Source organism: Lissotriton vulgaris, chromosome 1_2 (genome assembly GCF_964263255.1).
Source record: "Lissotriton vulgaris chromosome 1_2, aLisVul1.2, whole genome shotgun sequence".
NCBI lineage: Eukaryota > Metazoa > Chordata > Amphibia > Caudata > Salamandridae > Lissotriton > Lissotriton vulgaris.
The window spans coordinates 126,963,744-127,035,832 of record NC_141686.1 but is presented as its reverse complement, the minus strand read 5'-3'; the positions used below and the strand labels follow the sequence as shown (position 1 = coordinate 127,035,832).

Genomic DNA, 72,089 nt, shown 5'->3' with positions numbered 1-72,089 from the left:
GAATATCAATCAATAAATCAATCAATTAATCAATCAATCAGGGGTTTGTATAGCGCAGCTACTCACCTGTGAGGTTCTGTAGGCACTTAGGGGAGTGTGGGGGACTGCCGTTCTATCTGGTTTCAGTCAAAGAGCCCGGGCTTGAGATCCCTCCTGAATTGGGTCAGCGACTGGGATTGGTTCCAGGGTGTCTTTACAGTGCAGTAGGAGAAGGATCTTCCTCCGGTTCTTGTCTTGGGGATCCAAGGGACAGAGGTAAGGGCCAGCTGGGCAGAACAGAGGTGTCTGGTTGGGATGTGAAATGTGAGGCAGTGATTCAGATATGCTGGTCCAGTGTCATGGAAGGCTATGTAGGCATGAGTGAGGATCTTGAAGGTATTCTTATGTCGACTGGGAAGCTTGAAATTTCACAAAGGTGTTCGTTGATGTGGCTGTGGCGGGGGGAGTGTTGAGGACCAGTCTGACTGCGGCATTTTGCACGTTCTGTAGTTTCATGAGGAGTTTCTGGGTGATGCCGGCGTAGAGTGAGTTGCCGTAGTCAAGCCAGCTGGTGATAAGTGTGTGGATGACGTCTTACTTGCTTCGGTGCGATCCATTGAAAAAGTCTTTCGAAGCAATCTTAGTGTGTGAAAGCATGAGGAGGATACAACATTGATTGTTGCGTCAGTAGCCCTTAGGTGATACGCGTGGTTGAGGACATTTGGCTGTTCAGGGGATGTCCAGTCAACCTTGCTTGACATGCCCTTTGATAGCTGTCACCTTTTTGCCGACAAAGCAGACTCGGTGCTGGAGTGCTTTAAGGATTCTCAAGCTACGGCCAGATCCTTGGGAGTCGCTGCGTTGTCTAATTCACCTCAGTCTGCTTTTCACACCTTTCGTGGCTATGAAACAGGCAGCCCAACACGTCCGGCCCAGTCCAGTCACTGGTTCAGGAAATCGGCCCAGCCTCTAGTCCGAATTTTCAGGACCACCACTGGCCAGTGGGTGGCTGGATTCGCCATCTCCTCCCCCATCATGTCAGATAGGTGGATTTTGCAGATAGTGCGAAGGGGCTACCACCTTCCCTTCGAGACTAATCCTATCTCCATGCCACCATTTTTCGATCGCCTGTCGGAGGATCATTTGATGCTACGCCGCCAGGAAGTCTCAGCTCTCTTGGCCAAGGGAGCTATCAAAAGGGCTCCTATGCCAGAAGTGGGTTGTGGTTGCTATTCTCGCTACCTCCTGGGTGCCCAGCAAGGACAAAGGCCTGCGTCCTATTCTAGACCTGAGGACCCTCAACCGCTTTGTCCGGAAGAAGTTCAAAATGTTTAAACTTGGCTCAGGTCCTGTCTGCCCTCGACCCTGGAGACTGGATGGTGGCGCTGGATTTGCAGGACGCCTATTTTCACATCCCCATCCACAGACGCTTCCTGCTGTTAACAGTAGGCCACGAGCATTTTCTGTTCACGGTGCTCACCTTTGGCCTTACCAGTGCCCCTTGGGTGTTCACGAAAGTGATGGCTGTGGTCGCAGCTCATCTGTGCAGATCAGGGGTACCATTCTTCCCTATCTCGATTACTGGCTGTTGAAGGCGGGCTCACTCTAGGCTGTCATCTCCCACCTCCAGACTACCGTGGACCTTCTGCATTCGCTGGGGTTCATCATCAATGTGCAGGAGTCAAACCTGACCTGATTCCCTCTCAGATGCTCGCTTTCATTGGGACAGTTCTGGACACAGTGCAGTTTCGGGTCTATCCTCCCAAGCAGCGAGTCAGGGATATTCGGGCTATGATACCGATGTTTCAGCCTCTATCCAGGGTTTCGGTGAGAATGCCCCTGAGGCTGCTAGGCCTCATGGCCTCCTGCATCCTGCTGGTAGATCATACACAGGTGGCATATGCTTGCTCTGCAGTGGGACCTGAATGTTCCAGTGAGTGCAGTATCCGGGAATCTGTCTGACTACGTCCAGATTTCGGTGGAACTGCGCACCAGCTGCAGTGGTGGGCAACAAACCAAGCTTGAGTCTGAGGCAGATCCCTCTCCCTTCCTCAATCAGATGTCACGGTAGTGACGGATATGTCACTCCTGGGGTGGGGCGGCCATCTGGGAGAGGTGGAGATCAGAGGCGTCTGGTCTCCGGCAGAGTCCAACCTTCTGGAGCTCTGGCTGATCAGCCTGTCACTGAAGGCATTACTTCTGTCTCTTAAGGGGAAAGCGGTGCAGGTGTTCACAGACAACACCACCGCCATGTAGTACTGCAACAAACAGGGCTCGTGGGGTCATGGACCCTTCGTAAAGAGGCTCTTTATCTCTGGACATGGATTGAACATCAGGGCATGACCCTGGTGGTTCAACACTTGGCAAGTTCTCTGAACTCCAGGGCGGACAAACTCAGCTGCAGATGCCTGGTAGATCACGAGTGCCGTCTTCATTCGGAGGTGGTGCAAGGTCTCTTTTAGCGGTGGGGAGAGCCTTGGTTAGATCTGTTCGCCAGTGAAGAGAACGCACAATGTCAGCAATTCTGTATGTTCGAGTTTCCAAGGCGGCACTCTTCGTGGCGCTTTTCATCGCAAGTGGAACTGCGGCCTCCTGTATGCCTTTCCGCCTGTACCACTTCTGCCCAGAGTGCTGAAGAAGATCAAGCGTGACTAGGCCCAAGTTATACTTGCGGCTCCGGACTGGGCACAAAGAGTCTGGTACCCAGAGCTCCCGATCATGCTCATTGAACCTCCACTCAGACTGCCTCTGTGGGAGGATCTTCTGTTGCAGCATCAGCGGAGGGTTCTTAACTTAAACCTGTCCAGCCTCCATCTCCTTGCGTGGAGATTGAGCGGCGACAGTTGACAGCTTTTGACCTTCCACCCAAAGTCTGTAATGTCATCTTGGCAGCCAAGAGTCCCTCCACTAAAACAATATACGCCTGTCAATGGAATACATTTGTGGCATGGTGCACAGCAAAGGCTGTGGATCCCCTTTCTACCCCTCTATCACAGGTTCTTTCGTATATACTTTCTTTAGCCCAGCAGGGGTCAGCCCTGGGCACTCTTAAAGCCTATCTGGCAGCCATCTTTGCTTTCCTTCGGCTACTAGATCAGCCAACTTTGTTCAAGTCCCCTATTGAAAATAGGTTCTTTAAGGGCATTACTCATCTCGTTCCTCCATCTCCTTTCGTAATGCCCCAGTGGGTCTTGAACCTGATCTGATTAGCAAAACAAATAAATTAATTTGTTTGACACAGTCTAGACATTTTTAAACTCACAATTCACTCTTCACTGAACACCAATTACCAGCTCAGCAATAAACTGGCGTAAACATTGAATACCTCTAATTTCAGCAACAGTATGAGAAGGCACAACAACAGTATTCTCATGCAGTGACTTATCCACCGGTTTATAATGGAAAAAATCTTTTCATTTCAAAGACCGAGTGAATTTGAATAAGTCAACAAAAATATCAGTTATGTTGCCATCCTGGGTTATGCAAAAACTCAGGCCCTTGCCCAATAGCCTGCTCTCATCAGCATCCAGAGGTCTGCTGGAGTGATTCACAATCTTCACATCATCAATAGGCAATACATTCTCATCCTTAATCCCCTCCTGTCCTATTTCTGGCCCTTTTTCGTGCAGGTTGATCTTCTGAGGTCTTCCTGTGCCACAGCCCCTGTCCCACCTGACTTATCTCCGTCCACCCGTCTTGTTTTTTTGGGTCTTTTTTCCTTTGTCTCCTGCTGATTATCAACTTCTATTGCAGTAACGGGGACGCTTTGACTCATTTACCGTTATTCTTCTACCGTCTTTCCAAACCACATGCCCTAGATTTCGGATTGGACGTGTTCGAGTTTCGAGGTGACCAAGCGTTTTGACTGCTTTGTTATCTTTGTGGCATTTATAACATTATGATGATTTTGCCGCATCAAATATCTTTTGTGTGTATTGAGGGTTTGTTGGGCTATGGTGATTGAACATGCCCTGGAGAATATTTCTCTGTGTATATACTTCCTTAAAGCCAGCATACATTGTTTTTTCAGAAAGGAAGGATGTTTTAATTGCCCCTTTTTTCTTCTCCCTCCCTTTGCAGGCCGCATTATGGCTATCTGGGGTAATTCCCTTACTAGGCTTCAGGAATTTTGACTGGAGTCTTCAGGACTGACTGTTACTTTGCAGTTGTCAGTAATAGGTAATGGAGTTGATCTTATGGTCATATTAGGATTGGATTTTGTGTATTACCCTTCATTGTCTATAGAAATCTTTATAATATGATTACTTTGTCCTTTTAATTCTTTTAGATCTAATTACTCTGAGCAAGAAATATTTCCCTAGACGCATTTGGTGGGTGCTCTTTTCAGACTTCGACTGAGATGGATACCAGATTCACCACTTTTGAATTTCAGCTGGTTATCATGTTTAAGTACAATATTATAAAATTGTGTGCTAACTTAAGATCTAATAGTGAAACTCGGTATTCATTGAAGTATATGTGTATTTTTCTTTCTCTTTGGCCACCCAGAGCGTGAACTTGCCTTTCTCTAAAAAGCGACTTGGTCAAGAAATATCTTTAACAAACTTCTTTAAATTAAGTCAAAATAGGTTTGTAACTGATGCATGAATCTATTCTCATCTGCTATATTTTGTCTATAGATTGAGGGTCTCTTTGTAACTATAACATTTTACTTAATCAGATCTAATTGAATATTACCGATAGAGGATTTTCCTTGGATCCCTGTACATGGCTTGTGATTCTGACTATATTTGGAGTCCCATTGCTTTTTGAGTTGGAGGTATTATTTCCTTTGTTGATTTTATATTTATCTCTTCTTGTCCAAATTACTTCCAGTTTGGTTGCTTCAAAAATACAAACAAACCTGAACTTGGATACTCTGTCGTTTGAGAGGGTTATTTCCCTGAGATGGTGAGTTTCTGTTTGTATACTCTTATGTGGGTGCCTCTGGATTGGTATCTTTGGACATAATTTGTCTGATTGGCCTTGTTAGTTTTTCATAATTTTTTATTACTTATTTAATCTGCATATTGGGCTAGTCAGCCCTTTTTTCTGACTAGTGATGGATTGCTCAGATGACACTATAATAGTTTTCTTTTCCGGTGTTCTGTTTTTCTTGTGATTCTGAATATCTATCGAGGTAATTTGCTCCAATCTCCGCTCCCTACAGCTTGAGCTTATCAATCAGGACCCTACGCATAGATTAGGGAACCTTTTAGACCCCATCTTTGGTCATCGCTCTGGGGTACAACCTCTTACTCCGATTCCGGTCCCCTGGTCGGATCACTTTGTGATTCCGTTCCTGATTCAGATTGCAGAGGCGGAGTCTAGGAGAGATTTTGAGCAGAGGTATCAGCGACGGAAGTGGAAAAGTTTTTCGCAGTCCACCTTCAATGAACTAATTACAGTAGGCGGCCCTTTAGGAGGAATGGACTGTGAAATGGCCCATCATGAGCTACATAATCGCATTTTAGGTGCACTTGATAAAACGGCCCCAATGCGTACTGAGAGAAACACGAAGAATGTGAGGAAAACCTCCCCTTGGTTCACTCCGGAACTTCAGCTTGCAAAATCTGCCTGCAAGCAGTTGGAACGTGAGTGGCGAGTCAGATTCTGCCCAGAGATTAAAACAGACTATAAGAAAAAGCAAAAAGAGTATTATAAGGCTATAAGGGTCTCTAAAGCCACACATTATAAAAATCGCATTGTGGAGGCTGAAAACTCTTCGAAGGAACTTTTTAAAATTTTTAAAGAGATCTCGGTAATCTCGAATAATAGCGGGCCGTCCGCAGATTCTGTGGAAACCTGCAACAATATTGCTCATTATTTTGCAGGCAAAATTTCGAACATCTATGCCAACTTTACGGGGAATCTGATCAATGGCCCTGATCTCGACAGTAGCAGGGAGGTAGGTTCATTAGATTCTGAATTACCCAGCTTTCATGTCCCTGCTGCGGAAACACTAGTTACTGTATGCAAGAAAGTTAAATCAGGCTCCCCCCGTGATCCGGCCCCCCCCAAAATACTCAATGCCAGTCTGGATGTGCTAGAGCCGCTGTTCAGACATGTTATCCAGCTGTCTTTCTCTTCGGCCACCCTGCCAGGTGACTGGAAGAAAGCCATAGTTTTACCGATAAAAAAAAAACCTAATGTAAGTCAGGATATAATGGAAAATCTCCGCCCAATATCTCTTTTACCTTACTTAGCTAAAGTGACGGAAAAACTGGTAAACACTCAGCTCATGGAATATTTAGAGTCAAACAATATGTTTCATGGCTCTCAGTCTGGCTTTCGTAAGAACTACTCCACTGAGACTGCCCTGCTGAGAGCAACCGAAACTTTACGGATTGGCGCTGATGAGGGGAACACTATGGCACTTATCATGCTAGACCTCAGCGCCGCTTTCGACACCGTGGCACACTCCACCTTGCTACGGTGTCTGAGCAGAGCTGGGGTTACAAAGGCAGCTTGGGGATGGCTCAAGGACTTTCTCTCTGACCGTAGTTTCCAGGTTCAGAGAGGTATGTTCCTCTCCGACAGCGTGGCCTTAGAACAGGGGGTGCCTCAGGGCTCTGCCCTGAGTCCCACCCTGTTCAACCTGTATATGGCTCCATTGGCAGCGGTTGTTCAGTCATACGGCATAGATCTTGTATCTTATGCCGATGACACGCAGCTGCTCATCTCCCTGTCACAGTCACCTAAGCTAGCAGCGGGCAATTTTAAAACCTGCATGCAGGAGCTTGCTGGCTGGATGAATCAACACTGCCTTAAGCTCAATGGGGCTAAAACGGAGGTGCTAGTGATAGGGGGAGATGGGGCGAGCTGGACTCAGGAATGGTGGCCGCCCTGCCTTGGCTCTCTGCCCATCCCATGCAGTGAGGCCAAGAACTTGGGGGTCTGGGTAGATCCTAAACTCTCGTTTGAGAGTCATGTGGACAAAGTGGTGGGGAAATGCTTTGGGGTTATGAAGACCCTAAATCGCACTCTGGACCTACTGCCACTGGAGGCCAGACGTATTATGATCCAAGCTCTGGTCACTTCTCGCATGGACTATGCGAATGTGCTGCTATTAGGTACTACGGAGAAGAACCTGAGGAGACTGCAAGTGCTGCAAAATACGGCGGCCCGGTTAGCCCTCAGACTCCCTAAAAGAACAGCATCCAAGCCTACTTTGGCTGCCCTTCATTGGCTGCCTGTAAAGAAAAGAATCCTTTTTAAAGCCCTCCTCTTTTGCTACAGGATAGCCTCTGCAGAAGCGCCAGGGTATTTGAAGGATCTGGCCATCCCCTATCTACCCCAAAGAGCACTTCGCTCGGCGGGTATGGGTCTCCTGACAGTTCCTCGTGTTAGAAAGGCCAGGATGGGAGGCCGCTCCTTTCGGGTGCTGGCTACCACCCAGTGGAACAGCCTTCCACTTGGGATCAGGCTAGCCAACAATGAAACCATGTTCCGGAAACTTTTGAAAACACATCTGTTTGCCCTGTAGGGATAGTTGCCCCTCCTCCTTTCTGACTCTTACTCCACAGCGCGGGGACACGCCGTGATGGCGTCACCAGGCGCTTTAGAAATTCCTTTATTATTATTATATTAATAAGATTAGAAATTATGTGTGGTAATGATACTGTTGCAAGAGTACATGTTTTTGGTCAATTCAAACTTTTTAGACTGTCTCTATTCCTTTTCTTATGAACTCTATGTATATTCATATTATAGTGGTATTTTAAATGTTGTATCGATGGTTGTTATATATTTTTCCACTTGTTATATATTTTTGTTGTGTTGTGATTTGTGTTATATGTAATCTTAACATGGTTTGGTCTGGATTCTTCCCTTTGTATATGTATATTTATGTATGTATTTTGTCCACTTCTTTCAGCCCTGATGAAGTTCTCAAGGAGAACGAAACGCGTTGGCTGAAAATTCCTGTTTTTCTGTGAACCTTTTTTTCTATCATCAATAAAGAAATTTTTGCAAATTACTGGAGCAAATTCCTGGACATTACTTTTATCCCTGCGCTCACCATTCAAAAGTTAATGAGGTAATAGAGAGAGCTGGATTGTGGCGGTTAATGCTGTGTGATGTAGTGTTTTTTAAAGAGGTGACACTGCAACTCTTTCAAAAATTGGAGCAGTGTTGTGGCGGTCTTGATGTTTAAGGGGATATTGTTCCAGATCCTGGCAGCATCCTATTTTCTTTACACTTCTTAGGTTGCAGTCTGATTGTATCCTGGCTGTGAGTGTGATAAGCACCACCAGAGATGGCGAGCTTGTCTCCAAGATTAATGCTGCTTGTAATGGTTTTGCAAATTATGCACCTGAACAGTGGGAGCCAATGGGGTTCCATCAGGATGGAGTTGATGTAATCATATTTCTTAAGGCCCTCGATGTGATGTGCTGTGGTAAGTAGGATGCAGTTAAAAGGTGTCAGTGTGGCGTCTGAAGACCACAGAGCAGCCACCCTCCAGATGCAAGAGTATGTGAGATTTAACAGCAGTTTTGAAGCCAATTCTGGAAGAAATAGCTTGATTTTCATTATTTTAGGAAGAGGCAGCTGGTATTAGGCTGCCTTTGTTTGTTCGCCAATGTATTTCTTCAGGGTGAGGTTGGAGTCCAGTTTGAATCCAAGTGACCTGACATTCGGTGAAAGATGGGGTTCAAAACCATCAAGATTAATGTCACTGAGCCAGGTTTGTACTGTTTTGTGTTTTTTGTTCTTAACAAATAATAGGAATTCTGTCTTGGGTACGTTGAGCTTCAGGTAGGTGCTAGACATCCAGGTCTGGATGATGTGAAAACATTGTTTGAGGCGTAGGATGCCTGAAGCGGAGGAAACTTTCAACTTGAGTTTTATTTCATCTGCATATTGGTGGTTGCAGAAGCGGTCATCTTTGAGTAGAGCACACCAAGCAGCTCCACGTAAAGGTGGAAGATGGCAGGACACCGTATGGAAACCCGGGGCAGGGTGGGGGGGAGGGGGTGATGGGGCTCCACAGGTAATGGGGACCTTTTGCGACCTGGATGTGCCCCTCGGATCAATCTGTGTAAGTTGGAAATATAGGAAGCAACTGGTGAATCCCATACTGGACTCAACTATGTATATGAGGGTGGGATGGTCGAATGTGTCCAAGGCAGCTGAGAAGTCTAGAACTATTTGGAAGCAGAGGTTATTTTCTCACGCCTTATTGGGGCGTTCTTACAGCTACCAGAAACTTGAGTTTTTTTCGTCATGCAGAAATGTTTGTAACTTAGGGAGTAAAAGCTCCATTCTTTGTCAATACTACTCCATGCTGAGCTGGAGGTAAGCTCACATGCTTTCAATGTAGTGGACTCCAAAGTCACAGCCAAGGCTAGGAGCTGAAATCTCATCCCTGGTGCAATTGACACATATTACCTAAGCAATAAAAGATGATATGAGGGCAAAAATCAACACAAGGTGCAAGGAACCTCAAGACCTGCTGCAACTGGAGGGGGGAAGTAAGCCTCTCAATGGCTATGGACTAGTGTAAGCCAGAACAAGTTACCATTGGCCAACACTTTCCCCATTCCTAGGGTTACTTGCTTTATCTTATGTCCACAGGAGGTGCCTTTGTTTAGCACTTACTGCAGAGACCTGTACTACTGCTACCGGACAGAATCTCCATTCTTTTTTTTTTTTAAATTTTTGAAAACCTTTATTTTCAAGTCAGTGCACACAGCTATTTAGCCATACATCCCGAAGGCTAGGCAGCATATCATCAACCAGAAGGCTAGTGTACAAGAAGCATGTTACCAAAGCGTATCAAGGTTTTAATTTTCTGTTTTTTGTAAAAACTAACGAAGACTAGAAAGAGAAAGCACTGAAACTAGTGCTAAGAAGCAAGGCAATTTAAAACATTTGTGCAACAGGGCCCGAACATGGGAAGGGCTAGGCCAAATAACCTAAAAAACAGTCAGAACAGTACCCATTAGTAAGACCATAGAGGGGGGGGGGGGGGGGGGGGGGGGATACAGGATAGATCTGCAAATAGACCGTGTGTTGGAGTCATAGACTACGGGGTCAGTCGTTCTTCCAGGGGGGCGGTGTCAGGTGGTGTGCAAATGTCACCCCTATACTCGTTCCAGGCCCCCCATATCTTTTGCCACTTTTTGGGTTTACCCCAGAGCCACATAGTCCGTCTTTTCTTGGAACATACACCAATCCATGTTGGCCTTCCATTGTAACACTTTTGGGGCCGTAGCAGCACCCCACATCTGTGCAATATCTCGTTTCGCAACCATGTTTCCCAGGGTGACCCATTGGGTTTGTGCAGAGTTATAATCAGTAGGGCCCCAGACATTCAGGAGGCAGCGTCGGGCCTCCGCCTGAACATCCACCCCGGTCACTTCACTCATAATCATATGTATCCGCCTCAAGCAGGAGGCTACTGCACTACACTCCCAGATAATGTGCATAAAGGTGGCTAGAGCACCACAGCCAAGCCTACAGAGGCCGTCCACTGAGTGACCCATGTGTATCAATTTGGGACCCGTCACATAAACCCTATGAAGAATTTTTAATTGAACCAGCCGCAGCCTGGCCGGGATAGCCACTTCCTTGGGGGAGGACACTGCACATTGCCAGTCTTCATCGTCTAGCTCTATCCCATCTCTCACCCACTGGTCTTTCACCCAAAGGAGGAGGTCAGTGCGGACATTAATACGTTTTTTATAAATCAGGGAAATGGCGCTGTCCGGCATGTGGCCGTCCAGCACCCTATCCTCCAAAGGGGAGTGCTCAGGGATTCTCTCGCCCTCTGGCATAGCTGCTAGAAGGGCAAGACGAGCTGGGCGTACCGGAAATACTCCGTTCCACCCAGCTGGAACTCTGTCTGTAGAAGAGTAAAGGATTTTATCTCCCCTCTCACAATCATGTTGTCCACCTTGGATATGCCTGTCATGTCCCACTTGTCAAATCCCTTAGTGTGCCATAATTTGCCCAGTATTTCAGAATCAAAGAGGGTGGGGCTGCCATCGTGAGCCTATCCTTCCATCCCTGCGACTTTGGGATCGGCCGCCATATGTGTACAGCTGTCTTCGTTGGCCCCGACATTCGACCATCCAGAGATCTCGAGTATAACGCCCTATGATACTTCCCATCGTCCAGGAGCCACCGATCCATGGCATAACCTGGGCTTACTACTGGACCGTAGAGGCCGTGATTAAGAGCCGCCAACTGGGAAGCCCAATAGTATCTCCGGATGTCAGGCAATGCAATACCCCGTCATACCACGGGAGCGTAAGCTTCGTAATAGCGATGCGTGGTCTGCCATCCCAGAGAAGGGCCCGTTGCAAACCCTCGACCTCCCTAAAGTAACTGGCTGGGACCGGATAATGGGTATTTTGTAGAGCATACAGGAACCTAGGCAGGGACATCATTTTAAACAGTGCCGCACGCCCAGGCAGGGAAAGCGGGAGTTTGCGCCACCCCCTACATCACGCCGGAGACGGACGAGGGGGGGAAGCAGGTTATTCATGTAGAGTACTTTGGGATCCGTTGAAATGTAGATCCCCAAGTATTTAAAACCCTGCCGCGAGACCTGTATGCCGCAGTCCCTTGGAAGTCGAGGCGTCCCCCCTCTCAGCACATACAGGTGCGACTTCGACCAGTTGATAACCAGGCCAGAGTGCCGGCCAAAGAGACGGAGCACATCACACACCACAATGAGCGACTTACATGGAAAGGTGAGATATAGCAAGATGTCATCAGCATATAGCGACACCCGGTCCTCGAATCCAGGGGACCAGCGTTTTCCGTTTATATCTGGGTGGTGCCGCAGCCATGCAGCCAACGGTTCTAGTGCCAATGCAAACAACAGGGGCGACAGGGGGCAACCCTGCCTAGTGCCCCTGCGAAGAGCAAAGGACGCAGACACACAACCATTAACCGTTACATTGGCCAGCGGGCTAGCGTACAGAAGCTTGACCCACCCTATGAATTCCGAACCAAATCCGAACTTCGCCAACACTGCCCACAGGTAGTTCCATTCAAGGGAGTCGAACGCCATCGTAGCATCCAATGACGCCGGGACGGCTGGCTCACTGAGCGTGTGGGCCCTGGCTAGGGCCCCATGCAGTTTCCGAAGGTTAAGGGCAGTGTTGCGGTGTGGAATAAAGCCCGACTGGTCCGGGTGCACCAAGTCGCCAATTGCGCCAATCAGACGGTTGGCCAGCAATTTAGCAAGAATCTTGGGTTCAGCATTCAACAGAGAACTGGGACGATACGATCGACACAGGTCTCTGGGTTTCCCTTCCTTATGAATGACCACAATGGTGGCCAGTCTCTGGTCAAGGGGAAGCATGCCCTTCTCCCGCGCCTCCAGGAACATGTTCCGCAGGGGCGGGGAGATGACATCAGGCTTAATCTTATAAAGCTCCACGGGTATACCATTGGGGCTGGGCGCCTTGCCGGACCTAAGGGAGCGAATGGCGAGGGCTATCTCATCGGCGGGAATATCACTAACCAAGTCGTCCCGGTCCGTTTCCGACAGACACGGGAGTTCCGCCTCTGCCAAAAGCTCCCCGGAATCGCTTCGGACTGGTCAGAGACCGAGGTGTAAACGGCCTCAAAATATTCAGCAAACGTCGCGGCAATGGCACTCGGATCGATGACAGTCAAGCCGTCCTCCCCCAACACTTCCGGGACCATCCAGCTGGCTCTTTCTTTTTTATCCAGCCAAGCGATGAGCTTGCCCGCCTTATGCCCGACATCGTAGATCCTACCCTGTTGCTCCCTACCCATGACCTTGGCAGCGTCAGTGACAGTAGCCCGATATTCTGACTGTTTAAGTGAGAGAACATGGAGTAGGTCCGGTGTCGGGTCGACTTCCAGTTGGGAGTCCAGATCCTTAATCTCAGATTCGATACACACCACGTCCGCATCTCTGCGTCTCCGAACGTCAGCAATAAGAGAGAACGCCTCACCCCTCAAGACCGTCTTAAATGCCTCCCATAGGGTGACAGCCGATTCAACCGACCCTGAGTTTTCGGAAAAATAGAGCTCAATAGCCTTGGCCATGAGTCCACGAGTCCTGGGGTTGCGGAAGTACCATGGATTAACCGATACCACCCTCTCGGTCACCACAATGTCGATGTCAAAGGACACCCAGACCGGGGAATGGTCTGAGAACTTCAGAGATCTCTGGGTGGATGTCTGTCTAGGGTCTGTCTAGGGTCCCAGAACAAACTGAATTGAAATCGCCCCCTATAATAAGCATACCCTCTGGCAGACCCAAAATGGCGCCCCCAAGATCCTGAAACGTGTTGTTTTGCAACCCAGGGGGAACGTAAACGGAAACCAGAACCAGAGACCGTCCCTCCCATCTCCCCGAGACAGCAGCGTACTGCCCCCTCTCATCAACAACACTAGAATTAATCTCAAGAGGGAGAGACGCGCGCACCATGATCCCCGCCCCCCGGGATCCCGAAGAGAACCCTGAGTGTGCCACCATCTTGAATCCCTTCCTGTTAAGCGCTTGGCACGTATTTCCCACCAAGTGTGTCTCTTGTAGCAGAATGGCATCAGGCATACATCTCTTAAACAGTTGTAGAACCACACCTCTCTTAATACGATCCCCCAATCCGTTGACATTCCAACACAGTACTTTTAGTTTCCTACCCCCATCGTCAAATCGTGGGCCCTTGCCGATCCCGGCAGGCCTCGTAGTTACACAAGTAGAAAAATTACAGTCATTACGTTGCCTTGAAGAAGAGAAAGAGAAAAGAGGAAAAAACACACAACCAACAATCAAACCTCCCCCCACCCTGCACCCCTGCATCAGACTAAGAAGCCCCCCCAACCAGCAGTGTGCCTGTCGCTCCAAAAACTACGCTACAAAAAGACCCTAGAGGAGAAAGGAGATCGCACAGGCCCCCCTGCCACCCTCCATAACGAAGCGAAGGATATGCATTACAAAGTGCAGTAGTGTGACATCGGTTGTCGCCAACAGTTCCACCGTCCGATAAAGTTATGAAAGTGAACTCTACTCTTGTTGCTCAGGGCCTCCCGAGGCGCCCTCTGAATGTTCCTCTCGATCTTCATGTCTTTGCGGCAAAGTGTCCAACCACTCGCTCACCACTTCAGGCAGATCAAAAAATATAGCACGGCCATCATGTTCGATGCGCAGTTTCGCAGGGAACATCATCGAGCACTTCATCCCAAGGTCTCTAAGGCGCTTCTACACCCACGCGAAACTTTGCCGCTGCCGCTGTACAGAACGAGTGAAGTCCGGATAAAAGTTTATGTCCGCATTCTGAAACTTGAGCGGCCCGTTCCGTCTCGAGGCTTGCAGGATAGCGTCCCGATCCCTGAAATTGAACAGCCGTGCTATAATGGGTCTCGGTGAGGCACCCAGTTTCGGGCATCCCCCCGGCAGTCTATGAGCGCGCTCCACTGAGAAGAAACAGCTGAGGCCCACAGGAGCCAGATGAGTTTGCACCAAGTCTTCCACAAAGAGATCAGTGGCCGATTCCTCTGCGCCTTCCGGTACACCGATGATTCGAACGTTCTGTCGCCTGGCACGTCCCTCAAAATCTTCCAGTCGCCTCGAGAAAAGATCGTTGGCCGATCTCAAGTCCCGGACCTCTGTCTGTAGGTCCGATACATCATTTGTGAGGCTCGTGGTTTTAATGTCCAACGATTTGACCCTGTCATTGGTCTTGCCCAGATCGGCTCTGATCAGATTGATTTCAATTGCCAAAGTGTCGACTTTATGTGTCAGGACCTCGTGTTGTTTGTGCATCTCCACTTTGATGCCAGCAATGGCGCCCATAACATCTCAAAGTGTCGGGTCCGACGTGTCTGGCGACTGTTCTCGATGAGAGTCTTTTGGCCGGGTAGCCGCACCTAGTGAATTCTTCTGCTGGGCGTAGCGATCAATTTTGTTCGACTGGGAATGAGCAGTTTTCCTACTTACTCGATTCATCGTCTTGTCTGGCTCGCCATTGCCGGCCATGATGGAGCCGGGGACCAGAACAATGGGTCGTACACCAAGGCCACCTCGGCTCATGCAAAGCAATCTCAAGGTGTCGTGGCCACCAATTGTTCCTCAGCAATAGACCACTCCGTAACTCTGCGTGCTTCGTAGGGCCAGCGGAGTAGTCACTCTCACAGAATATCGTTCATGTGTTAAAGTGTCGCCGTCGTCAGCCACCACATAGACAATAGCACGTCAATGGCACGACTCTTCAACACGATGTAACTCCGTCTAGGAGTGTCGGATTTTGGATCGGACAACGGGCCCCGTCTCAACAACCGTTCACCAACAGTATTCCACTGCCGTGGATCCGGATTTCCATCAGGATTTATGCGGAGGGTCAGAGGGTCTCCGGAGCTCCGAGCTTATGCGGCCATCTTGCTTGCCCGCGAAGCTCCTCCCAGAATCTCCATTCTTAACATTTGCGTTCTTCTGACACACAAGAAAACCAATTATCCTAGGGAGAACAGGGTCAAATGTGATCTGCATGAGCAAGCATTTCCTAACAAATCTGTTGGAGCTCTGCACATGGAGCAGGCATGGACTGGATGGTTGATCTTCCAACAGGGCACACAACATATGTACAGGTCATATACTGCAAACTGTACGTAGTCCTGGGTATCCCACAAGCCTTTATGAGGCGGGGTGCTGGAAAGAGGAGCACTAAATCACGAAATCAACACTAAGGGGGTGATTCCGATGTTGGACGGACCGGAGTCCATCCGACATCAGTTGGGAACTGGAACCGAAAGACCTCCTGTCATCGGTCCCAACCCAGGAAGTAGGATGAGACCGAACACTGTTTGGTCGCAATCCTATCTTTACCATGGGAGCATGCATTTAGAGCAGAATGCATGCTATCATGGTAAAGAACTGAGGTGCAGTTCATCCCTGCACCCAGTGGTAGGCACCTCAAGGTGCCTGCCACCGGGTACAGGGCCATTCGGCGGCCTTGCACCCATGGGTGCCCTGCAGGGGGCCTCCAAAGTGGGATTCCCACAGCCTTTCGGTGTCGGAAAGGCTGGCACAGAAAGGCTGTGCGAATCCTCCATTGTACTCTCTCGGCCGGAAAGAGCCCCCCGAAAGATTGATGGAGTATTTCCGAATGGCAGCTTGATTCTCCAAGCCCATTGGCCGCCATTCAGAAATCTGGTTCGGATTTCTTTCCGACCGACCCCATCAAGATTGATCGATCAGAAAGGAATCTGACAGCCGATTCTGATGCGGTTGTTGGGAGGAGCCACTTCCAACCGCATCAGAATCGGCCCCTATGTTTTTCTGGGGGGGTCCAATTAGGGTTTTATTTTTGTCCAAAACTGTGTTAAATACGGAGAGTCACAGATATAAATTCTTATGAACATCAGTTGTCTCAAACATTTTACTCACTGTCAAGATGTAATTTACTCCCCTTTTGAATGCTCACCATGGCACTGGCCAATAACTTACACTGGGTTATTGACTTCATACTTTAAATATGATATTTTTCAACTAGGTTCCTTTCTAATCATCAACACTCCTGTATCAGAAAATGTGAAGGTTATAAATCAAATTCCAATCAATTAATGACAATACCCACTTGCCTGTTGTTCCTGATTCTTGGGGGGAGTAAAGCTGTGCGCTGGAGTCTTGCTCTGCACGGCTGGGGAGACCACAGCTCCCGTCAACCCCAGCCTCGGATCCTGCCTAACGCTCCTAAAAGCGTGCCATGCTCCCATGGCATATGTACGGACGGGGACAGTGCCCGGACAAAGGGCGGACCCACCAACGCCCGTTGGATTCTGGCTGGGCCCCCTCTAACGTCTGCACAACAAACATTGGATTAAAATGGGCAAGAAGATAAACCATGCGGCCTACGAGGAGGTAACTGTAACATCTCTAGATTCTTTCTTAGCTAAAGCGACCACTGTTATAGCAAAGGAGATTGCCTCACAGGCACAAACGTCGCCAACTCTAGAGGTTGTTTGTAATTCTTCCCCTCCTGGTTTGTCCGCTCCCTCTCAGTCTATCCTAGGTCACACAGTTCCCCCCGTTAATGAATTTATTGATAAAAGGAAAAGAGGTCCCTCTAAAGTTTTACCACCTAATGACGTTAAAATAGCCTGAAAGGTCAAGTCAACCCTGACAATACCGAACACCCAAGTTCACCCTCAGGATTCTGCGCCGACTAACGCTGTTATCACAACCCATTTTGTCACGCCTAGATGCCATTGACTTTGCAGTTAAGAAGTTATTAGCTAGCTGAAAGAAGGGGGTCCTGATATTAATCCTCAATTTACAGATAACGTAACCCCTACTTTTGTAACTGGTGTACAAAACAAGTCACAAGGATGTCAAAGAAGTATTGACCCTGTCTCTCTTAGTCAAGGAGTTCAAAATGTATCATTTCCAATTACAGTGGCTCCTGGAACCCTAGATAATAGCTCAAGTCACAGAATTCAGCGAGCAGGGCATATAGATAATAAAGCCCCTGAGAATGAATTAACTGGGCACAACCTACATTGCCCACAAACATCTATTCCTGGAAAAAAGCCCCATTTCTTGAATTTATCACTTGAAGCATGCCCTCTCGTCCTAACACTGCTAAATGTTTACAATTTTAAGATCAAATAAAAAATAATCCCGCTTCAACTAATGGACAAAGCTCGGCATTGGCTATCGAAATTTACCAGAGCGTGTGGCCTCATTAAAGATCATTTGATTATGGCCAGAAGAATTGCTTGGGTTTGACCTGCTCCAAAAACGATTGAGAATGACTGTCGTACTTAACTTTGATATCCCACGATTGGTACAGGATTTGTTAATGCAATTACCAGCAGCGCCTTCACTGACTTCTCAGATATAATCCGTACCATTGGGTTTTTTCTACCATCCATCATTTATGCGTAGAATTAGGGTTACAAAATGAGGAAAATAGAAATCCAAACTGTGTAACTTGGAGGGAAAATCCAGGTATATCTATCTCAAATAGGTTATCTTTATTGGAGAACATGGACAGCTGGATTGCCTCATTTACCTAAGTAAGCCATTGCACCCGTTAAATAATATGGAGAATACAGGCTTTAACACAGTAGATAATTTAGCAGGGACAAATAAAACAGAACCCATAGCTCAGAGCACTGACAATCCACGGTGCAAATTGGTTGCCAATTATCTCGGGAAAATTTGCCTATGATAGGCGACGATGATTATTTACTCCTCTCATGGAATATAGCAGACTTTAACAATAAAAAAAATAGCGCTGATTGGCATAAAGAGCTGCAAAATGTTTTAATTATACTTATACAAGAAACTTGGGAGTTGGGCGCCCTTTATCTAAATGACTATCATTCTTTTTTAACCCCAGCACTTAATTCTAGAATGGGTAGAACAAGAGGAGGAATTTTAGCACTTATAGCGCACACCATTACATTTGATAAGGAATCTTTTCGGACTAACGCACCCCATTTTCATATCTTAGTGGGAAAATGATGAAGTAGGGAAGATTTAATGATAATAAATTATTATAATAACAATTTTGCTAACCCAGCATCATGGGTGAAGGTTTCGGAAGATCCATGAAAGATTGTATCTATCACCTTCCCAAACCCATACATATCATCTGGGTGGGTGATTTTATTATATATAGTTGCATGAGAACTGATCCCAATTATGTGAAGTAACAGATCAAAATGGGGATAAAATTAGTAATTTTAACCATTTAACTTATGGCAATGCTTTAAACAGCATTTTGATGTCCTAGGATCTAGCAATTATAATCAAACACAATAAACATCTCAAAGGGTGTAATGGACCCTACTTTAAACCAGGCAGGATCCTCCTCAACTATTGATTATAGAATCACATCCGGCAATCTTAGTAGTAATCTTAAAAAGCTCAAGGTTAAGATGACAGAGGCTAGTGCTCATGCTATAATCATATATACTTTTCGCTGGAGTGTCTCTAAGAAAACATGGGACAATGGTGTACCCAACCCGATCTTATCTAGAAAAAATAGATATATTTTAAAATGTGAGAAAGTCGAGAATATACTACTCACTGAGATTGTGTCCTCTAATTATTTGGGGCTCTCCCTATGTTTAGATCCACAAAGAAATGAAAGTAAGGTAAGCAAGGCATTTGGTAAGATCTTATATTACATTAGATGCCAATTAACTTGCCCAATGTCACAGAATAATCCCCTCCCCAGCTGGTGGTTTGAGAAGAATTGCCCTCAAGCCTCAGCTAACCTCTGTAAAGCGCTACAAATGCGACCGAGAAATAAAGACCTTATTAGGAATATCAGAACCATATATAACACAATTAGGGAAAATAGGAAAAAGCAAGTAGAAGTAGAGCCCTGGGAGAAGTTAAGGCAAGCCTCGATCAACTACGACAGCAAGGCTTTCTGGAAAATGGTTAATTCTCCCTTTCTACGGGAAGAGGGTGAGCCTTCTCTGGACCTTCATATAGATGAGGGTACATGGTTAACACACTTTCAGAATATATTCCAAAAACAGGAAAACAGTAATCTTGAGGTTTTAAAAACACCGGTTGTGACAGCTCTGCCTTAGTATTCACCGTTGAAATAATAGATCTTGCTCTGTCACAATTCGCTACCTTGAAAGCTGCTGGCCCAGACAGAGTCCCGCTGGATATCTTCCTCGACAATGAGCCACTGTTGGGTACCCCTCCTGACCATAGTGATGCAATAGCCAAAATAGGCCCATTGTTATCCTGGAAGCAAGCTTTAATAATTCCAACCTACAAGAAGGGTGATGGCTCAAATCCTGTAAATTATTGCTCAATCGCTCTAATACATAGTTGTTGAAAAATGACGTAAATATGACAGGATCCAAAATGTACAGAAGTCCTGTTTTTTTGGCCATCCACTTTCCACAACTGAATTCAGGTGTCAACATTCTATTGCCAGCTCCCAGGGGGAGAAACCAAGGAACAGAAAAGGAAGGGGGGGTCGGAAGGTACCATTATGAAAAATGTAAAATTACAACACACTTCCCTCCCTATACAACGCAACGTAAACATTAAAGATCTCCAATCATTTAAACATGTGGGACTTCACAACTCTGTCGCAACTCCATCATTGGCCATTGTCGAATTTCACTACATTGTTGAAAGCCTTTACAATGCGACAAGGGGAATAGAACTTACTTTGGCTGTGGAGTTCTTACACACATCTCTTGATCTGCACCACATTGCTTACTTTCCACATGGGAGCTTTGACCCCATGCTTTTTGTCGTGCCATTCCTTGTACTTAGCTTGGTGCAGTTCAACCTTCCTCCCCACCTCCTCATGGTTCGTGTTCACAGCCCTACCTCCACCCAACCAACTAGGGTTAAATTTGGTGCATGGTTCCCTCCTCCTGAGTGAGCCGAAATGGGAGATTCCTGTTACCTGGTTGGGCGTGGTGTGATATGCCCCCAGACAGTCGCGTAGCGATGTCTCTAGCTCGTGACCGTTGGCAATGGCCAGTTGGATGTGTTCCTAAATCAGTCTGTTTGTCCTTTCGACTAGGACGTTAGCTTTTGCACAAAACAGGGCCATCATTTCATGTTTTCTAGGAAATCTTTCATTGTTTGCGACGTAAACTGTACCCCATTGTCTGTGACCAAGACTGAAGGTATACCTTCCTTTGAGAAGACATTTTTGAGAAATTCTAGTACCATGTGGGTGTTTACACAATGAACACATTTCTGGGTAATCCAATATGAGGTGTAGTTGGTTTAGACCAACATGAACCTCTTCTGGACTCTTAGGTTGTCCATGGGCCCAATTATGCCCATGGCCAGTTCTGTCCATGGTTTGAGAGGTACAGCAACTGGCGTCCATCCTGGGGAACCAAAAGCTTGCGTGTATTCTGTTCTTGGTTAGACTCCATCCTAAATGTCCTTCATGTGCCAGCTCCATTATTCTTCTTCTGAGGCCCTCTGGTGGTATTACTCTGTTCTGACGATAGACTCCGTCCTTAATGATGCTAAACTCATTCCTGACCTCCCAGTAGTCTCGGAGTTCTGGTTGTAGATTGCTGCATTTGCTAGGACATCCTTCTCTCAGTAAAACCTTTAGTCTGACCATCTTCTTGTCTTTCTCCATGTATTTGTTCCATTCCTCCTCTGTGATGGTGGGGTTGTCTATCATCATGATGGGGCTGTTCAGCATTTCCTCAGGCTGTTCCACATCTAAGGGTGTTCTGGATAGAAAGTCTGCGATCTTGTTATCCTCTCCAGGAAGGTATTTCACCTTGAAATTATAGTTCTCTAAACCCAGAAAACACCTTCCTATGCTTGGAGTGCAATTCTCCATGCCCTTCAGAAGTGAAGATAGAAGTGAGATGCTTGTGGTTCATACGAATGGTGACGTTCAGCCCCCACAGGAAGAATTTAAAATGCTTTACTGCCCAGAAGCACGTCAGGGTCTCCTTTTCAATTACAGAGTAGTTCTTCTCTGCGTTTGTAAGACAGCGGGAAGGGAAGGCAATTATCCTGTCTTCCTTCCCATTTATTTTAGACAGGGTGGCCCCTAACCCTTTGTTAGACGCATCTGTAGTGAGGATAATTTTATCAAGAGGTTTAAATGTCCCTAAAGCCAGCGAACTCAATAGCTCTTCTTTGACAGCATCCACTACACATTTGTGTTGCTCCTCCCATTGAAACTCCTTGTTCTTCTTTAAAAGTTCTGGCACTGGTTCACACTTGGATGAAAAGTTGTTATACTTTGCCATATATTCCATCAATCCCAAGAATTGCCTGAGTTCCTCTTTGTTTCTTGGACAGGGAGCATCTTTCACTGCATTGAGAAGGCTGCTTTTCTCCTAAACCCTTCTTCGGAAATAGTATGCCCCAGGTAGTTGACAGTCGTCACTCCTATTTTGTACTTGTTCTTCTGTACAGTCATCCCTGAATCCATGAGCCTTTTGAACACAAGTCTAAGTGTATTGTCATGGTCCTCCATGTTGCGATCATACACCAAGATGTCGTCCTAGAAACATATAGTGCAGTTAACTCCTTCCAATATTTGCTGCATGGCCTTCTGAAACACAGCAGCAACGGATGCTAATCCAAACGGCATTCTCCTGAACATGTATGCACCCCGGAGGGTTACGAATGTAGTGAGTGACCTGGATTCTGGGTGAAGGTCCACCTGATGATAGGCCATTCATAAGTTGATTACACTGAAATATTTAGCTTGGGAAATGGTGCTGAGCATCTTGTTTATGTTAGGCAGTGGGTATCTCTTGATCCAGATACTCTCATTGAGGCTCCTCAAATCTACACACAGACGGATGCTTTCACTGTTGGAATTGGTGGCGATCACAACTGACGCCACCCATTCATAACATTCCACCGGTTGTATGATTCCCATTTTGCAAAGTTTGTTAAGCTCTTTCTCCAGAGGCTCTCTCATTTGTTGTGGCACGGGTGTAGTTTATGTACTACCGGTTTAGCATGGGTCTTGAGTTTTATCTTATGTTGGAAATCATGCAATAAGCCCAGCTCTTCACAAAAAAGACTTGGTAACTTCTCACATATGCTTCCATCTTCCACTTTGTCTGCCGTAAGTAGCACTTGCTCTTCCTAGTTGGGACCCAGGAGGATGCCCAGTTCCTTCTTATGCTGCCACCCCAACAGGTTGAATCCCAACTCCACAATGTATACCTTCTCGTATGTATTCCTGCCCTTGAACTTGATACACATCTCCTTCATACCTAGTAGGGAATGGGCTCTCAGTTGTAGGCTGTGGGTGAAATGTCAGCATTCTGTAAGGTGTCCCCGCCATTTACTCTACAGCATTCAAAATCTTTCTTGTTTGACAAAGTGAAAGGGGAATATGAGTCAGCATACATGGTTACAGTATTGTTATTCAAGGATACATCACACTTAGGATAAATAACATTGACACTCCCTGAGCAATCATGCCCTTCACCGTGAAGGTAGAAGTGAGAAGCTTGTGGTCCGTATGAATAGTGAAGTTCAGCCCCCACAAGAAGAATTTAAAATGTTTCAATGCCCAGAAGCACGCCAAGTCCTGTTTATTTGGCCATCCACTCTCCACAACTGAACTCAGGTGTCAACATTCTATTGTCAGCTCTCAGGGGGAGAAACCAAGGAACAGAAAAGGAAGGAGGGGGGGGGGGGGGGGCGGAAGGTACCATTATGATCAAGGTAAGATTACAACAATAGTACAGCCAAATGAATGGGCAGACTATTACTTAACAGGATGAAGGAATGGGTGATGGAAAATAATGTCCTTGCTGAGGAACAATATGGCTTTAGAAAGGGGAGAGAGACGCTGGGCCAGTGTCTTAATTTAGTTCTAATAACAACCAAACATGCCTTTGTAAAGAAAGCTCAATTTGATATGGCCTTCATGGATCTGTCTTCGGCCTACGACTGTGATCCATCATGGAAATAATGGGGGTGGATCCCTCAAGAATTATATTCATAAGACAGCTCTATACAGAGGTAGGGGCGTTGATCCGCTATGGGAAACAAGGGGAATTGTGAAAGCCCTTTAAAATTGAAAAGGGCATTGGACAGGGCTGCGTTCTTGCACCATTTTTATTTTCATTGTATACTACTAAGCTAAATTAGGTTCTCACTGAAATATGTAAAGATGTACTATTTGCTGCAATTTTGCCATTTCCTAATATGCCATATGCAGACGATGTGGTCCTATTGGGCAGAACCCCAATGGCCTTACAAATCTCAATAGGAACTTATTCGGCTTATATGGCGGACCTTAGACAATGCGGTTCTATTGGACAGAACCCCAATGGCCTTACAAACCTCGTTAGGAACGTATTCTGCATATATGGTGTACCTTAGCCTATATGGCAATAAATCAAAGTCCTTTGTTATGGCTGTGGGTAGCAATTAGAAAAGAACACTGAGGTTCCAAATAGATGGAAGAAAGCTGGAAAGAGTAGATCATTTTATGTATTGTGGAGTGTTATTTGACGGTAAACTGAAATGGAATGAGATGGTGAGAAATAGAGTGAATCTAATGTCTAAAAGTATAACTGCCGTTTTTAAGTTCGCTAAAAATGTAGGAAATTAACGAATTCAAGAAATGTTGGAAATCTATTTCGTGAAAACGATATCCATAGCTACCTACGGGGCAGCAATTTGGGGCATAGTACAAGTGGAGACACTACAGAGTACAGAAGATACATTTGCAACAAGCATTTGAAATGCAATAGGTCGTGCATTATGAAAGTTTGAGCTATTGGTATTGTAAAATGACACATTTTTTATTTATGTTTTGTTTTTGAAAATAGCGAAATTAATAGCTTTGTCATTTACAATGCCAATAGTTATACGGGCTTGGCTGTAGACTGGCTGAGTTCTTTTCTCTCGTCCAGATCCCAGCAGGTCTGGCTTCCCCCCTTTTCATCCACGGCTAATCCTCTTTCAACGGGGGTCCCTCAGGGCTCTGCGTTGAGTCCTTTGCTTTTTAATGTTTATTTAACCCCCTGATAAAGATGGCCGAACAACTGGGGGGCAAAATTATTGCCTATGCGGATGACACGCAGCTGCTTTTTACATGGCCTAGCGATGTCCTAGACACAGCGCTGATTCAGTCCTATCTTTCCTCGGTTTTTAATTGGTTAGCTGCCTCACAATTGAAATGTAATGAGGATAAGACGGAAATTTTGTTGTATGGTCAATTTCCCCCTAGCTTTAGAGATTTACTTTGGCCGGTTGGCTTTCCGATGCCCTGCTCAGTTAATGTTCCCGCCAAGAATTTGGGGGTCTGGTTCGTAGAAGACCTCCGGTTCGAGGCGCACATTAAGAAACTGACAGGGGGTTGCTATAGGACCCTTAAAGCGCTACGCAAGTTTTTTCCGTATCTTCCTTCCACAGCAAGAGAGTCAGTAGCGAGGGCTTTAATTCTCTCGCGCCTTGACTACGTCAACGCCTTGCTGAGCGGCTCCCCGGCTTATCTGGTGAGGCGTTTCCAAGTAATCCAAAATGCTACCGCCAGACTTCTATGTAATATCTCTAGCCGTGTGAGCGTAAAGAACCATTTGCAGAGATTGCACTGGTTGCCAGTTCTACAACGGATCACCTTTAAAATTCTCACACTGGCGCATAAAGCTATAAACGGCCATGGTCCTGCCTATTTGATGAAGCGATTTAGCCGCTATTGTGCCAACAGACTTCTGCGTTCTGCTGCTCAACATCTGCTGCAGGTCCCTCGTTTCCAGCGTTCCCGGCTGGGAGGCAGTCGGTTGCGGTAAAGGCCGCTTCTGCCTGGAATGACCTTCCATTATTCTTGTGATCTACCCTGAACTTTGGCCTGTTTAAAAAAGCTTTGAAAACCCATCTGTTCAGGTTGGCCTTTTAGCTGTTCCTTATAGTTTACGTCTCCTTTTCTGTTTTTTCCTTCTCATTTCGCGCCAGGATACTCCGGTAGTAATTGAGCGCGTAACAAAACAGCATAATAATAATAATATACCTTTCGCAAATGTGAAACCTATAGCATTTGTAATGTAATGTGTTGCATTTACGTGACTTACATGTATTGATATTACAAATAATAATGGGTTTTAATTTTTTTTCAATAATTAATACGTAAATAAAAGTGATTGTAAATTATAATGGCAATAGCTTAAAGTTTTGTAAATAACTTTTGTGAAGATTATGTTCAGTGTATTTTGTTGTGACGAAAATCCTAGAACAGAAGTGAAATATTAACATCTTTTTGTTACATTTGTAATAAAGCTTGAATCATTGAGAGAACATATTTGAACCAGGTGTCGTTGAATGGTTGCACAGTGTGTGGGTACCAAAACGAAGAGGGCAATGATTTTTTACATTTTCAACATACTATTTATGGTAATACCCTGAATGCAGTACTGACTGAATTTGATTTGGATATTCTGCAATGTGCTAAGGATGGGAGCGGACAGGAGATTCCAACTTTTACAGGAAGATCTGCTAATATTGCAAATCTATGTTCCACCCCGCAGGTTGTTGATTTGTCTATGAGTGACCATAATTCGATTACAATGCGCATGCTTATATGGGGGCGCAAGTCAGCCGAATCATGTACTGCCATGAACAACATCATTCCGTCACCTCCCAATGGTACTAGAATAAAAAGGAGAGGCGCCAACTCCTGTGAATTGTAAAAAAGAATTTCAGGCGTGTGGCATCGAAATAGACGACAGCTTATTATTTGGTACTGAACCATACAAGATCCTGTCCAACTTCCTTAAGATCAATGCTTGTATCACTAAACTACTGACCGTGACGTCATCTAGGAAACAAATACAGGCCAGGGGCTGGTTTGATCACTCTTGTACTACCTCTCTGAACCGCCTAAAATTAGCACTTACGAATAAACCAAGGGACAGTACAGCAGTCCACGCGCTTAGAGTAGAATATAAGTTTAATGTAAAACATAGGAAGAAGGAGCTTCAACAAGAGGCGTTGGACTACCTTGTGCTCGCAGCTGAAACCTTAAACAATAAGCTTTTCTGAGATACAGTGAATTCTAATTTATTTAAAACTGAATCTGTCCCAGAACTTTTGACCTATGTGAGCTGTGAGGAATGTGTGGCCTATTTCTCCAGTATCTTTAATCCTAGCTGTATATCCTCGGTAGATTTAAATACCCAACTCAATTGGCCCATTATCTCACTTGATATAACCCTGGATGAAGTCATTATAGGTATAGGAAATAGTAAAGAGGGGGAAAGCACCAGGTGCTGATGGTGTACCCATTGATGTATACAAATCCATACCGGAATTGTGGGGACCCATACTTACTAGAGTTTTAATGCAGCTGTAACTGAGGGTTGTCCGCCCTCATGGGGGTTGGGAGGATCTGTTATTATTCCCATTTATAAAAAAGGCGATAAATCTGAAGTAAAAAATTACCGTCTGATCTCTTTACTCCACTCCTCAGTAAAAATTATGAGTAGAGTCCTATTGTTAAGACTGGAGGAGTGGGTTTTGGATAATGATATTATGGCACAGGTGCAATACGGTTTTAGAAAGGGGTTTGGCACGTTGGAACAGTGTATTAATTTGGAGCTTTTAATTGGTAAATACACTAAAGTCAAACAGGATCGGCTTTTTCTATGTTTTGTGGATTTAAGAAGTGCATTTGATTTGGTAGATCATGGAGTTTTATGGCCCATTTTACTCAATCTTGGGGCCCCTAAACCTATTATTTATTTTCTGGCCAGGTTGTACGAAAACCTATCAACCAAAGTTCGCTATGGCCAGAAGGGTGAATGTACCCCCAATTTTAATGTAAAACGCGGCCTTCGCCAAGGCTGTGTTCTTGCCCCATTTTTTTAAACTTTATTTATTAATGAAGTTAATGCTATACTTAAGAAGATAAAAGGCGGACTCCACCAATTGTGGAGGGCAAGGAAGTGCCAGTCCTGCTTTACGCGGATGATGCCGTGCTTTTATCTAGATGAGGAACCGGAATTGATTTCCGGTTATGTGAAGCATATAATCAATGTTTAAGAATTAGCATGATGTATCTAGATTACTCACCTCAGGTACGCAAACACTAGCATACACCCAAATCGCATTAATTTAGGTTTGCACGTTTTACACTTGCTTGACTTGACCGACGCCATTTTGTGGCCTCGCTCGAAGCCCTATATTAGCAGACCCCATTCATTTCTTGCACCAAAGTCGTTCTCATGAGAAATAGCCCAACTGTTGCAAAACTGCTGTCTCTGCTTGTTAGGCCTGCCAAGGTTATAGGTAGTAGGAGGAGCCCCGATAGGCACATTCCTGGAGGGGTGGACTCTCTCGGAGTTAGCAGAAGGGAGTCACCCGTACGACCTTGCTAATCTAGGATGAGCTAAACCAAGAGCGCTTTGTCTCCCATATATGGTCTTTCCCTCTGCACCAACCTGTACCAACTTGTATTTTTCCATCTTGGGTAACGGTTTCGAGAATGTAACTGTATATATGTGATGTTCTGATAATGTGCCAGCAGTCTTCTTGGCAGACCTCTTGGGGTTAGGTCGCAAGGAGCTCCTCTGGCAGAGTTTGTTTGTAATAATAAACGATTGGACCTTCTGCACTGCCAACCGACTGATTATTGGTAACGGGAATGGGATTGGTTGTGAATATAACTCTAATTGGGAGGTGGTATTTTTCGGTACTTCATAGAACACCGATTGGCCTTCAGAGGTTATTAGATGGTTTTGCAGCTTTTATTAAAAAGAGGAAGATGCTGATTAATAAAACAAAAACCTTTTCAATGGCTTGCGGTCCGAAACCTAAATGTCAGAAACCTTTTTTTATAGAGGGTAACAAAACACAAAACGTGGATAACTTTTGTTATTTGGGTATTTCCTCTTCTTCGGATAGGAAATGGAAGTAGGAAACAACCCAGGTTAAGGCCAAATTGAGGAAGATCATATACTGTGTTTTTAAATTTTTTACCAATCTGGGGGATAGCCGTATTAAAGATATGATTGAGATATATAAAGCGATATGCACGTCTGTTGCACTTTACAGGGCTGGGCTTTGGGGATACAAATCTTGTCATGATATACAGGTGGAAGAGAAATCCTTTTTAAAGAAGCTTTTATGCCTCCCGGCCTCAGCCTCCTCAGAACGTACCCATTGCAAGGTCGGTCTTAACTATCTGAGGGATTTAATAGCCTTGAGACCGCTCCATTTATGGAGATCACTATCGCTAAAAGAGGAGACTATTTTTACTAAATCCATTATAAATGATTGTCTACGCAAGGAAAATTACATGAAGATACCTTGGCTAAATTATTTAACTAAAACTCACGGGTCATTTTTGATCAATCTATTTCGGGATTGCATAATGTAACTCCAGCCATGTCAAAACAGGAGCTAAAAAGCACTTTCTTGTCCCATAAGAATGTATGTAGGAGGGAAACAACAAGGAAACAAACCACTTATCAGTTTTACCATCAATACATAGATACAGTGGGTTTTCAAGCCTATCTTTCATTCGTCACAAGATCTTCCCACCGTTATGTATTAACAAGATTGAGGCTACATCTTGTGCACCGTCTGGTTGCGCTTCCTATGATGAAACAGTACCCTGTTTCCCCCTGCTCCTGCCTTGGGATTACCAAACAGAGCACAATGCACTTTCAGTTTTTATGTGACCTATTTCTGTCCCTTAGGATTGTATACCTCAAACCTTTGTTTAGGAAATGTAAATGTAAATGTAAATGTAAATGTATTTATATTGCGCAAATCACTGAACGAGGTCTATGAAACTAATACCATTAATGCTGCTATGCACTTAAAGAACCATAGATTTGTTATTATACTGCCACATATATCTTAAGCACAATTAAGACCAGAAAGAGTATGCTGTTCTAATATAAATTTTACCACCCTGCACCTTGCACGTTAGATATTGTTCTTTAAGCCCATGTTTTCCTATCCTTCGTTTTTATAACTATGTTACCCTGCTATGAGTCTATTGTTTACATCTGGAGTTATGATACCATCTATGCACTTTAAACTCACTCCGTTTTTATAACCATGTTACGCCGCTATGTGTTTATTGTTTACATCCGGAGTTATGATACAATCTATGTACTTTAAACTGCACTTCGCGAAGCCCTGGTGTGCTTATCAACTCTAATTATGTAAAGAACCAATACAATGTATGACACATATTGGAAAATAGTTAACTGTATGTCTTTTTATCACGTTTGTCGATTTTATTAATTTTAAACTGTCACATGTTATATTGTGGTTTTATGGTTGTTTTTTCCAACTGAATAAAGCTTGTTTTGAATTGAATTGAATGGTTGCACAGATTGATGCTGTGGTGGCGCTGAGTGATGTTGTGATGGCTAACGAGTGATGCTGTGGCGTTCAGTGATGCTGTGGTAGCACATAGTGATGTTGGGGTGCCCCTGAATGATGCTGTGGTGGTGCGGAGTGATGCTGTATGCTATGCTATATTTTGTTTTGCGATCACATGTTTTGTTTTGTTATGCTATGCTATGTTTTGCTATCCTATGCTTTGATTTGTTATGTTATGCTATGCTGTGTTTTGTTATGCTTTGCTATGTTTTGTTATGCTATGCTTCGCTATGCTATGCTTTCTTATGCTATGCTATGCTATGTTTTGTTATGCTATGCTATGTTTTGTTCTGTTTTATTATGCTTTGTTTTGCTATGCTATGTTTTGTAATGCTATGCTATGTTTTGTTGTGTTTGGTATGCTAGGTTTTGCTATGCTATTATATGTTTTGTTTTGCTATGCTATGTTTTGTTAAGCTATGCTATGTTTTGTTGTGTTGTGTTTTGCTATGTTTTGTTATGCTATGTGTTGTGTTTTGTTATGCTATGTTTTGTTATGTTATGCTATGCTATGCTATGTTTTGTTATGCCATGCTATGTTTTGTTATGCTATGCTTTGTTTTGCTGTCCTATGCCTTGTTTTGTTATGCTATGCTATGTTTAGTTTTGCTACCCTATGCTTTGTTTTGTTATGCTATGCTGTTTTGTTGTGTTTTGTTATGCTATGTTTTGTGTTTTGCTATGCTATGCTTTGTTATGCTATGCTATGTTTTGTTATGCTATGCTTTGTTGTGTTTTATTATGCTATGCTTTGTTTTGCTATGCTATGTTTTGTTATGCAGTTTTGTTTCGCTATCCTATGCTTTGTTTTGTTATGCTATGCTATGTTTTGTTACGCTATGCTGGTGAGGGTGTGTGAGTATGTGTGAGGGTGTGTGAGGGTGAGGGTGTGTGAGGGTAAGGGTGTGTGAGGGTGAGGGGGAGTGAAGGTGAGGGGGTGTGTGAGGGTGAGGGGGTGTGTGAGGGTGAGGGGTGTGAAGGTGTGGGGGTGTGAGGGTAAGGGGGTGTGAGAGGGTGAGTGAGGGTGAGAGGGTGTGTGAGGGTGAGAGGGTGTGAGGGAGGGTGTGTGAAGGTGAAGGTGAGGGTGTGAGGGTGAGGGAGGGTGACGTGGGTGAGGGGGAAGGGGGTGACAGGGTATGAGGATGAGGGGGTGTGAGGGTGTGTGAGGGTGTGAGGGGTGTGAGGGTTAGGATGTGAGGGTGAGGGTGTGTGAGGGTGTGTGAGAGGGTGTGTGAGGGTGAGAGGGTGTGTGAGGGTGAGGGGGTATGAGGGTGAGAGGGTATGAGGGTGTGTGAGGGTGTGGGGGTGTGAGGGTGTGGGGGTGTGAGGGTGTGGGGGTGTGAGGGTGAGGGGGTGTGAGGGTGAGAGGGGGTGTGAGGATGAGAGGGGGTGTGAGGGTATGTGAGGGTGAGGGGGTGAGTGAGGGTGTATGAGGGTGAAGGTGTGTGAGGGTGAGGGGGTGTGAGGATGAGGGTGTGTGAGGGTGAGGATGAGGGGGTGTGTGAGGGTGAGGGGGTGAGGGTGTGTGAAGGTGTGGGTGTGTGTGGGTGAAAGGGTGGGTGAGGGTGAGAGGGTGGGTGAGGGTGGGTGAGAGGGTGAGGGTGGGTGAGGGGGTGTGAGGGGGTGTGAGGGTGAGGGAGTGTGAGGGTGAGGGGGTATGAGGGTGAGGGTGTGAGGGAGGGTTGGGGGATGTGAGGTTGAGGGGATGCGAGGAGGTGTGAGGGTGAGAGGGAGTGAGAGGATGAGTGAGGGTGAGTGATGGTGAGGTGAGGGTGTGTGAGGGTGAGGATAAGGGGGTATGAGGGTGATGGGGTGTAAGAGTGAGGAGGTGTGTGAGGGTGAGAGGGTTGTGAGGGTGAGGGGGTAAGGTTCAGTGAGGGTCAGTGAGGGTGTGTGAGGGTGTGAGGGTGAGTGAGGGTGAGAGGGTGTGTGAGTGTGAGGAGGTGTGAGGGTGAGGGTGTGTGAGGGTCTGAAGTAAATGGTGGCAGGGCAGACATCATAAGACAGAGAGAATAGAGCAAGTCAAGTGTTTTCAAGCTGAGTGTCCCTAGAGATGGCAATACAGCAACAGCATTTGAGGAGCAAGGCGACTGTAAACAAGCACGGTAGGCTTTCACTTTCGTCCAGAAAAAAAAACGAGAAAGGTGCAGAGAACGGCGAACAAAACACAGCTTCCCCACGAAATGGATGCAATAAAAACCAAGCTCCCGGCATTGCTGTGGCGGGGGGAGCGGGAGTGCATTCCTTTGAAGTCTGATGCCAAGGCTCAGACAAATGGTGGTGTGCGATGTGCACGCGGAGGGGGCAGCAGCCTTTGAAGTCCGATGCCGAGGCACAGACAAATGGTGGTGTGCGATGCGGCTGGCTCTATGCACGTGCATAGCTCGCATGAACTGTACGCGATCCGCAGGTTAGGTAGACTTTTCTTTTCCGCTTACTATAATCTCATCTATTTATCTCTACGGGATATAATAGGCGAGACCTAAAAAGGTTATTGTCCCTCACTGGGTCATGCTCCAATTTTACATCCCACAAAGAATTAGGCTTGCCCTATTTAACCGACACCATTAAAATGGCCCCTCTACTATTATGGATATCAATATGGAAAAGAAATTCTGTACAGTTAAATCAACTCATCATAAAAGGCATTATAAAGCTGGATCGTGTTTCATCTAGCCCCTGGCTAACTTATGTTAGACAGTCTTTAAGTGCCCTAGGCTGCCCTCCCCCACCGCCCCCCCACCCCACACACACTCAACAGTCTACAAACACAAGTAAACCTGACTGGTTCTGAACAATTAAATATATTCTAAAAACACCTGAGCAGTTTATAAGAAATGTTAAAACTTCTTCACGGGCAAGGCACGCTACCACTGGCCTGTTTGTCTAACTGTTCAATTTAAGGATAAACGTAAATACACGACATACCATATGAAAGAAAAATTTGTGTTGGCACAGTTTGTAAAAAAATGTGGGAAAGGTCAGAAAGTACTTCACGGTAGTATCACCAAGGGGGGCTTGCTGGTTGGTACTCACTAGCTCACCCACTTTATCATCATCGATAACTTTCTTGAGCAAAAGAAAAAGTGTGTGCTTCTTCATAGAATTCTCAGAGGTGAGAATAGGGAAAAAACTGTGAAAGACGTGTGTAAATGCACTGTCAGTGCTTCGGTCACTAGAGTGCCCACTGGTCCTCGTGAGAAAATAAATGGTTTTGAAAATGGTCTCATAGAAACCATTTTTTTTAATTGAGGACGCTCAGGGCACCAAATAAAATGATGTTTAGCAAGTGAGTTGTACCCCATTTTAAATCCTGAGAACTGCATTACTTTTCATTGCTTTCTGGGATTTTGAACACTCCGCTTTAAGAAATTAATACACACATGCAGAACATAGTTTACAGGTGTCCTGAAAGCTTGTACTAAGAAGTACTGTGCTCATCCTTATTTGTCAGCATGTGCCCACTAAGAGAACGTTCAAAGTACATAGCTCCTTATAGGATTGGTTGCACAGACTGTGACCATTCGACAGTTGTGATGTTCTGCAGATTCGTTTAGTTCATCCTGTCACTGGCAGACATCCTAAAGTCATATAAAGTAAAGGAGGCCCCCTTGTCTAGTAGGCCCATTGTGAGATTGGTATTCTCAAAAATAGGTTGGGGGCACCATTTGATTAACAATTACCATCTTTATGGGACTTTCTTTTCTTCCTCAGACATCCTAAAGTGTCTGCTCACTTCAACTTTAATTTTTTCCTAGCACCATATGACAAGATCTTTCATAGACTTTTGAACTTCCAACTTCTAGCCGCTTGCTAATCCCAGATACATCAGAGCTTCCACTTGTTATGGCTGACTTACTCCTTACTCACAGTTGCCTTTCCTTTTTTTGGATTCACTTATCAATTTCCTTAAAAGATATGTAATGGACGTATGTGGTAACGCTCTAGTTCCGTCACCGGAACAGGAAGGGAGTAAGAGGAAGTGGAAGGCGGCCATCTTGAGAGAGGCGCCGACCGCTATTGTAACGGTCACGGAGCCCGGCGCTCCGGCGAGAATAAAAGAAGTTTTAAATCATTTAAGCGTGCTGTACTACGTTAATTGCATTACGACAATGGCGACGAGGATTGGTCAATGAACCCTGCGCACTGCCAGCATTTTGTCGCAGCACAACCAGCGGGAGGAAACGCCGGAGCGTGGCAGAGGTCCCGACCTGCACCTGAAAAAGAGCGAGAAACGGCGCCAGCGCTCCAGCAAGGGACCCCGGATCTGCAAGTAAGCAGTTGTGCACCCTGCCTGCGGGGGGGAAAGACCGGGTGGAGGAAATAGCGCTACAGAGCACAGTGGGCACGGGTGGAAGCTACAGAGCCCTGTTCATTGGTGCACATCACCCCAGGGCTGCAGCAAGGGTTGGAAGAAGGCAAAGCTCAGGCAGTGCAGCATAGTAAGCGCAGACAGGAGACGCCTAGCCCTACTCAGTGGAGTGCCCCACCCCAGGCTCAAGCCAAAGTGTGCTTGGCAAGCTGGCGGAGCGGCGATCAGGCAAAGAGGTGCCTGGCTCTTCAGACTCAGCCAAGGGAAGCAATCTACAGGCTTTACCTGGTCCCTCTGAAGTGGAAGGTGGTGAAGATAGCGACGGCGATCGCGGCGAAGGGGACGCAGCCGAGTCCACCCAGTCGAGCGATCCCAGCTTCTGCGAACCAGAGAGGCGTACCCAAAATGGCTGCCCAGTCCTCCTCCCTCACTCAGCTGGTGCCATTCCTAACGAAGAGCGGAGAACCGGAGATGCAATGGGAAGACTGGAAGAGGTACTTCCTGCACTACCTTGATGCGTTGGAGGAGGAAGGTGATACCCCGTTTTCTAGCAAGAGGAGAAAGAAAATACTGTTACATAACTTGGGCCCTGAAGGGATAAGAGTATACGATACCATAGTTAAAGGCGTAAGGGACGCCACGGATACAGACGTCTTCAGCCACGCCATTGCTGACCTCGACGCACATTACAGGCCGGTGGTGTGCGTCGCCATAGACAGATACAACTTCTTTCAAAGGAAGCAGAAGAGCAGTGAGTCTGTGGACGAGTATGTCGTGGCCCTCCAAAAGTTTGCCCTCTCGTGTAAGTTTGGCGCGCTACACGACGACCTAATCAGGGACCAAATCATCATGCACACCTCCAGCACTCACGTCCAAGAAAAACTGTGGGTTAATGGGGACGCCCCTCTCAAAGAAATCTGGGCGATGGTGAAAAAGGCTGAATTATCCAAATGATGTGCACAAGCGGCCAAGAAGGAAACTGGGGGAACGCAAACAGTGTGCAAGATAATGACGCCGGGGAGGAGTGAACGGCCGAAGCAGAGAGACCAACCGAACAATCAAGATGGACGACGCCCAGCCCCACCAATCAAACGGACCAGAGAACGAGCAAAGGTAGGCGACTGAGCTGCTACAGGTGTGGGAGTACATCGCATCTCGGTAACGACAAAGCGTGCCCAGCATTCAGGGTAAGATGCTCATACTGCAACGTGTTCGGGCACTACGAGAAAGTGTGTCGCCGGAAGCCAAAAGGAGCGATGGTCAGGTACATCAACCAAGAGCAACAAGAAAACGTGGACAACCAAGAGGAAGATGATGACTTAGAAGAAGTCCTCTACATTGACGTTCAGGTGTTAGAGATGGATGGTTCTGAGTCGGACAGGCCGAGGCTGGACATGCACATTGGGATACCCAGAGAGATGATTGCGGACAGCGGTGCTCCCATCTCCATCATACAGAGACGAGTATGGGAGGAAAAATTTGTCTCCAACATTGAGGAGGAACTACGTCCGATGGACCTGAGACCGGTCACATACACTGGACAGAAGATTCCCATGTTGGGATACTGCCCCCTCCTGTTCGAGTTCAGGGGCCGCCACGCAAATTGCAAGCTATACATCGCAGAGAAAGGCCCCTCAGTCCTAAGCTGGAAGGACCAAGGTGCGCTGGGAATACAACTCAACCCGGGAGGCATTGAGAAAATCTTACTAATGGACAGGGAGGAGAAAGATGACGCTGAGTCATGGCACAGAGCATACCCCAAAGTCTTCAACGGACAAATCGGTGAACTATCAAATTACATACACCTCATAAAACTGAAGGAAGGAGCGAAACCCGTAGTTCATGAGGTGAGGAACATCCCGTTCCGTTGCAGAGAAGCAGTGCAGAAGGAGCTGGACAGACTAGAAAAAGAAGGAGTGATCAGAGCCATAGAGAGTGCAGAATGGCTTTCACCACTGGTGGTGGCGGCCCAGAAACCCAATGGCAAGGTGCGGCTGTGCGGCGATCTCAGGGAACTGAACAAGAGCATCGTGATCGACAAATTCCCCATGCCCCGCATAAATGAGATGCTGGCAAAGACTAAAAACATCAAGTGGTTTTCCACAGTGGATCTATTGTCAGCCTACCACCAAGTGAGACTGCATCCATCATGTTGCCACCTCACGTCTTTCATCACGCCCTTCGGCTGCTACGAGTTTGTGAGAATGCCGTTTGGCCTGGCCTCAGCGGCGGCAGTCTTTCAGAAGATGAGGCACAGGATTCTGAAGAACGTCGAAGATGTACAGTTCTTCCAAGACGACATCTTAGTCATGGGAAGAACCAAACAGGACCACAACGAGAAACTGCACAAAGTGCTGCGCACATTACAGGACAATGGACTAACAGCGGAATGGACAAAGTGCAAGTTCGGAGTGAAATCTGTCACCTACCTGGGTCAAGAGGTGAGCGAAAAAGGGATAGAACCAAAGAATGCCAACATGGACGCCATCCTGGATGCCCCCACTCCGAGCAAGAAAGAGGATGTTCGGTTATTCCTGGGAATGGCCGAGTATTACAGCAAGTTCATTCCTCACTTTGCAACAAAAACTCATCTCCTGCGCCAGCTACTGAAAGAAAAGAACAAGTTCATATGGAGCCAGGAGGAACAGACAGAATTCGACGGCCTCAAACGGGAAATGGGAGCCGCCATTCCCCTGAAAGGGTTTGACCCCACAGCAGCATCTATCCTAACAACAGATGCCAGTGACCGTGGTTTGGGTGCCGTACTGATGCAGCAGTCTGAGAATGGAGACACGTCGACAATCCGCTTTGCCTCAAGGTCACTCGCGCCCAACGAAGAAAAGTTCAGCGTAATAGAAAAAGAAATGCTGGCTGTAGTTTGGGCCATGGAAAGATTCAGGCAGTACTTGTGGGGAGCGAAATTCCTGGTGAGGACAGACCACAAGCCCTTAGTCAAAGTGCTGACCCTCTAGTGGCCACGCCCATGCGACCCCTAGAATCGCGAAAATGACACTCAGACTACTGGACTATGTGTATGAAGTGGAGCACATCCCGGGGCCGCAAAACAAAGTGGCGGACTTCCTTAGCAGAGCGGCAGCCATGGAAAAGGCGGATAACCACGAGAAACATAGGTGGGAAGGATACGTGGTAGCCACCATCCAGGAGACAGAGAACGTAATCAGTGCCCAGGAATGGGAAAAAGCCTATAAAGAGGACGACGACTTGGAGGCCATCAAGGGGTACGTGAACCATGGGTGGCCGGAAAAGAGGCACCTCAAGGAAGAACTTCGGAGATATTGGGAAGTAAGAGAGGAACTGTCGTTGGCAGAGAATCCAATATTCCTATTGCGAGGTGACAAAGTGATCCCACCGCGCGGCATACTAAATCATTTGATGTCTTTACTGCATGAAGGGCACCAGGGCATCACAAAGACCAAGGCCCTAGCTAGACAAGCGTACTGGTGGCCGGCCATCGATGCTCAGATAGAACGATATGTACGGCAGTGCGAATCATGTGCCAGGGCAGACAAGTCGCAGAGCATGCTAAGACCACCGTTGGGAAAGTTTCCAGTCCCGGATGGCCCGTGGGAAATGTTATCAGTGGACATTATGGGCCCCATCCTCAATAAAGCAGGAACTCAGAAGTATTTCATAGTTCTCATCAATAGATTTTCCAAGTGGCCGGAGGTAGAGGTGACGGAGGATGTAGACACGGAAGCAGTGGTGAACTTCTTGCGCTCCACATTTGTCAGAGAAGGGATTCCAAAGGTTGTCACATGCGATAATGGGCCGCAATTCACCTCCGCCAAATGGGTTGCCTTCACAGCAAAGAATGGGATAGAAGTCAAACACACGCCCATCTACCACCCTGCAGGAAACGGTCAGGTGGAGCGTTTCAATCGAGTGATCATGGGCACCATACAAGCGGCGATTAATGATGGATTGGACTGGGAGAAAGAACTGGAGAAGATGATCTGGGCCTATCGGATCACCCCAGGGAGCACGGGATACAGCCCATTTAAAATCTTAAGAGGAAGAGAAGCCTTCACTAGAGACAACTTAGCATGGAGGAAACTAGTGGTGCAGAGCAAATGGTCACCTGCAGTGGTCAGAAGAAATCTGGAAAAAGCTCAAGAAACATACACGACACACTTCAACAAGAAACGCAACGTGCAGAACTGGAGAAGGGCGACTGGGTAAGGGTGAAGCTAGCTATCCTCAAGAAAAAGGGAGAGAGCAAATTCTCACCGCCCTTGCAAGTACTGGAGCCCTACGCACGTTCTGCCTTACTCAGTGATGGGAAAGTGTGGTCACAGGACAGAATGGCTAAATGCCGCAAGATCATCAAGTTGGGAAATGAAACGGAAGAATGCGCAGAGTATGTAGGAGATGAGGGTGAAGAAGAATGTAGTGGAAAGCGAAATGAGAAGGTCGGAGAAGGAATGCAGCAAGTGGAAGACAGTGAAGGAGAAGGAGGTACGAACAAGGGAACGAGGAGCTGGTGCAAGGAAGAGAGCAGTGAGGAAGTGATAGACAGAGAGAGAGAAGGCGCTGGAGGAAGGCTGGACAAAAAGGAGTTGGAAGAAGGTGGTATTGAAGCAGTGAGAACCAGAGCGGGAAGGACTGGAAAGGTACCTGAGAAGTTCAAGGACTTTGACATGAACTAGAAGTAAGGACTCTTTTGTTATATTGTTGTATTGATTAAAATGGGGGAGATATGTGGTGACGCTCTAGTTGTTCCGTCACCGGAACAGGAAGGGAGTAAGAGGAAGCGGAAGGCGGCCATCTTGAGAGAGGCGCCGACCGCTATTGTAACGGTCACGGAGCCCGGCGCTCCGGCGAGAATAAAAGAAGTTTAAATCATTTAAGCGTGTTGTACTACGTTAATTGCATTACGACAACGTAGGTATATCGATATGGTGAAATGTCTCCTTTTTATACCGAGCAGAAGCTTAAGGAGATTATACACCCCTAAGCTCCATCCAGCTCCGCCCTGGTTTTCCTGGCCGGAGATGTATTTCCTCTGCTAGACGAATTACTTCTATAAAATAAGAAACTACTTCCTCTCCAATTTAATATAAATCAATTTAATAAAACAATTGATATTTTGATGCGTACCAAACATGACAATGCAAATCCCACAAGTGTGCACTTTCTTGCACCAGACAGAGCCTTGCAAAATAGGTGCCGGATGCTTTTGTGGTTTATCCATGATCAACACAGGTAAAAGGACTTGTTTTACAGATTTATATTTCATGGAGGACTGAGTCTTGTCATTGGCACTGAAGTCAGTTGGTAACAAATTAAGGTTTCTAATTCCATTGCCCGGGAACTGCAGTCACTCAGAGAAAAAGCAGTGCAGAGGGAGCTGTTGTCCAAACTGTACTTGGACTGTGCACCGCAAGTGGTCAATATCGAAACCATTAGAGAAAATAAGCATTCACTGAGGTCGTTGGGATTCACCTCGGCTAGAAGGAATCACTTGCATACACAGCCATGCCGGCGCCAGAAGACACTGGGAATACGGTGACCCTGAAGGGCTTTTCTCAGATCTGAGGAGCCTCCTGTGATGGTTCGCCTTCCGAAGAGGTCTGATTGCGCTGGAGATATTCCTGCTTTATCTTGGGGTCACAGAGGAAATGGCGCTTGCGGGGCAGAAGCTGAACCTCCACTGACATGGCATCGTACTCCTCAGCATCAATGCTGAAGAACCCTTCCGTGCCCTGTGGTAGAAAAAAAGGATGAGTTACAGCAAATATCCCACCCAGAAACCACTCTTCACTGATACCTACAGCATGCTGACCAGCTGGCCAGTGGCCAGCTTTAAAGTGCTAAAAACCAAGGGGGAGAGAGCAAGCTTACCCTGCTTGATAATGTAATCCACAGAAAAAAACTATCTCAAAAGTTGTGCGTTCGGCTTCAGAAAGAACACCTCAATAGTTATTTTTATAACCAAGGCATACAATCATTGATCAACGAGCAAGAAATGAGATTGATTAGAGGACAGCCTTTCAGAGATCCTATAATCAGTAAGACGGCTATCATCAGGCGGTGATCCTTTTTCTGGATCTGCACAGTCCTTAGCTAGTCAACCACCGGACAGTCAAGCAATAATGACAGGTAAAGGCAGGCTGGGAGTGAAGAAGTGATACAAGCAGAGTGGAGTGTGAAGCAGATATTTATAAGTGATGGGAATGGACAGGGTAAAGGTGTCTATTGAACCTGGCGCATCCACGTTTCACTCACCTCCGGAAGCTGCAGGATGCACTGACTGGCCTGCAGAACTTGACTCCCTTCAGGACACAGCTGATGCTTGGCCATTCTCTGACTGCTGCTCAATAGAAAAGGGACAACAGAGTGGTTAGCCTTGGGAACAAGTACTCAAGTTCGAGATATACCTTGGGTTAAATAAACATTATGCACGATAAGCACTTGCCCAATCTTCTACTTATTATGGTTTTGGTGGAGATTCCATACAATAAAAGTGAGCTTACCATGCCCTTTTACTGCTTCGTACGGTCACTGGAAATCAGGCCCTCATCGTGAGGTCAAAGTAGGACGTGGAAAGGTCTATAGGTCACGATGTTCTCATGTGGACCGACGAGTATTATAAACACTGTCCTTTTTAATGTCACTGCATTCTTTAAGTGATGGATATTCTTTTCGACATCCCAAAATTCATTTTGCAGTGTGTTAGGAAATACCTACTGCTGTCTCCATTACCTCTTTCATTTAAGCAATTTGTTTTATTGATTTGTTGCATGCTAATACTGCCACTATGTAGAAAAGGCGTTACTCTTGTGCTATCAGACACAGCCTCCTCTCTCTCTCTCTCTATATATATATATACATATGGTCCAGTGGAAGGCAGGAGCTGAAACGCGTAGACCGTCCATTTGATGCACGTTACTTTTTGCACTGGTGTGTAAATAAAGAACGCTGAAAACCATCTGTTGCTGTGCCGTGTCTTTTGGTCTACTTAACGTAGGAAGAAGAAGCTGTGGCAACATATATATATATATATATATACACATACATACATACATACATTTACACACTCTCTCTCTCTCATATCAGTTTGAAATATCTTTATGTCTCTACGAAGTACAGTATAGTTGTATAGTTGACCTTGCCAAAAAGGAAACAAAGGCAAAATGATTTGCCAAAGTCCTACGATACCTTACTAAGCACTAATTAAGAACTGTTTAATCTTGGATTGATGTCTGGTGGAGTTTACGTAGGCAACAGCTTATCGCAAAGAAGCGTTCTGGGTAATATTCTCCTACATTCAAATGATTAATACAGAGAAGAATTCTGATCCCACAAGAGTGAGTCTCCTTTCCTTGCAATAATGAAGATGGTCAGACTTGGAGCCCTAAAGCTGGTAGGCCCAAAGTTTTGATTACACATGGTTACATTCTGCCTGTACATCAGAGGTATGGTCTACGTGTCAACATCTGCCATTGTCATATAAAATCTAAAGCGAATCCCTGGGGGAATTACCAATGGTTAAAACAGATTCAAGCATCCATCTATCTATCCATTTATTTCCATCCATCATTCTAATGGTACGGAACTGGGCCCACTTCTAGAAACATACAGCTCCCTGCAAAGTACCAGTGCGAGTACACAAAAAACATGGACCAATGCCTGTAGGGTAATGGTGTTGGGCGGTGGACTGTGTCTGTTCTTTGTCGGGGGTCAGCAATTTGAGCTTGCTTCTTCAGACTGTAGTCAAGGTGAAGTAGACAAAAGTAGGTTGCACATTTGGCTCAATAAGGGTTAACGCATACATTAATTAGTATGAGTTCACAATCTCATAAACTTAATAACTTGAAAAATTTACATCCCACCTCCCTTCTGCCGGTCCCAGCGAAAATCTTAGAAGTCCATCTGAACTCTCATTTGAGTGCCTATTTGAGGGAACATCAGATTTTGGATAGCTCGCAACATGGCTTTCGACGGTTCCACAGCACGGAGACTGCCCTCACCACAGTTTTGGATAATATACGAGTGCAGGTGGATGCAGGTCATACCACTCTCCTGATCTTACTTGACCTCACTGCAGCTTTCGATACCCTGTCTCCCTAGAGACTGGTGGAGCGCCTCAGGGAGATAGGGGTCGGGGGCTTGGCTTAGGATCCTCTGACTTCCTTCCTGGAAGAGCGGTCCCAAGTAGTCAAATTAGGAAGCTTCTACTCAGAGTCTATCCTCCTCGTCTGCGGCGTGCCTCAGGGCTCTTCCCTGAACCCCACTTTATTTAATATCTATGTGGCCCCGCTGGCAGGGGTGGTTAAGTTATTTGGGTTGGAAGTCCTGTCTTATGCGGATGACACACAAATTATGGTGACAATCACTCAAAACACTAGGGACTCTGCACAGAACCTTAAGAACTGCATGTTAGCAGTCTCGTCGTGGATGGTACAAAACTACCTCAAATTGAACGGCAAGAAGACAGAAGTCCTGATCTTTGGAGACAGGGCTAACATCTGGTCCAGGGAGTGGTGGCCTAACGCCTTAGGCACCTGTCCAACTCCGGTCTGACATGGGAAGAATCTGGGAGTGGTGGTGGATGTCTCCCTTTCCATGAATCTGCAGGTATTAGGACAGTTGCTACCTGCTTCGGGCTTATCCGGATCATAAGGAAAATCTCTCAGTTCCTTTCACTTGAAGCACTCAAAAAAGTGGTGAGTGCATTAATATTGTTAGATTGGACTATTGCAACGCCCTCTATTTAGGCATCATCAAAGGCCAGTTGCGTTGTATGCAGCTGGTGGAAAACGCCGCTGCCAGATTGGTGATGGAGATTCCCAAACACCACTCGGTCTCGTCCTCCCTTAGGTCGTTGCACTGGCTCCCGCTGGACAGTAGAATTGTATTTAAAACCCTCTGCCTCACTCATAATGCCTACTATGGCCTGGGCTCTCTGGGCACGAAGACCATTTTTAACAGTATGTACCTTCCAGAAACCTGAGGTCAGCAAAAAAGAATCTCCTTGTTGTTCCTAGGGTTAAGAAGATGAGATGGGGCGGGAGGGCCTTTCCATTTGCGGCAGCAAATGTTTGGAACTCTCTCCCGGACTTTCACTCGGGGCAACGAGTACACTCAATCTTTTGTAAAGCCCTGAAGATATGGTTGTTCCCTGAAAGTCTGGTTTGAGTAGGAATCGGTTCTGCCTGTAGGTTGATCGGTGCTAGCACCTTGATGCCCTTGGGCTAAGTTCACGCTCTAAAAGTCTTGCATTCATTCATTCATGCAGCTCTCAGAACTCAAGAATATCTGCCGAATTTTTACTAAAATTAGGGAAAGAAAATTTCCATTCATCAAGGTGGCCACTTCCGACAAATGAGAATTAAAGATAAAGGATATTTGAATTATGCAATAAGAAAACAAGTTACTTAACTGTAACTTTGGTTCTCCAGTATTGGTAACTTTCATAGATTCCCATTCTTGTATCATTCCCCATCATCGGAATGGGAGCCTAGGTAAATAAAAAATAATATAGCAGTAGGTACAAAAGAGAAAGAAAGGCCTAGACCTCCTCATTTTGTAGCATATCCACCTCTTTTTGTAAAAGAGCCCAAAAACATGTAACAACCAATCAGATTAGCCTCACCCCATAGAACCTTCCTGACAGAGCCTTAGAACCTCAGATTTTCGTAGCCATTGTGTAACTGTAACCACAATCGCTGAAGGCTGAACTTTCCCAGGGAAGGAGGGTGGGTGCATGGGAATCTATGAAAGTTATACAAAAGGGGATGATGGACGGAGCGTTTGAGTAAATCAAACACTCACCCCCAGGCAACAGATCTGGGTTTAATCCATCATCATTCTTTAGCTCACTCAGCCACCCCAGTTCAGACATGGCCATATGCAAATCAGTCTGACCCTGTGCCTCATGGGAACAGTCCAGCCCGAACTGCCAAGCCATGTCTTCCCTGGACCGAAAACAAGCATCCTGATTCCGGTCCAGGGAAGACATGGCTTGGCAGTTCGGGCTGGACTGTTCCCATGAGGCACAGGGTCAGACTGATTTGCATATGGCCATGTCTGAACTGGGGTGGCGGAGTGAGCTAAAGAACGGTGATGGATTAAACCCAGATCACTTGACTGGGGGTGAGTGTTTGTATTGTCAACGCTCCGCCCATCATCCCCTTTGGTTAATCTATGAAAGTTACCAATACTGGAGAACCAAAGTTACAGGTAAGTAACTTGTTTTCTTACTCCAGTATTGGTACTTTCATAGATTCCCATAGCTTGTATCAGAGTAGCTAGCAGTAAACAAGATAGCACATTTTGGGACATTAAAACTGAAATAACTCTGTATCCATACTTTCATAAGAAGTCAACAGACATTGAAACAGTAGTCAGTAAACATTATCAGATACAAAATGTGCAATAATAGGAAGGAGGGAAAGAAGGGAAAGCTCATCGCTCATTGGAAGAGGTTCCGCAGGACTGCTTGCCCCACTGCCGCCTCACTCCTTGTGGAAGAGTCCAAGCAGTAGTGCTTTGTGAAAGTGTGGACACTGCTCCATATAGCTGCCCTACAAATGTCTTTGATAGGAACTCCAGCGAAGAGAGCAGCAGATGATGACACTGATCTTGTGGAGTGAGCTCGTACACGTCCTTCTAGCGGCTTACCGGATGCTTGGTGGTAATAGTGAATTGCACTAGAAATCCAACGTGAGATTCCTTGTTTTGAAAGTGGAAAACCTTTCCAAGGAGCACTAAAAGCAACGAAGAGTCGTGAAGATTTCCTGAAATGTTTTGTGTGCTCCAGATAAAACTTTAGACATCTCTGGACATCCAAGGTATGAAGAGACCTTTCTGCTGGAGTCCTAGGTCGAGGGAAAAAAGATTTTAGAACGACGGGAGAAGTGTGGCTCAATGATTAGAGCGGCAGACCCTGATGAAGAGGTCTAGCCCGGGACCAGGGTTCAATTCCCCGCCTCAGCGGGTCTTGGGCTCAAAATTCCACGGACCTGATAATTCTCGCCTCGTTGCCTATTCCAATCATGGAGTCCCACTCTGCAACTCTGGGCAATAGCTTGCTTAATCTCCACAATGGCCCCCACAACGCTAAAGATGCCTGTCCTCCACCTTGGGGGTGCCTAGGAGTGGACGCCTCACAGGGAAAGCCAGGATGGGTTCTACGGCGGTATTTGTACAAGCGCCTTGAGACCCTTGCGGGTGAGTAGTGCGCTATACAAGTATCAATTTACATATTTACATTTACATTCAAATGGAAATCCGAAGGGACCTTTAGAATAAATTTCGGATTTGTTCTTAGAATTAGAGTGTCGTTTTTGAACTGTAAAAAGGTTCCATAATGGTGAGAGCTTGTAGTTCCCCAACCGTCTTAGCTGACGTCAAGGCTAAGAGGAGGGCCACTGGCCATAACAGAAATTTAAGATCCGCTTTATGAATAGGCTCAAAAGGAGGTTTCATGAGAGGAGACAGAACCAAGTTGAGTTGCCACATTGGAAGCGGAGGCTGAACTGGAGGGAAAACCCTAAAGAGTCCTTTCAGGAATTGTTTGACAATCCTTGCAGACCAGAGAGAAGGACCAGAGGCTGTTTGCCTGAATCTAGAGATGGCCGCCAGGTGTACCTGATGGAGGAATGTGCAAGGCTTGACTTGGCCAGAGATAGAATGTGTGGCAATATCTGATGAGGAGCAGAAGAGAACGAATTAAGGTTTTCTCTGTGGCACCAAAAGCAGAAACATTTCCATTTTGCTCGATAGGTCATATTTGTACTTGGTGCGCGGGCTTGAGTTAAAATTTCTTTACACTCCTGAGGGATCTTTAAACTCTGGAATTCTCGGTGCTCAGGAGTCCATTGAAGAGAGCTCGGATCTGGATGCACCACCTGGCCCTGGGACATTGTCAATAGAGATGGAATGGGACGTAGGTGAACCGGCTGTTCTTGAGAGAGCAGGAGAAGCTCTGTGAACCAGAATTGGCGGGGCCATGCTGGCGCTATTAGACTCATGCTACAGGGTTCTGTCTTGAGTTTTCTGAGTAGCCTTGGAATCAGGGGAATTGGAGGAAATGCGTAAACAAATGCTCCTGACCAGGTCCTCGAAAGAGCATTCCCCAACGAACCGCAAAGGTGATCCCCACTTGCATAGAACCGGCATTTCCTGTTCTCTGGGGTAGCAAACAGGTCTATGAACGGAGTTCCCCAATGTGTGAAAATCCTGTTGAGTGTCCTGATCCAGTTCCCACTCGTGACAGACCGATTTCAGATGACTTAATGTATCTGCTGTTGTGTTGAGGGTACCTGGGAGATGCTCTGCTGAGAGAGTGATGTCTTGGAGAATTGCCCACTCCCAAATTTCCTTGGCCTCTTTTGAAAGAAGTTGAGATCTTGTTCCGCCCTGTTTGTTCACATAATGTATGGTCATTGTGTTGTCCGTAGGGACCAGGTCGGTGGAGTTCCGAATTCCCGGAAGAAAAGCCTTCAAAACGAAACGAATCGCCTTGAGCTCCAGAAGATTGATGTGGAGAGTGCGTTGTTCGGGTGTCCAGTGATCGCTTACTTGGAAGTCTTGCAAAACCGCTTCCCAGACTTCTAGCGAGGCATCCGTGGTAAGAATCAAAGGAGCTGGACAAACCCTGTAAGTGAGACCTTTTGAGATATTGTCCTTGATCGTCCACCAATTGGCTGTCTCTTTCATAAGAGGAGTGACCGTTACTTTGTAGTCGAACGTGCCCTCTGACTGGCACCATTGCATGTCAGTTGTTCTTGCAAGGGGCGCATACGAAGCTTGCAATGCAGAATTAAGGGTATGCAGGATGAAATCGATCCTAGGAAAGATTTGTAAAGACGGACCGACAGAGATAGTCTTCTTTGCAATTGACGGGCAGAAAGAATCAGCTTTTTCTGTCTTTCCTCCAATGTGAAAGCCTTGCAGCAAGTCATATTCAGAAAGGATCCTAGAAACTTGGCCGACCTGGACGGAAGAAGGACTGACTTGTCCTTGTTGAGTTGAAGACCAAGATGATTGAAAAGCTGAATGCAACTTTTAACTGCTCTTTTAGTTGCTTGAGAAGATGGAGGTTTTATCAACCAATCGTCCAGGTAGGGAAAAACTCGTAAAGACTGCTTTCTGAAAAACACTGCAACTGGGGCCAATACCTTTGTGAATATCCATGGAGCGGATCTGAGCCCGAAAGGCAGGACCTTGAATTGAAAGTGGCTCTTGGCTACTGTGAAGCGTTAAAATCTCCTGTGAGCTGGGTGGATAGGGACATGGAAGTATGCATCCTCGAGTTCCAGAGTCGCCATGTAATCTCCTGTATTCAGAAGACGCAAGATATCCTGAAGAGATACCATTCAAAACGAGAGTTTTATGAGATTGGTGTTGAGCTCCCTCAGGTCTAAGATTGGCAGGTATCTCTTCCTTGACGAACCTGTCGACCTCTTGAAGGTTGGCGAGAGAAAGATGCCGACTGGCCTTGGTGTTGAGAGTACTGAGGTTTGTATGATTGCGAAGATTGTGAATAGGAGGAGTAGCGTTGTTGGTATCCTCCTCTGTAGGTAGAAAAACCTTTTCCTCTTGCCCCCCGGAAAGGCACTTTGCAATATTGCAATGTCCCCAAGTCCTTGCCATTTCTCTGTCCTTTTTGATGTCTTATAGAGCGTCATCAATATGCTTGACAAAAAGCATGTCTCCATCAAATGGCAAATCCAAAATCTTATACTGTACCTCAGGGCGAAACCAGGTAGCCCGAAGCCAGCCTTGCCATCTTAGGACAGCTGACCCTGCCAAAGCGCGAAAAGAGGTTGTGGCAATGTCCATCGCACAATCGATAATTTCTGAGGAAGACCACTCTCCCTCCTCTAGGATCTTCTTCACGTCAGACTTAGAATTATCTGGCAGTTGATCGATAAATGGAGACAAATTGCACCACATTTGGCGATCATATCATCCCAAAATTGCAAGTGCATTGGCAGCTCTAACAAGGAGGCTGGACATAGAGGAAAACCTCTTGCCCACATTGTCCAGGCGCCTGCCCTCCTTATCAGGTGGTGCGGAAAGGGGTGCCAATGGATTTTTTGACTTTCTTTGAGCCGCCTGAGAGATAACAGAGTCCGGCTTGGGGTTGACCAACCAGGCAGGCAGGACTATTCTCACAAGCCTTATATTTTTTCTCCAGTCACGGAAGAACAGGGATGACGGTAGCTGGAGACTGCATCACTTTAATTCCCTTACTCCATACATGCTTCACAATCGGGATAGAACGGATGGGTTTTCTATGAGGCTCCTTGAAATCATAAAGAAAACAGTCCGACTGTACCACAGGAATGGGAAGGCCAAACCTCTTGGAAGCTCTCTCCATAAGATTATGGAAACCTCCGATGTCTGCTGGAAAAGTGTCTATAGGATCCGGTGATGGTGAAGCAGGATATGGAATGATATATGTGTCCCATTCCCTATCCGGATTCGGGACCTGTTCCTTATTCCGGTCATCATCTGATGAGTCATCATCATCATCCTGACCTGTGATGATATTCTGTTCCAATGGTTCCGGCTCCGGAGGTTGAGCCACTGTAGCAGCAGAAGTAGACAGAGGTGGTGGTGGCGGTTGCATGGTTTGTTGATCAGAGGCCTGAGATGGAAATCTCCTCTTGTAATCCAACAACATGATTTGTAAGTCACTTATAAGTGAAGACGGCATAGCCACCATACCCTGATGTGACTGTTCTTGTGGTCTATCCCGTGGAGGGAATTGTTGTTGTTCCAAGTAATAATCATCAGAATCTGAGTCCTGGTATTTCACCTGAAGTTGGGATGGACTATACGCATCACCATAAGGACCTTCTTCCTCCTCTGAGTATTCCTTGTCCAAAAGCAATGCCGGAGTCAATAGTGTCACCCTTCGCAGAGACGTCATTTCAGGATTAATTTGGTGTCTTTTTAGAAATTTTGACTTTTGGTATCGTCGACAGGGTCATCGACGATGTCGTCGGAGAAAGGATCGTCATCGACAATGGGCTAATCGACGAGCTGGATGTCAGTACCATTGTTGCCGTTGTCATTGACATAGTCATCGTCGATGTCGTCTTCGTCGACAGCAACATCAGCGTCATTCTCGTCGTCGTTGTCAACATCATTAACGACACTGTGATAGGAATCTGTAACGTCGACGAAGTCGTCGTCGAAGTTGTCGTCTGCAACGCTCTCGACAACGGGAGCGTCAACAAGCTGCAATCGACGACTAGTGAATTTTAGATCCTGTTGTCGACATACCTGATGATGTCGTCGTCAACAAGCGGGTTTTCTTCTCAGATTTTTACTCCTGAGGTTCAGATCTTGGTTGCTTGAACACTTTTGCCTTTTCAGTCGGTGGAGAGGCAGCAGAAGGTCCATGATTCACCTTCTGAGCAGAAAAAACCTCAGGAACAAGTCCCTCCCTCTCCTCTACAACTCGGCGAGGAGATTTTTTGGGACTGGGCCTGTCAGACCTATCAGAGGTCTTTTGAGAGGCCTTAGCAGGAGATTCAGTCGAAGTTGAAGGGGAAGACCTACCCCTCTTTTTAGACCTACTTGAAGATGTAGCTGAGGAGGAATCTCCACTGTCACTAGAAATTACTTCTTTCCGTGACTTCATCTTCTGTAACCAGGTCACAAGCTGTCCTTCCCTGTCTCTCAGAGTCTTAGTAGAGAAGATCCTGCAGATCTTACAATCAATGGCCTTGTGATCAGGGTACAAGCAATAAATGCAGTCCATATGCTTGTCCTCAATGTAAAGCCTTTTTTTTAGAACAAGTAGCACAGGCCTTAAATAAAGCCTTTTTTTCCTTATCTGACATCCTGAAGAGAATAAAGTTGAAATCCAAAAGTTGTAGAGAAATCTGAGCAGAGCTCAGTGGAGACTCCCTTAGCACAAGTGCGGTAGAAAATCTGAGACTCTCTCAGGAAGGTTCTATGGGGTGCGGCTAACCGGATTGGTTGTTACATGTTTTTGGGTTCTTTTACAAAAAGAGGTGGATATGCTACAAAATGAGAGAAGGCCTAGGCCTTTCTTTCTCTTTTGTACCTACTGCTACATTATGTTTCATTTACCGAGGCTCCCATTCAGACGACGGGGAATGATACAAGCATGGGAATCTATGAAAGTTCCAATACTGGAGTAAATACGTTATTTTACCTGGCATGGCATAAAGAAGAAGGGTTTGCAAGTTTTCCCAGTCAAAAACCTTAAAGGTGATGTCCTGTCTCACGACACACAAATCTCTAGGCATGCAGTAAAGGCCAAATGCAAAGCTATGCAAACCCACAGTGGACATTGCATGCACTCCTCCTTCCTCAGGACAGGACACAGTCAACCTCCTGCTGCCATTATTGCATCACAGAGTCCTTCAGTATGGCTGAATACATAGTAAAAGTCTGCCTTGGTGGTATGATCTGCTCTACTGTAGACTGCAATTTTCAAAATTCACCTAAACAGCACTTTTTGTTTAGCCATGATTGTTTCTGGATTGCTGTTTTCTCTGCCAACTGCATCAATTCCTCATAACATCGATCTTCATGAGCAGTCCCATGTCCAAAATTGGTGAACTGTATTCGCATCTCTCACACATTCCCCTCCCACATTCCTGTTGGAATAATCCATATGTCCAGCAATTACTCTACAGTGATTTGAGGATGTAACATGAAAATGAATTCAAGTCTAGAACAGATCGTTTTACCCTCAAAACCAAAATGTAATTAACTCCAGAATGTGACTGCAAATACGTCAGAAAAACTATTTTACCGTTTGGCTGTCCACATCAAGAAGCACATTTTGACAACAGCGAATACATTATTAAATAATCATGTATTTGTAGTCGATACTGAAAATGTTCTGCGAAGTTCCACCGTATACCTGGTAAACTGCTAAGTTTAGATTTCCTCCAATTCACATTTAAAAAAAACATACATATAAACAAACATCTCACTTGGATCAGATATTGGAGATACAGAAGTGCACCTGTCCTACGGATTCATACCTCAATGAATCAATGTGCTTATCGATCAGATAGATAACAAACATCTCTGCAGGGCCTTCTAAGGAACAGGGGCCACCTGCGGCACATGGGATGGGGGCGGGCAATGCACCCGCAGTGGAGCAAGATAATCTATTATGAGACCATACAGAGCACCCATATTAAATAGCATTGAAGGCAGGGGCAACATTACAAGACTCTCAATACAATATCTGCCCATGCTTGCAAATTATCTGCAATACTACCCAAGGCAGACCACACCTCTACCATCCAGAAGGAGCTAGTACCGCAGATAGTGTGCCCCGATAGTGCCTTGATGGTGTTTGACAAATCTTTCCTACTCTATATGTAAAGAGTGGTAGTTGGAGAATAGTTAATTCAGAATGCATTGCCCAAGGTCTGTGGATTTAGGTATCTGAAGTCAAAGCGTTAGCACTTTACGTTTTATTTTTTCAAAAGGAGAATAGACTTGTGGCCCAAAAAGTTGTTCCTTATCGAAAGGCAAGTCGGGGAGGTGCTGTTGCACTTTAGGCTGGAATCTAGACGCCAGACATGCAGTGGGTGTCCGTTTCCCAGGAAGCAGTATCAGCGGCACTGAGGGTGCATTTGATTTTGGCTTTTAAAATTATTTGACCCTCCTGAACAATCACATTGCCTGGCTTTTTATCTGGAAAATGCTTGATGAGCTCCTCCATTTCCATCCACTGATACAGATCATATCTACAGACCAAGCCAACGGAGTAAGTGATGCACCATTTTTTCTCCTCCCTAGGAGGGATTACTTGTACCTTGCATCAGTCCTTAAGGTTCTCCATAGAGCATTTGAGCATGTTCTTGTAACATTTGCATGAACTGCATGGACCACTCAATCTTCAAAAGCATTTTAAAGCCCCCCTCCTCTTCCAGCACATGGAGCTTGACCTTAATGTGGTCTGCCATTTGTTGGATGACTGCGTGGTATGCAGTTGTCATTGGGCAGGGATGGTTTACATTGATATGGTTCCTAAGATGGGTTGTCTGCCATTAAAGTCATGCCAGGGGTGATCACTCTTATCTGCGGACATTGGCTCCTCACAGTTTTGGCTGATCTGCAGGTGCCTCATGGTCTGAGTCTATGAGCCGTCCAGGAGTATAGACGGCGCTGAGAGTGCTGAACATGAAGATGACAGTGCTTGTGGTGGTGTGGGATCTCTTCTATGGGTTAAGCCCGAAGTTCCGCTGAAATTGCCTCCAAATCGGCATTTCTTTTGCGAGTGGCTAGCCCAAATACAGAAAGTATTGCAAGGATCTGACTTGACAATGGGTCTGTATAAATTCACTGAAGCAGTACATCAGGCTGCTTGCATTTGTCTTCAAGAATGGGATTGCTTGGAGCCAAGACCTGCTTCAAGGTTGGCTTCAGAGTCAACTTTGTGTTCCAAGGCAGGGTAAGTGGACTCTCAGAATCGCGGCGGGGAGCACTGATCTCTGGCGAGCGAGAGTCTCTGGCATTGTAGGTGTTTTCTGGATTACCGGGCTCTGGGAACAGTGGCAGGCGCACAACTGTCAAGGTCTCTGTGAAGGCCATTCTGGACTCCAGTCACAGCTCTATCAGGGTTGCTGCTTTCCCTAGACCGGATTCAAGATCCAAACCTAGAGAGGCTAGGTTCGAGGTCGAAACCTTGAGAAAAGATTCTCTATGTTGAGCCGCACTGGGTGAACCATGATCCACCAAGCTGACACCACAAATGTCACTCTTTACCAAGCAGCACACCTGCTGCTGCCACACCATTCTTCATGTTACTGTCGCCCCAGACCACCCAGCAGTCTGGGCCTTACCACAGCATTGCCTTGCTGCTTCCATCAGCAGTTCCCCATTCCAGCGCTCCCTTGCTGACAGCATGATGTTTATCAATCTTTATTGCAAAGGAAACACGGCAGTCCTCAGAAAGAATATATCTTAATAGAATAGAAGCCTCGACTCTGTTTACAACCAAGGGGTGGAGCTAATTCCTTTTTCTCTCAACTTTGTTGGGTTTTTCAAGAAAAAGGGTGTGTATATGTCCCACGATATGGGAGAGAATGTTCCACTGATGATCCTATTGCAACGTCAAGTACAAAAGGGTAGATTTCCCATGTTCTTACCATTTACTCCTCTCTCATTATAGGAAGGAGGTAAGGAGTAGTTTCTGTCCTGTAACTCCAGTTCTGTAGTGGGGGTATCTCTGTTATAGTCATAATCTAGTGAATAGTCCCGCCCATGTGCGTGGACCCCGGCAATCAAAAATAATCTCTTAAGTTGTCAAATCATGCAGAAACTGCAAAGACACTTAAGAGAGAATTTAAAGACAAATAATGCAGCCTATATCCACAGGCTACACTGTCCAGTACTTCAACTAGAAATTCCACCAAATAACACCACACACAATACAGCCAGCCCAGTTTCTACCATAGAGAAACTTGCCTCCACCAGTAAAAGACTCTGGAATGATAGAGAGGAAGGCATGGACAGACAAGCCCCATAGGCTGCCATTATGTTGCTTAAATAGGATACTGTGCCTTTAAGAGAACTTTCTAGAACTTTCTCCCAGTATCCCAGAATGCATAGCAGGTCCCTCTACTTTCAGTTCTTTTTGAAGGCGAAGCACGCCAGAACTGTCGCATTCTGTACATGAAGAAATATCTCCACCGGGGAGGAGGGCGGGCTCTTATGACTATAACAGAGATACCCCCACTACAGAACTGGAGTTACAGGACAGAAACTACTCCTTCTGTAGTAGGGGATGTCTGTGTATAGTCATAATCTAGTGAATAGAATGTCAAGCCCATCCCCACACCAAAGCTGCGGTGGAGAAAGAAAAATAACGCCACTACTGTGCGAACAAGTTCCGCAGCGAAGCCTGCCCAACCTGAGCTTGTGCCCTGGCGTCAGTGTCCAGGCAGTAATGCTTAGCAAAGGTATGGACCGACTTCCAAGTGGCTGCCTTGCAGATTTCAGCAATCGGCAAGTTACGGAGCAAGGCCGTCGTGGCAGCTTTGCCCCTGGTGGAATGAGCCTTAGGCTTACCTCCTAAGGTCTTATTAGCCTTTTGGTAACATAATTGTATGCAGGACACAATCCACCTAGAGATGGACTGCTTAGAGGTAGCAAGACCCGTCCTGAATGATCCATAATAATAAACAACTGGTCAGACCTACGAATATCTTTGGTTTTATCCAGATAAAATTTCAACACCCTCCTAACATCCAGGGAATGTAGAGACCTTTCCGCTGGAGACGAAGGGTTCTGAAAAAACGTAGGCAAAGTTATGGTCTGGTTGACATGAAAATCAGAAATAACCTTGGGAAGAAATTTAGGGTGAGTACGCATAACAACCTTAGCCGCATGAAATACAGTATAAGGTTCAGTACAACACAACGCCTGAATTTCACTCACCCTGCGGGCCGATGTAATGGCCACCAGGAACGCCGCCTTCCAGGACAGGTGCTGCAACGAAGCCTTATGAATAGGTTCAAAAGGCTCCTTTATCAATCTGGACAGCACCACATTCAATTCCCATGAAGGCGAAGGAAGCCTGACAGGAGGGAATATTTTCTTCAATCCTTCCAGAAAATCTTTGATCACAGGGATCTGGAAAAAGGAAGTCTGTGAAGGGCATTTCCTGTAGGCAGTCAATGCAGCAATATGAACCTTAATGGAATGAACATTAAGTCCAGACTGCGCCAAATGTAAAAGGTAAGGAAGGATGACATCTTCCTTACAGGTCGTAGGGTCATGGTTCTTAGACTGGCACCAGATACAAAACTTCTTCCACTTGTAAGCATATGAAGTTCGAGTGGAAGGCCTCTTAGACTCCTTCATTATGTCCATGCAATCTTCAGGCAGATTCAGATGACCAGATTGCACTATCTCAGGAGCCATGCCGCCAAACTCAAAGACGAGAGGTTGGGGTGCAACATCCATCCCCCGAACTTCGTGAGAAGGTCCGGCCTGCACGGCAGTCGAATGTGAGGAAGGAGAGACCGGTAAAGCAGGTCTGTGAACCACCACTGCCTGGGCCACTCCGGGGCAATGAGTATCATCCGAGCCCTGGACCGGGCCAGCTTGATGAGCACCGCCGGAATCAGGGGAATGGGAGGAAAGGCGTACAGAAAGCTGTTCGTCCAGTTGATCCATAACGCATTCCCCAGCGTCCCCTGCTGGTAGTACCTGGAGGCGAAGTCTCTGCACTTGCTGTTTTCGGCGGTGGCGAACAAATCTACGTCTGGAGTTCCCCACCTTGCGAAGACTTCCCCTAGTACTTCGTCGTTTATGACCCATTCGTGGTTTTCCTGAACCAGCCTGCTCAGTGCGTCTGCCTGAACATTCTGCACACCTGGCAGATGGGTAGCCGTTATCGTCAGTCCTCTGGCTAGGAGCCAGTGCCAGATTGCCTGTGCCTCCTGTGACAGAGTGTGTGATCTCGATCCCCCCTGCTTGTTGAGGTAGTACATCGTGGTGGTATTGTCCGTCTGTACAAGCAGGGAGTTGGTCTGGAAGGACGGAAGAAAGGCCTTCAGTGCCAAGTGAACAGCTCTGAGTTCCAGGAACTTGATGTAATACGTGGCCTCCATCGGTGACCACGTTCCTTGAATCTGTGGGTTCCCGGAATGCGCTCCCCATCCCAGGAGAGAAGCATCCGTCCCGACAGTCTGCGAGGGAATGTCCTTTTGGAAGGGAACCCATCTCAGGAGATTCTCCGCCAAACACCACCACTTCAGAGACTGAAGAGCATGCAGAGACAGTCGTATCTTGTCGTTCCAAGATCCTTTCCTCTGATCCCACTGGTCTTCCAAGCACTCCTGCAGCGGTCTCATGTGCAGTCGTGCGTGTGGCGTCAGGAAGATACAAGAGGCCATCGATCCCAGTAGAGAAGACACCGTCCTCACTGTTGTAGATGGAGTTGTCATAAGAGCCTGAGCCTTCCGAAGGAGAGATAATCGTCGCTCTTCCGAAGGAGACACGCTTGCTGACAGCGTATTGATGGAGGCTCCCAAGTACTGAATGCATTGGACCGGAGTCGGGACAGACTTGGCCATGTTGACGTGCAACCCCAGCTTGTTCAAGAGAAGGCACGTCTTCTGGAAGTGCGCTCGTGCTTCCGAGAATGAGGATGCCTTGATCAACCAATCGTCCAGGTACGGGTAGACAAACACCTTGTTCTTCCTCAGGTGTGCTGCTACCACCGCCATGCACTTCGAGAATGTTCTCGGCGCAGACTTCAGTCCGAATGGGAGTACTGTGTATTGATAATGATTGGCGCCGACTTGGAACCGCAGGAACTTCCTGTGTTTGTGTGCAATGGGCACATGGAAGTAAGCATCCTGTAGGTCTATAGCACATAGCCAGTCTCCCTGTTGCAACTGAGGATAAATCTGATGCAACGACAGCATGCGAAACTTTTCCCTGCGAATCCATTTGTTTGCCTGTCGCAAGTCCAGAATGGGCCTGAACTCGTTCTTGTCCTTCTTGCGAATCAGGAAGAACCGGGAGTACAGGCCTCTTCCTCTCTGGGACAGAGGTATGTCTTCTATCGCCCTCTTCTTTAACAGGATATCGGCCTCCTCCTGGAGCTCGCGCAGCTGAAACTGCGAGCTGACCGGAGGAATCGCCGGAGGTGGGCTCGTGAACCGAAGATGTATTCATTGCAAACAATATTCAGCACCCACTTGTCCTGAGTAATTTTTCTCCACTCTGCCAGAAAAAATTGAATGCTTCCCCCTACTGGAGTGGGTAACAGATCCGGGGGAAGTAAGTGCTCGGGGCCTAGACCCAGCCGGGCCTTTGGTCGCTGGTGCCGACTGTTGGCCTCCTCTGTCCTTCTGGGGTTTCTGGAACGGCTTACGGAACTGTTGATGTTGCTGTGACTGTCCCGAAGGTTGGCCACGTCCTCTGCCCTGCCCACCGAACCGCCGTTGGAATGGGCAGTACGATTTCTTCACTTCTTTGGGCTTTTCCAGGCCCACAGCCGTGAGTGTTTCGGCCTCCGCCTTCAAAAGGGCCATTTCGTCATCCGCATGTTTCCCAAAAAGGGTCTCGCCAGAGAATGGAAGGTTGGCTACCCTTTGCTGTGCGTCCGGTTTAAGTGACGTAAGGCGGAGCCAGGCGTGAAGGCGCTGGTTAACTCCATGGCAAAAACCATGTGCCGCTAATAGGGATGAGTCTGCTGCAGCGCTGATAATCTGATTCGCTACCAGCATCCCTTCATTCAGCACTTCCTGGAAGTCCTCTTGCTTCTCGCGAGGCAAGTGTTCCGCAAATTACTGGAGGGAGTCCCAGACGGCGCGGTCGTAGCGTCCCAACAAAGCCGTGGCACTCGCAGCCTTCATAGAGGTCGCCGAAGTTCCACATACTTTCCTTCCAGCTGAATCCATCCATCCAGACTCTTTGTCTGGGGGAACTGTGGATGATGGGGTGGTGGCATGTTGTTTGCGGGCCGCCGTCACAATTACAGAATCCGGAGGAGGTTCCGCCCTTAGAAAGGCCGGGTCCGAATCGGGAGCCCAGTATTTTTTCAGCAATCTTGATGGAGCCGCCTTCGTCACCGCAGGGGTGAGGAAAAGGTCCATGGCCGGTTCCTCCAGGCCCGGCACCAGAGGCAGCAGCGGACGAGACAGGTGTTTCTGGTGCAGTGTCTCGAAAATGACTGATGTCTTAGGCGTGGGCACCGTCAAAGATATGCCCAATTTTGCAGCTCCTCTCAAAAGAACATCGTGGAACGCCACCAGGTCATCAATCGGAGACAACCTCGTGTCCGGTGATCCCGACAAGGTCGGAGAGTAGTCCCTGAGGACCTCGTGCGAGAGCGAGATCTGTGCCTCCTTCTGGCGCTTCTGGAACGGCTTACGGAACTGTTGTTGTTGCGACTGTCCCGAAGCTTGGCCACGTCCTCTGCCTTGCCCACCGAACCGCCGTTGGAACGGACGGTACGACTTCTTCGTGTCTTTAGGCTTCTCCAGGCCCACAGCAGTGAGCGTTTCGGCCTCCGCCTTCATGCGGGCTATCTCATCATCCACATGCTTCCCGAAGAGGGTCTCGCCAGAGAATGGCAGGTTGGCTACCCTCTGCTGTGCGTCCGGTTTCAGGGACGTAAGACGGAGCCAGGCGTGATGTAGTTGGTTAACCCCATGGCAAAACCCATGAGCTGCCAACAGGGAAGAGTCCGCTGCAGTGCTGATAATCTGGTTCGCGACCAGCATCCCTTCATTCAGCACTTCCTGGAAGTCCTCGCGCTTCTCGCGAGGTAAGTGCTCCGCAAACTGCTGGAGGGAGTCCCAGAGGGCGCGGTCGTAGCGTCCCAACAGCGCCGTGGCACTCGCAGCCTTCATGGAGGTCGCCGATGTTCCACACACTTTCCTCCCCGCCGAATCCATCCATCTGGACTCCTTATCCGGGGGAACCGTGGATGACCGGGTGGTGGCATGTTGTTTGCGGGCCGCCGTCACAATCACAGAGTCCGGAGGGGGTTCCGCCCTCAGAAAGGCCGGGTCCGAATTGGGAGCCCGGTACTTTTTCAGCAACCTCGATGGAGCGGCCTTCGTCACCGCAAGGGTGAGGAAAAGGGCCATAGCCGGTTCCTCCAGGCCCGGCACCAGAGGCAGGAGTGGACGAGACAGGTGCAGACATCGTGTGGATCACTCTTGGCCTTCTTCCTCCCACATGCTGGACACTTATCAAAAAGACCAGGCATTTTAGAGCCCTAAAACGCCTGAACCAACACACAAAAGAGAAGGAGAACACCAAGAAAGTAAATTGAAACACTTTTAAAACACAAAAGTGCCAAAATATCCAATAAACCCTTGAAACAAGGGAGAGCTCAATGCCAGGGTCCTGTTAGTAGGAGCCGGAAAAAAGAACTGAAAGTAGAGGGACCTGCTATGCATTCTGAGATACTGGGAGAAAGTTCTAGAAAGCTCTCTTAAAGGCACAGTATCCTATTTAAGCCACATAATGGCAGCCTATGGGGCTTGTCTGTCCATGCTTTCCTCTCTATCATTCCAGAGTCTTTTACTGGTGGAGGCAAGTTTCTCTATGGTAGGAACTGGGCTGGCTGTATTGTGTGTGTCTCAAAAATGACTGAAGTCTTAGGAGTAGGCACCGTCAAGGATATGCCCAACTTCGCATACCCCCGTAAAAGGACATCATGGAACGCCACCAGGTCATCAATCGGGGACACCCTCGTGTCTGGTGACCCAGACAAGGTCGGCGAATAGTCCCTGGTACCAGAGGACCTTGTGTGAGAGCGAGAGTCGTGCCTCCTATGGCGACGTCTCGACCGCGTGGACGATCTGTGTCGCGATCTCTCCCTCCTCCCAGAGCGAGAACGAGACCTGCCAGTCCGTGGCCGCTCCACCGGTTTCCGTGGTGGGGTCTTCCTTGGCTCCCCTCGGGGTTTAGGTTTTGGCGTCCCCTTAGGAGGTGTAGGCAAAGGAGGCAACGACGTGGACCTCGGCGGAGGAACCACTGACCGAGGGGCGAGCCCATGCGGAGGAACCGGTGGCGGTGGGTCGCCTGACGGAAGCGGAGGGTTGGTGGGAGGGTCCTCTTTAGGTACAGGTGGAGGTGGCGACCTAGGCCGAGATGGAGTGTACACCTCTGAGCACACCGAGCCCGGTGACCCCTTAGGCAAAGGGGGCTGAGATCCAGCCCCTTCAGCAGGTGATAGCTTCCTTTTGCGTCCTCCACTAGAAGCAGTCTGACTTCTGGGACCAGAATCCCTCTTGCGCCGTTTTGGAGAGGCAGAACGACTCATAGACGCCGACCTCTTCCTTCTAGACACTGAGCGTCGCTTTTCCGGCGTCGAACGTCGCCTCCGCGACGTCGACCTCTTATTCCTCGACGTCGAACGCCATCCCCGCGAGGTCGACCTCTTCCTCCGTGACGTCGTACGCCGCCTCCGCGATGTCGAATGTTGCGTCCTCGACGACGAACGGTGATGCCTCCTTCTTGATCCCCTCGACGTCGAGTATCCCCTCGACGTCGACCGGTGCTTCGACGGCAATCGGCGGCGTCGCTTCGATGGCGAGCGCCGATGCTTGTCACTTCGTCTCCGACGTCAATAGGAAGATTCCGACGTCGACGATGACGTCGACGGTGGCTTAGACTGCGACCTCTCCAGGCCCTTCGACGTCAAGCCGTCACTCCGTCTCGACCCGGAGCCCCGGAGAGAAGGGGAACACACCGCCGTCATCCCTCTCGACGTCGTCGTCGATGCAATCGACGTCGACGGAGACCGGGACCGTTTGCTGGACTTCCTGCCTCTGGGGAGCCCCCCAGAGGCCTCAGCAGAGGCAGAGGGAACCTTCCCAGCCTTCCCAGACCCACCTGCAGCCTGCAGACGTCTCTCCTCAAGGCCTGACAGCCTAATCTTCAGCCTGTCCCTCAGAGTCCGAGCTGTAAACTGCTGGCAGATGACACAGTCTTCAGGGACATGATCTTCAGGGAGACAGACGATGCAGACGTCGTGTGGATCACTCTTGGCCTTCTTCCTCCCACATGCTGGACACTTATCAAAAAGACCAGGCATTTTAGTGCCCTAAAACGCCTGAACCAACACACAAAAGAGAAGGAGAACACCAAGAAAGTAAATTGAAACACTTTTAAAACACAAAAGTGCCAAAATATCCAATAAACCCTTGAAACAAGGGAGAGCTCAATGCCAGGGTCCTGTTAGCAGGAGCCGGAAAAAAGAACTGAAAGTAGAGGGACCTGCTATGCATTCTGAGATACTGGGAGAAAGTTCTAGAAAGCTCTCTTAAAGGCACAGTATCCTATTTAAGCCACATAGTGGCAGCCTATGGGGCTTGTCTGTCCATGCCTTCCTCTCTATCATTCCAGAGTCTTTTACTGGTGGAGGCAAGTTTCTCTATGGTAGGAACTGGGCTGGCTGTATTGTGTGTGGTGTTATTTGGTGGAATTTCTAGTTGAAGTACTGGACAGTGTGGCCTGTGGATATAGGCTGCATTATTTGTCTTTAAATTCTCTCTTAAGTGTCTTTGCAGTTTCTGCATGATTTGACAACTTAAGAGATTATTTTTGATTGCCGGGGTCCACGCACATGGGCAGGACTATTCACTAGATTATGACTATACACAGAGATCCCCTACTACAGAATCGATAAGCTCAAAGAAACACAAGCCAAATAACTCCCCTTTCAGTAGTAGTCAAGTCAAGTCAAGAAATTTATGTAGCGCGCTACATACCCAGAGGGTCTCAAGGCGCTTGAGGAGGGGTGGGGAATTACTTCTTGAATATCCAGGTTTTAAGTTGCTTTCTGAATGCCAGGTGGTTTTGAGTGAGGCGAAGGTGCAAGGGAAGTGAGTTCCAGGTTTTGGCCGCTAGGTAGGAGAATGATCTTCCTCCCATGGTGGTTTTGTTGACGCGGGGAACAGCGGCGAGGGCTTGGTTGGAAGAGCGCAGCTGGCGGGAGGGGGTGCAGAAGGAAAGACTTGTATTGAGGCAATCGGGTCCAAGTGCGTAGAGAGCTTTGTGTGCGTGGGTGAGGAGGCGGAAAGTTATCCTCTTATTGACGGGGAGCCAGTGGAGATTTTTCAGGTGAGCAGAAATGTGTTCTTTGCGCGGGATGTCTAGTATGAGTCTGGCTGATGCGTTCTGGATGCGTTGGAGTTTTTTCTGAAGTTTTGCGGTGGTACCGGCGTAGAGGGTGTTTCCGTAGTCCAGGCGGCTTGTGACCAGTGCGTGGGTGACCGTTTTTCTAGTTTCGGTGGGGATCCAGCGAAATGTTTTTTTGAGCATGCGAAGAATGTTGAAGCAAGATGAAGAGACGGCGTTGACTTGTCTGGTCATCGAGAGTGAGGAATCCAGGATGACGCCTAGGTTCCGTGCGTGATCCGTCGGGATGGGTGCTTTTCCAAGGGCTTCTGGCCACCAGGAGTCGTCCCAGGCGGAGGGGGAGGTGCCTAAGATAAGGACTTCTGTTTTGTCTGAATTCAGTTTCAGACGGCTATGCTTCATCCATTCGGCTACCTCTTTCATTCCTTCATGAAGGTTGGTTTTGGCGGCGTTTGGGTCTTTGGTGAGTGAGAGGATCAGTTGAGTGTCATCGGCGTAGGAGATGATGTTGAGGTTGTGTTGGCGTGCGATGATCGCGAGGGGGCTCATGTATACGTTGAAGAGGGTGGGGCTGAGTGAAGATCCTTGTGGTACGCCGCAGATGACTTCAGTGGCCTCTGACTTGAATGGTGGGAGGCGTACTCTCTTAGTTCTTCCGGCAAGGAATGAGGTGATCCATTCCAGTGCTATTCCTTGGATTCTGATGTTTCTGAGTCGTTGTAACAGGGTGTTATTACAGACTGTGTCGAAGGCTGCGGAGAGGTCGAGGAGGATGAGGGCGACTGTGTCTCCATTGTCCAGTAGAGTTCGGATGTCGTCTGTTGCTGCGATGAGTGCGGTCTCAGTACTGTGTTTGGCTCGGAAGCCGGACTGTGAGGAGTCGAGGGATTTGTTGGCTTCGAGGAAGGCGGCAAGTTGGTTGTTGACAGCTTTCTCGATGACTTTGGCCGGGAATGGAAGGAGCGAGATGGGGCGGTAGTTTTTGAGTTCGGAGGGGTCAGCTGTGGGTTTTTTCAGAAGGGCGCTGAGTTCGGCGTGTTTCCAGCTTTCTGGGAAGGTGCCGGAGTTGAGGGAGCAGTTGATGACTTCTCGGAGGTGTGGTGCTATGATGGAGTTTGCTTTGTTGAAGATGTGGTGAGGGCATGGGTCTGTGGGGGACCCTGAGTGGATGGAGTTCATCAGGCAGATGGTGTCTTCAATGGAGATTGGGTTCCAGTCATTGAGGATGTTCAAGGGGGGTGAAGGTAAGGCTGAGGGTTGGGTGGGTTGGTCTTCGGGTTGGTTGCCAAAGCTGTTGTGGATGTCAGCGATTTTGTCGTGGAAGAACGAAGCTAGGGAGTCGCAAAGGGTTTGAGAGGGGGTGATGTCGTTGGAGTTGGCAGTGGGGTTGGTAAACTCTTTGACGATGTTGAATAATTCCTTGCTGTTGTGGGCGTTTTTGTCTAGTCGGTCTTTGAATGCGGTTTTCTTCGCAGTCCGGATCAATTAGTGGTGTATGCGGGTGGCGTTTTTGAAGGCGTCCCTGGTGTTGGTGTTAGGGTCTTTTTTCCAGGCCTTCTCAAGGGAGCGACAGAGTTTCTTGGATTTCTTAAGATCCTCGTTGAACCAGGGGGCATTTTTGCTGCCTAGTTTTATTTGACGTTTTTTCAAAGGTGCTAGGTTGTCGGCGTGTTGGTTAGCCATTGAGTGAGGTTAATGGCTGCTTGGTTAGGGTTCGATGAGTGGGCAGGGGGGTTATGAAGAAGCGATGTGGAGATCTGGTCGATGGTGATTTTGTTCCAGTTTCTTCGCAGAGTAGGTTGAGGGTGGTTGTGGGTTATGGACTTATTGTAAACAAAGTGAATGCAGCTGTGGTCCGTCCATTGGAGAACTGTGGTGTGACTGAAGGAAATATGTTTGCTGGAGGTGAAGATAGGGTAGAGGGTGTGTCCTGCGTGGTGCGTGGGGGTATTAACAAGTTGTTTGAGTCCGAAGTTGGCGAGATTGTCCAGAAGGGTGGTGGTGTTGTTGTCGTTGCTCTTTTCCAGGTGAAAATTGAGGTCTCCCAATAGAATGTAGTCCTCGGAGGAGAGGGCGTGTTGGGTGATGAAATCAGTGATGTCTTCAGTGAATTGTGCACGGGGTCCTGGTGGCCTGTAGAGGAGGGTGCCTCTGAGTGTGGTCTTGGGGTCGGTGTGGATCTGGAAGTGAAGGTGTTCGGCGCTAGAGAGGTTGACGTCCGAGCTGGTTGTGATGCGGAAGGAGTTCTTATGGACGATGGCGATGTCTCCTCCTGTTTGGTTGGTGCGATCTTTTCGGATGATCTTGTAGCCTTCCGGGATGGCTATGGCGATGTCTGGGGCTGAAGAGGCGTTCATCCAAGTCTCAGTTAGGAAGGCGACGTCTGGAGAGATGGTGTCTAGTAGATTCCAAAGGTTGATGGCGTGGCTGTGGACCGATCGGGTGTTGAGTAAGATGCATTTTAGGTAGTTGGCGTCAGATCTATGTTTGGTGTTAGTGGATGAGGAATTGGTTTTTGTGCCGTCAAACTTGCAGGAGTTGCATGTGAAGGGTCCATGAGTGTGTCCGGGTGCGGCTTGGGCGCAGTTGGGGAGTCGGCCGGGGTTAAGGGCAAGGAGGGAGGAGGAATCGTATGTAATGCGGGTGGGCTGGGCCTTACGGGAACCAGGGGGTCTGGCGCTGGGCGCGGTCTCGGCGCGGACGGGCGTAGACGGGCTTACCTTTGGCGCACCTTCGGCGCGGCCGCAGCGCGTGGACGCTGCGCGTTGGGTCATCAACCTTAAATGGATATTGGAGGGGGCGGAGCGTGGGAGGGACAGCAGCTGGGAGGCGTTAGCGGGGAGGAGGGGCGGGCCAGGGAAGAGGCAGCAAAACAAAATGGAGGTCAAAGGGGAGGCGAGGCAGGGGCAGCAAAACAACTGTGATACCGAGTGCAGCTAAAGTCTCACCGGGCACTTCTAAGACTCAGCAATGTCGCGCTTCTCCGAACAACAATGCAAGCGGCACTATGGTAGCGCTATATATTGTAATATGCAGGCGACGCGATGTAGATCTAATACCAGTCACAAAAGCACAATTCAAGCACAATGACAAATGCCAAAACGATACCACTGGATTTCTAATGCGTGGCGCGATATTGCAGGCTGCTTCCAAAGGTGCGATCAGCAGATGAATGCAGCGTGAGGTCGGGGAGCTGAGGGGGAGCGTCCGATCCGGAGCGAGTCCAGGCGGTCACAAATGGCTAGAGGCGGAGGAGAGCCCTCTGTTCGTGGGTGGGAGGGTCAGCAGCTGGGAGGCGTTAGCGGGGAGGAGGGGCGGGCCAGGGAAGAGGCAGCAAAACAAAATGGAGGTCAAAGGGGAGGCGAGGCAGGGGCGGCAAAACAACTGTGATACCGAGTGCAGCTAAAGTCTCACCAGGCACTTCTAAGACTCAGCAATGTCTCGCTTCTCCGAACAACAATGCAAGCGGCACTATGGTAGCGCTATATATTGTAAAAATGGTGCAAAAGAAAATCTACAGAAATTACTATCGGGCATTGTTTTTCCTTTAATTCTTCTGCCATTTGGAATCTATGAAAGACCAGAAGTTACTCTGGAAGGTTTTTAGCAACCTCCAATTGTTCTAAAGCAAAAGGTATCCGGGTGATTCTCAGAAGTTTGACACGGGATGCCTCATTCTAACTTGGATTATAGCAGGTGTAGGCATAAACAAAAGTCAAAAGATTCTGAAAGGCAGGAGACACATTTTTGCCACCAGTTCTGTGATTCTTTAGTCTCTAATCCCATTCTCTCTTCGTGATCAATGGCTAGAAGCTCAATACTCACAAAAAAATGGAACAAGAGGTCCTTCTTTGCTTCCTCTCCAGTGCTTTGCACGCTGGAGAAGAAATTGAAGCTTGCTGTGGCATTTGAACACTTCTTGGACTGCCAAGTCTGTGAGTTTGTTTTTAAGACTGATTTAGTGAGAAAATATCATCCTTTCGGCTCACTACCTAGCTTTGGGCATAGGGACCTAGGGACCTCTGGATCCTTCAATCCGTACATCCATTCCACCACTATGCTTCTCCGCCATCTCACAAGAAACATGTTATGGAGAATAATGGCTGATATTTTTTAAAGGCGACAGTTTGGGAAACATGATAGTTCTTCCAGTCGATACTAGGGTGCTATGACCAATGCTTTCCTGTAGGTCTTGGACAGGACTGACGTGCCAAAATCTGCACATGACCGGGGAAATCTCTCAAGTTCCATTCTTATCAAAAGGTTCAGAGGGTTGACATTTTACAGGCCCCAGATTAATTGATTTGTCCCACCATCAATCCTCTAAAGCCACCATTTGCGGCCGAGTCCATCTAACTGAGGTGGAAGCCCTCCATCTTCGGTTTATGTGCCTTATGCTACAGAGGGCAAATCTCTTGGCATGGTTTGCAGAAAGATGTGTAGAACTCCAGGTTGTGCCACATTTGGCACACATCGGAAGTAGGTGCAAGACATCGCCACTACTCCAAATCCACATTCAACTGAGGAGATTAGTTTCCATTCCTATTGCAAAGCTATGTATTGTACTATTTATACAGCACTTCATACTGCTGTCTGGGTTTGCAAAGCACTCTGATTTGCATCATGGAAGCTACGTTCTAGCAGAAAGGTGTACTGTTTGCTCCTTCTGGCCAGAAAAAAAAATTTAAGGAAAGAGATTTGGCTACAGAAGCAGCTATACGCTCATGCCATTTTACAGTCTACTAAAGTCAGGTCCAGTGCTCCAACACCCAGGACAATCGGGTGCCACAGCGCCAGCCAACTCAGAATTAGGAGAGGAATTCCATTTGGTAATACTGATTCACCTCACTCAATAAGGGTAAGATATCTTAAAGAGTGAAACACTGATGGGCAGGCCACAAGTTCAAATCACAAGTTAGCCTTCCATACTGCTAAAGGTCTGTATATGGAACTGAACTGAATAATATTAACACCCTGTTACTCACAAGCCTCCAAATGCACTGTAGAGAAAAAAAATTCTTATTAACAAGGAAGCTACGATCTCTGACACTCGCCCCACAGTTATGAAGTCTGCTTTACTGATGGTCTCAGGTTCAATGCAAATCATCATAGAGTCGTCTGTACGCTGTGAGAGGTTTAAAAACATGATGAGGTCAACTAACACACAAAACCCATGCCCCAGTGAAGGGGGTCGGTGAGCCCAAGAGGAAACCTGCAAAAACCTCAGCGGAAATCTCCATAAATAATGTTAATGTTAATGTTATGGGTGTCTTATATAGCGCTCAGCTACTCCAAGGAGTGTCCCGGCGCTTTCTGATCCATAGCTGAAACAGAAAGGAAAAATGGAAAGGAAGCAGACCTCTCATTGACTATAGAGCCAAGTTTTCAAACCTTTTCTAAAGGCCAGCAGGTTTGGAGTACAGCGGAGTGACAGGGGGAGGGTGTTCCACAGCTTGGGAGCGAGATGCTTGAAAGAACGTCCCCCTATCCTAACTTTCCTGATAATGGGGACAGTTGCCAGACCAAGGGATTCTGATCTGAGGGATCTTGTGGGCTTATAGAAGGTAAGACGATTCTGGATGTACTTAGCCCCAACAGCATGGAGCGCCTTGTGCGCCAGTGTAAGTGCCTTAAAAATAATCCGCTTTCTGACAGGAAGCCAGTGGAGGGAGAGTAACAGATCCGAGGCTCTGGCATGGTGGGGAAGGCCAAAAATGGCCCTCGCCCCAGAGTTTTGGACCACTTGAAGTTTTTGCAATAGGTAGTCCGGAAGACCCAAGTATAAAACATTAGAAGTCGAGCCTGGAACAAATTAAGGCCTGAACCGTCGTTTTCCTATGGACCAGAGGAAGCAGAGGAAGGAACTTCCGCAGCATTTTCAGGAGACCGAAACAGGTGCCAGTAAGGCCCATGATCTGGGACTTCAATGATAAATTATTATCAATTTTAACCCCAAGGTTCTTAGCAACCGAGGAGGAAGATGAGGGAGGAAACATATTCACAGGCCACCAATCCTGCCATGGCAGGTCTGCCTGACAAAACAGCCCCAAGACAGCCGCGGATGCTCTCTCCGTTGAACTCAGCACCCTTTCTACAGGTGAAGAGAAGCTGGGTGTCATCAGCGTATGATATGATCTGGGCTCCAAAAGACTCCGCCAGCACCGCAAGGGGAGTCATAAATATGTTAAAAAGGGTCGGGCTGAGCACCGACCCCTGAGGAACTCCGACCTCCAAGGCGGTACTTCGGCAGAGTACGGGGGGGCCCAGACCACCTGTCGACGACCCGCTAGATAAGATCTAAGCCAGCTGAAAACCGTCCCTCTCAGACCGATCTCGTAAAGTCTGCTGAGGAGACCCTCATGAGGGACGGTGTCGAAGGCCGCCGACAGATCTAACATCACCAGCATAGCTCTTCCACCTGAGTCAAGTACTTCCTTGATGGCTTCATTTACCTCCAAAAGAGCGGTCTCAGTGCTAAGATTAGAGCGAAAGCCTGACTGGGTGGGATGAAGCAAACCATGACTTTCAAGAAAAGTGGAGAGCACAGCGTGGACGTGCTTTTCCACAATCTTTGCCAAACCCGGTAAAAGAGATATTGGCCTATAATTTGCATGATTCGCCGGATCAAGACCAGGCTTTTTAAGAAGTGGAACAACCATTGCCTGTTTCCAGGCAAGAGGGATGATTGAGAACAGGATTGATCAAAGGGTTCAGAATCATCGCTGTACTGGCCAAAAAGGTAGCAGGACAAGGGTCCAAAGGGGAGCCTGACTTGCTCTTGAGAAGGAGATCAAGAGAGGTGGAAGCAGACATAGCTGGAAACTCCGAGAGAACAGGACTGGACTCGATAGACAAAGTTGATGGGTTACTAAGGTTGGGAACTGAGCTAAGGCCAGAGGAGGGAAAGGAGTCTTGGATCTGTTTAATTTTTGCTGTAAAGAAGTTTGCCAGCGAGATAACCCATGGCTCAGAAAACTCGTGATGAAATACACTAGCCTTGGGGGAGACAAACTCCTTGACAATAGTGAAAATTTCCCTACAAGAGTTGGACGCTGACTCAATTCTGGTAGAAAAATAGCTCTTTTTTGCTGCCAGAATATCAGCATGATATAGCTTAATAGAGGCCTTATAAGCGACCTTGGCTTCCGCATCATATTGCTTACGCCAAAGCCTCTCTGCTAACTTACAGTTGCGTCTGGATAGGGCCAAAGACTCCGAAAACCATGGCGCCGAGCTCCGCTTAGTAGATGAGCAAGGCGTGGAGAAAGGGGCAAGTTCATCTAGCCGCTGAATCAGCCATTTCTGTAATGTGTCAAGGTCGCTATCTAAATCACCTGATAAAGTGCAAGGATGTTCCAAGCAGGCTTGGGCCAAACTTTCAGGGGTGACCCGATGGTATGGCCTACTGGGGTGCCTAAGATGATTGGAGTTTACACTAGATGATTTGCTCGTACCCTGAATTTGAAAACAGATCAAAAAATGGTCAGACCAAAGAACAGGGACGGGACAGGTCATGACAAGAGGAATGGTGGAAAACACTTGATCAAGAGTGTGGCCCTTGTCATGGGTCGCGTCCGACAGATAGGGAGTAAGACCTAGAGGGGCGGTGATGTTATTGATTTTGATTGCATCACCGTCCATCTCAACGTCCATATGTATATTGAAATCCCCTAGCACTATGCAGTGTTCTGTCTTCAGGCAAAGTGTTGTAATTACTGTCTGTAACTCATCAAAAAAGGGGTCTCGCAGGACAGGAGGTCTATAAATCAAGAGCCCTGAGAAAGATTGATGGGGGGACAAAACAAAGGAAAAAACAAGGGATTCACAACCTGAAATGGACATTAATGGTACGACCACACAGGTGGCAGATCTTTGGACCACAATTGCGACCCCTCCACCCCTACCTATAGATCTGTCCTGTCTGTAGAGTACATAATCCGGCGGGATAGCAGTAGCAATATCCGGATTGGAGGACTCACCTAGCCAAGTTTCAGTGAGCATTAAACATAGTGGTTTTTCCGTTGTCAGCAGCTCGAAGATGTCCAGAGCATGTCTACACAGGGAGCGGGTATTGAGTAACAGGCACTTATAGTTGACAGCGGGGAGAGGGCGAGATGCCTCGGGCACCGATAAAAGATTTGGGTGCCACCCACAGCCAGGACAACAACATTTACCTTTGTGCCGCCCTGGAAAGACAGGCCGACCGTTGTCTAAGCTTTTCCTGTGAGACAACAGTTCAGCTGCGGTATATGTGAGCCTAGAACCAACACCCCCCGTCGCGCTGTCCGCTGCTGCGACGCTGACGGGTGCAGACGGGCAGGACTCTGGCACGACTCCGGCGCAGGTCCGGCGCGTCCGCTGTACGCCTCCGCTGCGCGGAGTCATCTTGGTCCGTTTTTAAAGCGCTGCTAGAGCGCGTCACCAGCCCGACCCACACCCAATATGGCGGCCAAAACCGAAGAACACAGCCTCGGCGTCAATACTCAGCCGAGAGCCGGTGGGAGGCGAAGGGAGGGGGGGAATGAACACAGAGCGCCAGGGAGCGCAAAGGAAGTCTCAGCACACTTCTTAAAATCAAGTCTGCCAAAACGCTATGACAGAGGTCTAAAAGATGCAATTAGCATAAAGTAAAGAGGGAGACCTCCCGGCTTCAGCCTCAGGAGGGAAAAGCAGCTTTAGTCAGAGTATCAATCGCTCTAACCTGACGATCCCTTTTAAAGCGCTGCTAGAGCGCGTCACCAGCCCGACCCACACCCAATATGGCGGCCAAAATCGAAGAACACAGCCCTCGGCGTCAATACTCAGCCGAGAGCCGGTTAGAGGCGAAGGGAGGGGGGGGGGGGGGAATGAACACAGAGCGCCAGGGAGCGCAAAGGAAGTCTCAGCACACTTCTTAAAATCAAGTCTGCCAAAACGCTATGACAGAGGTCTAAAAGATGCAATTAGCATAAACTAAAGAGGGAGACCTCCCGGCTTCCGCCTCAGGAGGGAAAAGCAGCTTTAGTCAGAGACAACCAAAGCGGTTATAATAGATGGGGAGGATGAAGTCATTCAAGTGGATGCAGGGGGGCTGAGACAGTCAACTTAAACAATCAGTCCATACATCCAGATGTGACTCTCTCTAACAAGTATTCTGTGCTGATAGATGGTAACATGGAAGAGGGGGAAATACTTCATCCCAGTCACCAGCCCTCCAAAAAGTCTGAAATGCCTGAGCTGCAGGGGAATCCAGCGCAGATTTGTACCAGTAAGTTAGTTGCCACTAAAGTAGACGTGACCTCTTCAACGCTGGCAGATATTCTTCTGACCATGAAGGGGGAAATATCAAAACAGGTTTACGGTCTCAGAGAACAATCAATCTGAGTTGGCTAGCCATTTTTCAACCTCTGAAGCCATTCAGGCCTCTTATGAAGCTCTAGCAAAAAGACTTGACGATGTTACACTAAGGACAGAAATACTGGAGAAGCAACTACCACTTATAAGGGATTCGGTGCACTCTACAGATGAAGTAGTGCAAAGTTGAGTGCACAAAACCGAGAACTAAAAGAGGTCATTGAGAGGTTAGAGAATCATTCTCGACGGAACAATTTAAAAATACTTAATGTGCCAGAAGCAATGGAAGGAGCCGATCTGAAGGGCTTGTGATATCGCTGATAAAGGGGACTGTTTTGAAGGGAGATGAGACGGTGGACCTAACACAGGAAATCCAGAGGGTGCATCGAGACCCCTTTCGAAGAAATCCTGCTAGGCAAATGCCAAGGAAAATCTTGGTAAACTTCTTGACTTATACTGTAAAGGAGCAGATTCTCTCGTCAGCATTGAAAGAAAAAACGATTGTATTCAACAGCTCTAACCCCCTTCAATTTTCAAATAAGGTCTGATATCTCTTATGTGACAGCCACCAGACAATGGGAGCTTGGGAAAAGACTGGATGAATTGAATGGCTTCGGGGTTAAGGTACAACTAAAGTTCCCTGCACACTTAAGGGTGATGTGGAATAACCACATGCACTTGGTAAAAACAGGGGAAGATGCTGACGATTTAATTCTGCAAATCAGGAAAGAACAAGGTTCAAAAGGCAGTGATTAGGTGGGGAAAAGGTGCATAGGTAGGGGATAGAAGTTTTCTTTTTCCTGGCCTCTTTGTGTTATTTTTTCTCTACTCTCAGTCAGGTTTTTTCCCTTCTATATTTCTATATGGGATTTAGTATGCCTGATTGGTGATATGTGGTAAGACCGCAATATAAAGACCGGCTAATGACAGAGTATTATAAAACTAATTGAAAATAAAACTGCATCCAGGAAAGGGAGCCTAGCCAAATAGGCTTAGCCTATTGGAAGGGAGGGTTCCTCAGTAGGGGGTAGGGCACAGGTGGAGTTT

The 72,089-nt window shown here is 47.2% G+C and overlaps 1 protein-coding gene across 1 annotated transcript; it reads right to left on the bottom strand.

Annotated features, from left to right (window-relative positions):
• Positions 1–39,189: 39,189 nt before the first annotated feature.
• On the bottom strand, positions 39,190–66,829 carry LOC147734677 (acylglycerol kinase, mitochondrial-like). The gene is made up of 3 exons (XM_086952970.1): positions 66,764–66,829; positions 40,365–40,449; positions 39,190–39,841 (listed from the first exon to the last, which is right to left on the bottom strand). Exons 1-3 carry the CDS (start codon positions 66,817–66,819, stop codon positions 39,665–39,667), a joined length of 318 nt encoding a protein of 105 aa, XP_086809096.1. The 5' UTR covers positions 66,820–66,829; the 3' UTR covers positions 39,190–39,664.
• Between the last annotated feature and the right edge of the window lie 5,260 nt (positions 66,830–72,089).

Coding starts and splice junctions, on each gene's coding strand:
- LOC147734677 (XM_086952970.1), bottom strand. CDS start 66,819: ATGATGATTTGCATTGAACCTGAGACCATCAGTAAAGCAGACTTCATA. Junction 40,450..66,763: donor GCAGACTTCATAACTGTGGG/GCGAGTGTCAGA, acceptor TCTATTGAGCAG/CAGTCAGAGAATGGCCAAGC. Junction 39,842..40,364: donor GCATCCTGCAGCTTCCGGAG/GTGAGTGAAACG, acceptor TTTCTACCACAG/GGCACGGAAGGGTTCTTCAG.